Below are 72,089 nucleotides of genomic sequence, written 5' to 3'. Positions count from 1 at the left end.
TTGTATTATAAATTTTGAGTCTTGTAATCAATGAAATGTTTCTTTATGATGAGATTAGTTTGAAAATGAATTGATTGTTTATTGAGAATTGAATTGTGAATTGAAATGAAGTTATTGAAGTTGTATTTGAGAAAACATATTGGGAGCATTTTCTTTTACAGGATTGAAGAATTGTTTTCTCAAAATACAGCCGGCACTTTGCCGAAATTTTGAAAAAAATTTTATAACACCAGATTTTAATCGATGATTTAAATTTCACGAAAATTGTTTTAAAATCCCTTGTAGTATATCTAAAGGGTTATCGGTAGGCGAAGTACAGTAATTCATTAGGTGTACTACGAGATCATATTACATCTTACAGGGGAGTAGGGTGTGACAATACATGTGACCCTAGGTGAAAATTTTTGAATTTAATGATATAAACTTGTGTTTTTCATGCTTCTGCTCCTTCATAAGTAACTTTACAAGACTTGAAAAATTACAATAAAAAATTCTTAGTGACCATAAGACATAGGGTAACATATCCTATGAAGAGTAATAGACCTAAATATGGCAGCAACCTACTTAAATAAAATTGGTAAAGTGTAATACTAAAACTGCCTAGTAAGGGAACCAAAATTCAGAATTGACCTAGTTATGGTCAATTAACCATAACTTGAGTTATACAAATCCAAATGACATGATTCAAAAAGGAAATTAAAGAAGACACAATGAGAAACAATTTAATGAAGAGAAATCTGTTAAATTTACACTATAGCTTGGTCCAATAGACAGTAAACATTGGCCATGAAATCTGAATAATTACAATAAAATGCAATAAGCTTTAAAATGAAATTGGTAACATATACAAACACTTAAAGACTATAAAATGTGGAAAATTGGGAACATTAAAATTGACTCACTTAGAGTTCATCAAAGGTCAACATTATAGGTTGACCAATGAAATGAATTGAAGGGAATAGTACCAAGAAAATTTAGATATTGGATTTTATTGTCAGAAACGATTTAACTGAGTACTGAAACACTTTAAATTATGTGTTTCAGTTGAAAAGGATATTGAAAAGCATAAGGAACATTGAGTCAAGGCCAAGAGGCGACTCATCAGAGGCTCGTGCACAATTAGTTTTTAATTGATTTTTTACTGAATATATCATATGATTAAATGATGTTATTTTCCTTATGTATTATGTTTATCAAGTATTGGATTTAATTTAATGATTATTGAAATTATTATAGTATGTATGAATTTAGCTTTGTGAAATAGTATTTCAACAAGTATTAAGCATTGTTGTGGATTGAATAAATTATGTTTTGGAAAATTGTGATAGAATATGTTTTGAATTGTGATGAGCACTTTGCATGGAAAAATACAAATTTATGTTTTGAATTGTGATGAGCATAAAAAATTATTGGATATTGGAATTGACTTTGAATTGAATTGTGTTGTGATTTATGCTAACAAAAAGGACAGAGAGATTGATGATATTATTTTGTATCTCACTATAGATGCTTGACAAGGTTATTACCTGTCTCTTTCATTTGTTGAGGAGACAATGGAGTTAGCTTTGTTTTGATTACCATGGTACGTGCACAGGCTTAGATTTTCCTTTAATTAGAGGTTAGATCTAAGTTTTTATGTTATGGTGTCACACTTTACCCCTCTGTAAGGCATAACATGATCCTGTAGAATACCTAATGAATTATCGAACTTCACCTACCGATAACTCATTAAGTACACTACAAGGGATTTTAAAACTATTTTCTTACTTTTTGGAAGTGGTGAGCATTTTAGTAGGAATTAAAAACATTTAATTGAAGTTTTAAAACTAGTAAAAAATTTTGTCCATTTTTATTTGTTTGCAAATTTTGGAAAAATTTCGACAGAGTGCTGTCTGTATTTTGAGAAAACAGTTCTTAAAAACCTGTAAAAAGCACTTCCAATATTTGTTTTCACAACTCCCTACCACCAAAATAACTTAGTTCATCATAATGCAATCTAAAATACTATAATACAATTTACTGTACGACTGCTCAACTTTATATTGATACATATAATATTATAATATTTACATCAAAATAACTATAAGAGTATAAATAAATACCCATACCAAAAAGGTCAATGTAGTCCTCTATCTCAATAGCAGCTCACTTTGCTACTTTCTCCTTGCCTTTATCTGCGATAGCAAAATAAGCTATCGCTGAGTATAAAAATACTCAGTGGTGCACATTAAAAATTCGAAATGCAGTACAAAAAACATTCATTGATAAATCACAATTTAAATATTTCACAATCACATTTCACAAATTATCAAAACTCATTATAGCACAATTTTGGTCAAATAATTTAATAAACACAATGTTGCCAATTCATACACAACTTAAGCCATGACACAAAATTTCTGATCAATGTCGCGTTGCACACCATGACAAAACAATCTACAACCCCACTAATTGAAATCAATGAGGGATGTGGCTAGCTAGCTAATGAGTACTCATCCGATCTACAACCTCAACTGGTAAGCCAGAGAGGGAGGAAAATAAATGATCTTAACCCCATAGAAGGAGGAGGAATAATGTGATACTGTCATGCTAAGTATGAACACAAAATCAATTCAAAACAAAGCACTTAAATAATTTAGAAAAGATCCCAAACAATTTCCAAAGTCATTTTTGGAGTCACAAAATGGCAACATAATTTATAAATAATACAGTGTTTCAATAAAGCATAACAAGTCAAATTTTCACTTAGAAAATAATTACATAATTTATTGTGCACAAACCTGACGTGAGTCGCCTCTAAGCCTTGACTCAGTCCCTTAGATTTTTCGGGTCTTTTCAGCTGAAACACACAATTGACAGTGTTTCAGTATCTTATCTCATAATAAATCTAACAATTAAATTCATATATACTCAATTCTAGCCCCAATATGCTTAAACTTACGTTTATGGAAATTTTCATGTCGATGTTACTATTCATAGTACTATTCAAGTCAAAATATTGACTTTCTTATGCTTAAAAGGTATGGGAAATCCAACTACACCCACATACCACATTTTGGTTATCAATTTTGTTGGTTTTGGTTGTTTTCTCAAATCTTAAGTCTTTTAGGCACAAATTTCAAATTTTCAGTTTTGGTATCCTGTTTTGCACTATTCCATTAGTCATGTTGCTGTGGAAATTTGGCTAAGTTTTCTTCACAGAAGCTGTTCCTTATTGTCTTAACTTGATTTCCCTTTTTGAATCACTCCATTTGGAGTTTTGTAGCCTAAGTTATAGCTATTTGAACATGGCTGGCCGGATTTGGTTTTACCCAGAATTCTGGGCATTCACTGGATAAAGGCAGTTTTTATAGGTTGACTACAGGTGGCTTTTCAAACAGGTTATGGTCAAAATTTGGGTTTGTTTTCCTCATGAATGTTGTAGGGCTATGTTTCAGATTTCTACCGGTAAAATTTCAGGTCATTTGGACATTCCTAGACCAAGTTATGGTCATTTACATAACTACTATTCATTTGGTCATTTTTGCACAGGTCAGTTTGCCAATTCCAGATTTGGCCTAATTGTTCACTAAGTTATGGTCACTTTCTGGGCATGATTCCTGAATGAAAAATGTGCCATTTTGTGTCTAGTTTAAATCCCATTTGGCCTCACACCAATTGGGTTTGTAAATTTTCAGTTTTGGTCCCTGAAAGGGACCTAGGTCATGCTGCCTGCAGATTGACCCTCTCCAATCCAAATTGGAACTTGGTTCCAACAATTCATACACAGTACAAATGGTCACAATTGACTATTTCTCAACTCAAATAAGGTCAATAATATTATTTGGCCAATTCTCAAGTTTTTCTTCAATTTTCCTTTCTTTTTCACTTTCAATCTTCAAATCAAGAACCAAGGACAAGTTTTAACCAAGGAAACATAAAAATCTACGGCTGAATTTTTGGTTTAGAAAGCTTTAAAATAAGCTTTCATGGTGGAAAGATGGAAGGGATGAGAGAAAAAAGAGAGCGAAGAGAATGGGAGCCGACACACTTGAAAAAAAAAAGAAGAAGAATGATTTAATTTTTCAAATTTATGTATTTTTAATTCTTTAAAAATGCTTTTGACTTGGTCAATTTAGGTAGGCAAATTAAAATTGTATTTTGACATCATGATGATGTCATCCAATGAGGTAAGCATGAGGTAATAAATTTTTTTAATTTTCTTTTTCTTTTGTATTTATTTTTTTTATTAGTTCTTTAATTTAATTCTTGATCCCGAAATTCCCTTTTCTTCGATTTTATTGGACAGTTAGATCAAGAGTCAGCTCTAGAGGTGAATTGACCAAATTGCCCCTCGCTGGTTCAATTCGGTTTGCAAGTTATTCGATATTTCTTTCGGATCCCTGACCTAATTATTTGACCTGCTTAACAATTCTTTTCTGTGATTTTCTCTTTTCCACTGTGTTCGCGATAGTTTTAAGGACCGCAGCGCCACATTTTATGGTTCAAATTTTGAGTTTAGACTGACCTCGCAGTCATTCCCGAGAAGGTCACCCATCGCTGTGACTCCCGGCTTATTTAACTTCTTGTGTTATGTTTTTCTTCGTTATACTTAACTACTTAGCAATTACTAATTATTTGTGTTTAGGGCTTAACTAGGTGTCTTAGACATAGTTCTAATTCTCTTAATTGTTCGGACCGACATCGGTCATCGGAACAATAACATATATCAGGCCATGCAAATAGGGGTGTTACATATGGCTCTTTTGGAAGTTTCATTATTGTGATGTGTACTGTGCACGATGATTCGACCTCTCCGACCATAGGGAGTTAGGATCCAATTCGACCTCCCCGACCATAGGGAGTTAGAATCACCCCGAAGATGGCCCTTGTGGATTAGTCTTGCATAGTTAGTGAGATAAAGAATGGTTTTTAAATAGTAAAGAATTTCGATTTCAAATGGGATTTATGCATAATTGATTTTGTTGGAATTAATCTTTATTTCCATGATTATTGGAATTATTTTAAATGTCCAGTTGTGATTTGATAAATTGAATTTCTTGCTCAAAGTCATTTTAACTAATGATTTATATTATTGGCAATGAAGATTTTGAATTTTGGAATTTTGTTGAATTTCTAAACTTTCAAATTAATTGTTATAATTTTGTCAATGTATATTGTACTATGTTTTAAATTATAGTTATGCACCACTGAGTTCACCACTCAGTGATAGCTTTGTATGCTATCGCAGGTGAAAAGAGCATAGATTAGTTGAATAAGCTTCTTTAAAGACACATTTAGATCAGCTCAAGGTATATCATAGGTATACCCATGTACATAGGTTTTGATGTATGCATGTAATAATATGTATGTAAATTATTTGAACAGTTATATAAAAACTCTTGTAAAATATTTTGGTATGTAATTAAATGTAAATTATTGTAAATATAAATTTGAGATTTCATTTGCCTGAATAGTTTTGTAATATTAATTTTTGAGTCTTGTAATCAATGAAATGTTTCTTTTATGATGAGTTTGGTTTGAAAATGAAATGATTTGATTATTAAGATTGAATTGTGAGATGAAATAAAGTTTATTAGAGTTGTATTTGCAAAAACATATTGGGAGTGTTTTCTTTTTCAGGTTTGAAGAACAGTTTTCTCAAAATATAGCCGGCTCTCTGTCGAAATTTTGAAAAATTTTTATAACACCAGATTTTAATTGATGATTTAAATTTCACGAAAATTGATTTAAAATTCCTTGTAGTATATTTAATGGGTTACCGGTAGGCAAAGTACGGTTAATTATTAGGTGTACTACGAGATCATATTACATCTTACGGAGGAGTAGGGTGTAACATTATTAAAGGTATGTTCTCCCTCTATAACATATATGTGCATGCATTGGTGGATCCAGGATCTACCCACTCATATATATGCATCAAGCTACCCATAAAAAGGGGAATTCCAGTAGAGGAAAGTGACCAAGACATTCTGGTCACTAGCCCACTAGGTCACAGTATGGTGGTGAATAAGGTGTATAAAGGTTTCCCATTGAGGATTCAAGGGTATGAGTTCTCGGCAAACCTAATTGAATTGCCTTTCCACGAGTTTGACGTGATTTTAGGAATGGATTGACTATCGCGTCATCAGGCAATAGTGGACTGTAGATTGAAGAGGATTACACTGAAAACTTCTGAGAATGATGAAATAACAGTTGTGAGGGAAATGACAAATTTTCTATCTAATATCATTTCAGCTACTACTTCAAGAAGACTGATCAGGAAGGGTTGTGAAGCTTATCTAGCACATGTGATTGATACCAGAAAGGCTAGACCTAGTCTCCATGACATTCCCACTGTGAGTGACTTCCCTGATGTGTTTTTTGAAGAATTGCCTGGTTTGCCACTAGAAAGGGAAGTAGAATTTGCCATTGAGGTCCTGCCGGGTACAACACCGATTTCTATTGCTCCTTATAGAATGGCACCCACTGAATTGAAAGAGCTAAAAATCCAGTTGCAAGAGTTGCTGGATAAGGGGTTCATATTCCCTAGTGTGTCACTGTGGGGAGCTCCAGTGCTGTTTGTGAAAAAGAAGGATGGGACTTTGAGGTTATGCTTTGATTACTAGTAGCTAAATAAAGTAACTGTGAAGAACAAGTATCCATTACTAAGAATTGATGATCTGTTTTATCACTTGAAGGGAGCAGGCATATTTTCCAAGATTGATCTCAGATCAAGGTATCATTAGCTGAGGGTAAAGGATGCAAATGTGCTTAATATTACATTAAGGACCCGGTATGGGCACTATGAATTTTTGGTGATGTCGTTTGGGTCAACCAATGCACCAGCAGCTTTTATGGACTTTATGAATCGTATCTTCCATCCATACTTATATCGATTTATAGTGGTCTTCATTAATGATATACTGGTGTATTCCCAGAATAGAGAAGAACAAGATGAGCATTTGAGGATTGTTCTGCAAACTCTGAGAGAGAAGAAGCTGTATGCTAAGTTGTCTAAGTGTGACTTCTGGTTGAGTGAGATCTCCTTTCTTAGACACATAGTATCAACTGATGGGATTAGAGTGGATCCTAAGAAGATTGAAGCAGTAATGGAGTGGAAGCCTCCTAGAAATGCAACTGAAGTCAGAAGCTTATTGGGGCTAGCTGGTTACTACAGAAGGTTTGTGAAGGGGTTTTCTTTGATAGTTGCTCCACTAAGCAAGTTACTGCATAAAAATGTTAGATTTGACTGGAATGACAAGTGTCAAGCTAGTTTTGAGAGGTTGAAGTCTATGTTAACAGAGGTACCAGTGTTAACACAGCCAGTGCCAGGAAAAGACTTTGTGGTCTACACTAATGCTTCCCATAATGGGCTAGGATATGTTTTGATGCAAGAAGGGAAAGTGGTCGCCTATGTTTCTAGGCAGTTAAGACCACATGAAAAGAATTACCCTACTCATGACCTAGAGCTAGCAGCGATCATATTTGCACTGAAGATATGGAGGCATTACTTGTATGGTGAAAAGTGCTATAGCTACACAGATTATAAAAGTCTAAAATATTTGCCAACCCAGAAAGAGCTTAATCTTAGACAGAGGCAGTGGATTGAGTTCCTGAAGGAATATGATTGGGTGATAGACTACCATCCTGGGAAGGCAAATGTAGTTGCTGATGCCTTAAACAGAAAGTCTATTGCAGCTTTGAGATCCTTGAATGCCCGTTTGTCCTTTGCTCATGATAGAGCTATTTTGGCTAAGTCGCAAGCAAAGCCAAACCTGCTGTAGCAGATTCAGGGTGGGCAGAAGGTAGATGAAAAGCTAATAGCTATTGTAGAAACCATATTTTGGTCGGCCTTCGAAGATAAGGATCTTTTAAAATTGAAAATTTATTTTCCAAACTTGCTGATCGCTTGTCCCTAGAGCAAATCGATCTCTTGCTCAAGTTAGATTGTTTTCCGATCTCTTGGTCTTTATTAGATGAGTTTGAGTTAATATTAGGTCTCCGAACAATCCAATCTTGCCTGCTCATTATTCTCCAATCTCTCTATGTACAAATATCATAGAATTTCATTTGACTAATGTTGTGATCAGGCTTCTCGCTCGAATTGCTCAGATATTCCTCAAAATAAAGTTAAGGTTTTTATCTGGTCTAATAATAGTTCCGACCTTAAAAGTTCAAACCAGTGTCAAATCTTTGCAATTCTAATAGTATAAAGTTCCGTTCAGTATTTGGTCATGACTCAGTCTAATCTCATGTTTGCGTGTAATGTTTTTCCGATCTCTTAGAATAATTTGATTAATAGTCATTCTCAGGTTTAATTCAATTAAGTATTCAGACAATTTGGTTTGGATGCTTTCCGATCTCATCAAAAAATTAAACATAAAATACTTAAATTCATTTCAAAATAAATAAATACAAGTCAATTAGAGAGGGGGGTCTTCTTCGGCCTGTGCCCCAGATACATCCCTCTCTCTCTCCTCACCCTCAGGCTCCTTATCACTGTCCTCTTTGACCTCTAGGATGAGCTTATCCATCCAGGAGAAGTCTTCCCCAGGATAACGCTTCTTTAGTTAGTCGAAGAGGTCATTATGGGCGTTCACATATGCCCCAACCTCTTTTGTAGTGCTCTCCTCCTCCTTCTCTCGAAGTTCCTCAGCAAAACGAGCGAGATCAGCAGATCGATCAGCTCAGGAGACTTCAAGTTCCTACTCCACTTCGGCTACCCTCTCTTCACATTGCTTCACCCGACCTTCCAGTTTGGCGATGTAATCATTGGCAGAGGAGAGCTGAGCCTTTGCAGCTGAGGCATCTTGGACTGCCTTAAGAATCTCCTTCCTTAAGACGTGGGCTTTCTCTCTAATTACATGTTAGTTTGCAATAGCCTCTAAGCCCAAACTCATTGTCTGAGTTAAAATATCGTCAATACTCTCCTTAGCCAATCGGCTCCGATCTTCTTGGAAGCAAATGGAAGCGTCCATGACCTTGGCTAGACCAGGATTCCCTCGGGTGGAACTGTTCCTTTCCAGCGATTGGATAAGGAGTTGAGCCCCTCGGGAGAGCGTTCTAATAGTAGGGCCAGAAGACTGCCCCTCTACATTAGAAGAGATCGAAGGAGGCGGACATTCGATCTGCTGAGGAGGAGAGACGATAACCTCTACTTCTGAGACCGGCTGTTCCTGAGGTCGAGGAGAGCGTGGTACTTCTACCAAGTCTTGGCGAGGTGTCTGAGTAGCCGTGGCAGTGGCCTCCTTCATCGCCCATACCTTTTGGGAGACTTCCCTCTTTCGCTTGTGACTCTCTTTAAAAGCGTCACCACCTGCCATACCTGCTCAAAGAAGCAGTCAGTGAGTTCGCTAAGGTTGAGAGACTAGAGATTTGGATTGTACCGGTAGCAGGACTGAGGTTAGAAAGCTGAAGCTCATAATCTTCGACGGAGATCAGCCGCATCATCCACCATTTCAGTTTGGCCATCACTGCATCTAAGCATGAATATTTATGGGTGGCCGCCTGAGTTTTTAATTCCTTTACCATGGCTTATTCGTGTTTATTTAAAGCAAGCTTCTTGGGGAGTTGGGGGACCAAATAATTCCAATTATGTGGGATCCCCTCAAAGCCGTTTCGATCCTTGCTCCTAAGGATGAAAAACCGATCCTTTCAGTTATTCAGCGAAGAAGGGAGATCGGTGAAAAGCCCGTAGTTTGGCTTTGCCTGAAAGAACCAAAATTCTTTATCCTTTCTTTGGGAAAGCCTATGCAGCTCGGCAAAGACCTTAACCATGGGCACCAGTCTCTTGGCTCGGCAGCGGCCTCTGAAGGCTACTAAAGTCCGCCAGAAGTTCGAATGCACTTAAGCTACAGAGACATAGTGGAATTTTAGGACGGCCTTGTAAAATTCATCCAAGGGAAAATAGAGCCCGGCCTTCAACTGCTCCTCATACACTATGATAAGTTCACCTTCTTCAAGAAAGTGATTGGCCCAAAGATTTCCATGGCATCTGATCAGCTCAAAAGAGTCGATCCGCAAATTGTACTCCTGATTTATGGATTGGAGATTGATTTTGTCACACCTTACCCCTCTGTAAGGCATAACATGATCCCGTAGAATACCTAATGAACTACCGAACTTCACCTACCGATAACTCATTAAGTACCCTACAAGGGATTTTAAAACAATTTTCTTACTTTTTATAAGTGGTGAGCATTTCTAAATAGATATTAAAACATTTAATTAAAGTTGAAAACTAGTTAAAATTTTTGGCCCATTTTATTTTTCCGCAAATTTTATAAAAATTTCGGCAGAGTGCTGTCTGTATTTTGAGAAAACAATTCTTCAAATCCCTGTAAAAAGCACTTCCAATTATTTATTTCAACCACTTCTTCAAATTTACAATCAATTTCAACATCATTTATCAATCTCCAAAAATTCAAATCCACAATTTCCAATATTCAACAATCATAAAAAACCATTAATGAATTTCATTCAATTTAAAACAAAATACTTCCATTCATATTTCATTAAAGATAAAACAATTTATATACATCATTACAAAAATTTACATTAAGAGAAATTCAAACTAAAATTTATTACAAACTTTATACAAACTGCTCAAGACCAATTTTAAATGTCCATACCTTTACATACATTACATACATCAAAATAAATTTTTACAGTCAGGGTATAAAATATACCCGATAAACTTCAGAGTAGGTAGCTCCTCAATTCTCGGCAGCTCAATCTGCTGCTCCTCTAGTCTGTATATCTGTGACAGCAATAATAGCCATCGCTGAATACTAGGACTCAGTGGTGCGCAACATACTAAAATAATCTTTATGCAAAATTTAAATCGTCTTTATTCGAAAATTGGACTGAACATGAGAATTAAATACAAAATATGAATTACGAGATTTTAATCCAAACAATTTCATTTCGAAGTATCAAAACACATTTCATAAAACCCACAATTATATCATGCCATTCGAAACAAATATAATCTCAATAGCTAGAGGCTAAGGAGAAGTCACATCACAAGGCTAGCTAGCTCAAATATATGGATATCCATTCAATTTCTTCTTCTACTGGCACACACCTCAACACTTCAGCCAGAGAAAGAATCAAAATTTGAAACTGATTACCCCCACTAGTCATACTAGTGAGGTGTTCAAATATATGGTCATGACACTGTGGTTTCAAAACTTATCATAACAATTTACTAAACATTTATGCCATCTCAAATATACACAAATAACTTCCAACAATTCAAATCAAAAGCATCATAAATACTTCATCATAATAATGTCACAATTCAATATTTCAAATTATTCAAAACAATATGCATAAGATAATTTATAGAAATTATACGTTGTGCACAAATTTTATATGAGTCGCCTTTTGGCCTTGACTCGACACCTCAGGTTCCTTCCCGGTATTCTTTTCTACTGAAACACACAGTTTCACAGTGTTTCAGTATCATAACTTAGCATAAATCCAAAAATAAATTTAATTTCACTTTTACTTAGCTCTAATGTGCTAAACTTGACGCTCTTTAAAATTTGTGTTTCGGAGTTACTATTCACTGCACTATTCAAGTCAATTTGTTGACTTTCTAAGGCTTAATAGGTATGGGAATTCCAACTTCACCCACACACCACATTTGGTAACTAAATTTTTTGGTTTTGGTTGTTTACTCAAATTCTAAGTCTTTTAGGCAAATTTGCAAATTTTCAGTTTTGGTGTCTTATGTTGCACTGTTCCATTGGTCATTTTTTTATTAGAATTTGGCAAAACTTACTTCATAGAAAATGTTTCCTATTGTCTTAACTTTATTCTCCTTTTTGAATCACTCCATTTGGAGTTTTTTAGCTCAAGTTATAGCCATTTGAATCATGGCCGCTGGATTGGACTTAACCCAAATTTCTGAGCACCAAACTGGTTCTGGCAGTTTTAGGTCAGCAAATTTGGGTGGCCAAATGACTTGGTTAAGGGCATAATTTGTGTAACACCCCTAAGTTCGGTAGTGCGTTCTGCTGCTCCAGTGACCAGTGTTGTCCAGACAGCTAGGATGCCTAGAACTACACTTCAATATGAGTGAGGAGACATAAAATAATGAAATACAAGAAAAGAAAATACAAGAAAAACAAAGGAAAAATAATAGCAAAGAAATGTAACCAAGTTAAGCGAGCCGAGAACCCTAGAGATGGATGATCGCACCTGGAAGTCACGGCGTGGACCGTTGACTAGCCTTGGACTGCGGGGAACCTTGGAAAACATTTTTAGGACTTAAATAGACCCTTATTGAAGAATAAATCTCATTAGAAAGATCAAAGAAAAATTAAATAATTAGTACAAAGAAAAGTGAGAAATCGAAAAACAGACAAAACCCGGTGTTACCGAAAAATCGGGAATGCAACCCGAACAGGGGCATTATGGTCATTTGACATCCCGAATTGTCTTTTGACCTAAATGTCCATTAAAAATAAATGATATTACACTTAGAAAATAAATGAAAAATTAATTTGGTGGTACCTAAAGTAAATAGTAAGAATTAAGGGTTTAATGTGGAATAAGTGAGAATTAAGGTTATTATATGATTTAAATTTTGTGAGTGGACCACTAGGGATTTAATTAAACACTAAATGGCAGCTGTAATTCCATTATCCAAGCTGAATACCTCATCTTCTTCATTTCACTAAACCTAGCCGAATTGAAGAACCAAGAAAACCTCCATTGCCGTTTTCTTTAAGCTCTCCTAACCCATTCATTTCACTTCCAATCACCTAGATTTCATCATTAAAGATTGTCTACACATTATAAGGAAGAGTTTGATACTAAAGTCAAGAAGTTTGGTGAAGGTTTAACAAGTCCTAAACATAGGTAAGTTTACATTTTTGAAGATTGCTTTGTTAAACTTTGTGTACATGTTATGGGTGTTGGATTTGTGAAGAAAATTTTCAAGTTTGAGAAGTTATTGATGTGTTCATTTTGGACAGCCATGGAGTTATGTATTTAATGAAATATTTGTACATATATTTGATGAGAAATGATGTTGATTAGGGGATTTAATATCCTAGTAAATTATTCCATATGTATATGGTGATTTTGCACTTGGAATGGAAATTGATGAATTGTAGGACACTTTGGTATTGAGGAACATTTTCGGCAGCCTTGGGACTCTTGGATAGATGTATGTGTTCATGAAGGTATTGGCAAAATATTGACATTAAGGATTGATGGATATGTATATAGATTGATTGTGTAAAGTGTATGTAAGAATGAGTAATGTTTAGGTGTATATGTGATTGTACTTAGACTTTGTAAATTTGAGTTTTAATTGGTGTATTAAGGATAATTGTAATCTGCCCAAAGTGATATTAAAGTTAAGTGGAATATGGTTTTGGTAATGTACCAAAAAAGAATTGGTAAGGGAAGTGAACATATAGTAAGGTAAGGGTGTAATTGATGTATGTTTAAGCAATGTGATTAAGGCAGTATGCATTTTAGCCTATAACTTTAAATGTGTAACCTCAATTAGTATGAGACCAATTGGAGGTGAAACTAGGCACAAAATGTGCCAACTTTCATTGGGAAATCATACCAAAATTCTGCTTGCAAGGTGGCATGAAAAATGACCAATTCGGATTAAGTGCAATTGAAACCTAAAAACTGACCAATTGGGCAGCAGTTAGTGTTTAGGCCATAACTCACTCAAAACAGGTCCAATTGACCTGAAATTTTAACCATGAATAGTTAAGATCCATACCTACAAGTCTTACGAAGACACCAAAGCCCAGAAATGACCATAAGCAAGTCAAAAAGCTTGCACAAGTTCGGGTCCAAAAACTGGCCGAACCAAAGTTGACCAAATTGACCTAATTTGATGCCATTTGACCAGCAATAGTATAATGACCATAACTTGGTCTACTTAACTCAGAATGACCTAAAATTTTGCCCCGCGTTCCATAAGACATAGATCTACAAGTTTGTAGTTTTGACCGAAACCCGAAAATCGAGGGAACTAGGTCGTCCGGCTAGGTCAAACTAGTATCCCGGAACCCAGCAAATTGCAAGAAAATGCACTAAACAAGGAAATGAGTTTGGTAAAACGTACCAACCCTAAAACCCTATCGAATGTGACATATTAATGACACTAAAACCTAATTTACCTAAAACGCATTGAGGGTCGGTATATTAGGTGATTGAGCAAATAATAGCCTTCAGTGAATTACTTATCGAACATTATCGTTAGAGACAGTTTAATTTAGTACTGAAACACTTCAAATTGTGTTTCTCAGTTACCAAAGACTCAGGAAAAGGGAAGGAAATACTGAGTCCAGACCCGGAGACAGTTATCAGAGGTTTGTGCACAACAACTATTTCTTTTGAATTATTTTCAATTGAAATAAATTATGACTATTTGCATATTATTGTTTTAAGTTGTGAAATTGTGAAAAATGGTTTGAATGATATTTGATGGATACTTATTGATTGAAAAGCACTGTAATTGGTTTGAAACCACAGCTATCATGTAGATTGATTGTATTCCTCACTAGCTTGTCTAGTGGGATGAATTGAATTCCCTCTCTGGCTGAAGTGTTGAGGTGTGTGCCTGTTGAGGACGAATAGAATGAGTACTCATATTTTTGCTAGCTAGCTATGTTATTCCTCATTAGTCATTGACTTTTGGGATGAATTGAATACCTCATTAGCCATCGGCTTTTGGGATGAATTGAACTTGGGAACATGATTAAAGCTGTGTGTGATTTATTGATGCATATTGTAAGATTGTAAAATGAGTTTAAATTCTTATTGACATTCACTGTCTTTTGAATTTAGCTATGTTTTGATTACTGAGATTTATTGTAATATTATGTTAAATTCCTTATGACATTATCGTCTTGAATTTAACTATAGTTTTAAGTATCCACTATTTGCATGACTTATGAATTGTGATTTAAATTGTATTTGGTTAATGTTGTGCACCACTGAGACATTGTCTCAGCGATAGCTTTTTATTACTGTCGCAGGTAGACAGACAGATAGGGCAACAGACTAGGTTGCTAGTACCTCCAGCGAGAGATTTTTCGGGTATAACGAGTATACCACATTTTATATTTTGCAATGTAATGTATGTTCACTGTATGTACATATTGTTGTTGGTTTTGAGCAGTTGTAAATTCAAATTGTACCTTGCAGTTGTAAATTAATTATGAGTTATTTTGGCTTGTAAAAATTGTATTATATTTCCTTTATCTCAGTCTTTGAAAAATTACTCTGAATTTGAGTTGAGAAAATGTTGGAGTTGAGATTTGGAAATATATTGAAGTGCTTTTTATAGGTTTTCTGAAGAACTGTTTTAGCCAAAATACAGATGGCACTCTGCCAAAATTTTTACAGAAATTCCAAATAATCCAAATGAGTTAGCTGTTTCACTTCAGTTCACAAAAGTTTTTAACACCTGTAAATAGTGCTCACCACTGTAAAAGAAGTAAGAAAAGTTTTTAAAATCCCTTGTAGTGTATTTAATGGGTTATCAGTAGACGGAGTTGGTAATTCATTAGGTATACTGCGGGATCATGTTATGCCTTACAGAGGGGTAGGGTGTGACAATTTGGGTTTGTGTTCTTCATGAAAGTTTTAGGTATATATCTCAACTTTTCACTGGTAAAATGTCAGGTCATTTAGACCTGCCTAGCCTAAGTTATGATTAAATGAACAAACACTGTTCATTTAGTCATTTTTGTACAGGTCAGACTGCATAAGTCTGGATTTGGTCAATTTGTTCACTAGGTTTTGGTCACTTTTTGGGCATGATTCCTAAATGAAAAATGTGTCATTTTGTGTCTCTTTTCATTCCCAATTATTCTCATACCAATTGGACTTGTAAATTTTTAGTTCAGGGACCTTGGTCCTACTGCCTGCAGCATGACCGTAAGCAATCCGAATTTGCATTTAGTTCCAACACTTCTAACATACTCCAATTGGTCACAAATGACCATTTCTCACCTCAAACTAGGTCAAATACACCATTTGACCAATTCTCCAATTTTTGGCTTCCAAAACCCTAAATGCCAATACCCTAGTTCATGCCTTTTGTTGCATTTAGCTAATTAAACACCTATAAACATGCTTCCTTAACTCGATTAAGCTTCTTAACATGTTTAGCTCAAACAAATTCATACTTTATCCAACCAAACCCTAGCTGGCCAAAATTCTATATAGTCCCTTGACAAGTATTTTCTTTTCATTTTAAATTAAATATAGATTCCTTAAACTATAAATACAATAATTAAACTATAAATTCCATGTTTAACTACTAACCTTGAATGCAGAATTTTCCACCTCTCAAAACTTCTTCTTTCTTTTTCTTTTTGTTGTCAATCTCCTTATCAAGGTCTAGCTACAAGATTTAGTGATGGAAATTAGGGTTTCTATGGTGGGAATTAGGGTTTCTTCTAGCTCAAATGAGCTTTAATGGAGTTTGGTGAGGGAAAGGGTGAGAGAGAGAGAGGACGGCAAGGTTGAAGAAAAATGGACTTTTGCATTTTTTTTTCTTTTCTTTTATCAAATTTATCCTCTTGGAAGACCAAATTTATCCAATAATTAATTTTTAATTATATTTTTTTATTGCATCATGCATGATGTCACCAATTTCCATTTTACCATTTTCTCTTTTTTTTTTAATTTATTTTTCCATCAGTTCTTTAATTTAATTCCCGATTCTGAAATTTTGTTTTCTCAGATTTCATTTGACAGTTAGGTTAGGAGTCAGCTATCGGGGTCAATTGACTAAATTGCCCCTAGCCGGTTTGACCCGGTTTGCAAATAATTCAATATTTCTTCCAGATCCCTGACCTAATTATTTGACTGGCTTTACAATTCTTTTTCGTGATTTTCTATTTTTCACTGTGTTTGCAATAGTCTTAAGGACCGTGGCGTCACATTTTATGGTTTGAAATTTGAGTTTAAATCGACTTCGCAGTCTTTCCCTAGAAGGTCACCCATCGCTATAACTCTCGGCTCGTTTAACTTCTTATGTTATGTTTTTCTTATCTATACTTAACTAATTGGCAATTACTAATTATTTGTGTTCAGGGCTTATCTAGTTGTCTTAGGCGTGGTTCTAGTCCCCTTAATTGTCCGGACATACACTGGTCACCGGAATAGTGAAATATACCAGGCCATACAAATAGGGGTGTTACAATTCTTCCCCCCCTAAAATAAATTTCGTCTCGAAATTTTACCTGGTATCAGTCTCTAAACAGCTGTGGGTGCTGTCTCCTCATGTCCTCCTCTCGTTCCCAAGTTGCTTTTTGGCCCAAATGATGGTTCCACAGCACTTGCACTAATGGTATCTGCTTGTTCCGTAGCTGTTTCACCTCATAAGCCAGAATCTCTATGGGTTCTTCCTCATATGTGAGGTCTAGATTCACTTCAATTTCCTCTACTGGTAGAACATGAGATGGGTCTGATCGATACCTCCTCAACATAGACACATGGAAGACATTATGTATCTTCTCCAACTCTGGAGGTAGCGCCAAATGATATGCCAAAGGACCCACTCTTTCCAGAACCTTATATGGCCCAATGAAACAAAGACTCAGCTTCCCCTTTCTGCCGAATCTCATAATTCTCTTCCAAAGGGAAATCTTGAGGAATACTTTCTCACCTATTGCATACTCAATATCCCTTCTCTTTATATCAATATAGGGCTTCTGACGGTCTGATGTAGTCTTAAGTCGATCTCTTATCAACCTGATCTTTTCTTCAGTTTGCTGAACAATTTCAGGTCCAATCATCTTTTTTTCACCCACTTCATCCCAACACAAGGGAGTTCTGTATTTTCTACCATATAAAGCTTCATATGGAGGCATCCCAATGCTTGATTGGTAGCTGTTGTTATAAGCAAACTCAATCAAAGGCGAGTGTGTGTCCCAACTGCCCTGAAACTCAATCACACAAGCCCGTAGCATGTCCTCCAAGATCTCAATTACCCTTTCAGACTGGCCATCTGTCTGTGGGTCGAATGCCGTACTGAAGTTCAATCTCATTCCTAGGGCTCTCTGAAGACTACCCCAGAATTTAGAAGTGAATCTAGGATCTCTGTCTAATACGATGGATACTGGCACTCCATGCAGTCTCACAATCTCATCTATATACAACTTGACCAATCTTTCTAAATTGTAGTCCATCTGGACTGGCAAAAAATGAGCAGACTTGGTTAGTCTGTCAACAATGACCCAAACTACATCATGACTCTTCTGTGTCCTCGAAAGTCCCATCACAAAATTCATAGTTATTCTCTCCCGTTTCCATTCCTGTACTGGTAGTGGATGTAACAACCCAGCGGGTACTTGATGCTCTACCTTCACTTGCTGACAAGTTAGGCATTTAGAGACAAACTTTGCCACATCTCTTTTCATACCCATCCACCAGTAATGCTCCTTTAGCCCTCTATATATTTTTGTACCACTAGAGTGCATGGCAAAAGGAGACTCATGTGCTTCCCTTAAAATGATCTGCCTCAAATCAACATCATTAGGAACACACATTCTGCCCTGGTGTAGCAGTAGATCGTCATCTCTTATTGAGAATTCTGGTTTCTTGCCCTGTCTGATTTCTTCCAACAGCTTCTGATACCTTTCATCATTCTGAGCAGTCATTCTGATTTGATCAATCAACACTGGCTTTACATGCTATGCAACTGTTGTCTGTCCCTCATTATTAATCTCTAAGATGGCATGTAATGATCTCATCTCATGTACCATAGACAAAGGAGTAACTCGTAGACTTGCCATAGTCATGCGACTTAAGGCGTCAGCCACAACATTAGCTTTCCCTGGCTGATAGTCTATTAGACAATCATGGTCTTCTATCAACTCTAACCATCTCCTCTGTCTCAAATTCAACTCCTTTTGAGTGCCCAAATACTTTAAACTCTTATGATCTATGTAGATGTAACACTTTTCCCCATACAAATAGTGTCTCCAGATCTTAAGAGCAAACACAATAGCTGTAAGCTTCAAGTCATATGTTAGATAATTCCTTTCATGCGGTTTTAGCTGGCGTGATACATAGGCAATGACATTTTGATGTTGCATCAATACACATCCTAACCCATTGTGAGAAGCATCACTATAAACTGTATATTCTTTACACAGAGTAGGTAAAGTCAGGACTGGAGCCTCAGTCAAACATCTCTTTAATTCATCAAAACTCTGTTGACATTTATCCGTCCACTGAAATTTTACATATTTCCTAAGTAGCTTGGTCAGTGGAGATGCCAACATGAAGAATCCCTTCACAAATCTATAGTAATATCCAGCTAAACCCAGAAAACTGCGAATCTCCGTGATATGGGTGGCCTCCAAGTAAGAACAGCTTCAATCTTATTTGGATCTACCTTAATGCCCTCTACTGATACTACATGCCCCAAGAAAGATATTTCTTTCAACCAAAATTCACATTTCGACAAGTTTGCATATAGCTGTTTCTCCCTCAAAGTCTGTAGTATAATCTGCAGATGTCTATCATGCTCTTCTGTACTTCTCAAATAGACGAATATATCATCTATGAATACCACAACAAACTGGTCGAGGTATAGTCTGAAGATAGTGTTCATCAGATCCATAAAGGTAGCCGGAGCATTAGTTAACCCAAATGGCATGACCAAGAACTCATAATAGCCATAGCGGGTTCTAAAGGCAATTTTAGGAATACTCTACTCTTGTACTTTCAGCTGATAATAACCTGATCTCAGATCAATTTTGGAGAATACAGCTGCACCCCTCAACTGATCAAACAAGTCATCAATGCGGGGCAATGGATATCTATTCTTTATTGTCATCTTATTCAACTGTCAATAATCAATACATAAGTGGAGAGTGCCATCTTTCTTCTTAATAAACAACACTGGCGCTCCCCAAGGTGACACATTAGAGCGGATAAAGCCCTTGTCAAGCAGCTCTTGCAACTGCACTTTCAACTCTTTCAATTCTGCTGGTGCCATTCTATATGGTGTTATAGAGATTGGGTCCACATCAAGCATAATATCAATCTCAAACTGCACCTCCCTTTCTGGAGGTAATCCTAGCAATTCATCAGGAAACACATCCGGAAAGTCACATACTGTAAGGATGTCCTTGAGTGCTGGGCTCCCCACTTGGGTGTCTATCACATGTGCCAAGTATGCTTCACACCCTTTTCTGATCATCCTTCTAGCTAGTGCAACCGAAATGATGTTTGATGGCAGTAAATGCCTCTCCCTATGTATTATCACATCACCGTACAGAGGGAGACCAAAAGTGACTGTCTTCAGTCTACAGTCAATCATGGCATGATGCCTGGCTAACCAATCCATGCTCAAGATAATATCATAATCTCTGAAGGGCATTTCAATCAAATCTGACAGAAAAACATGTCTTTGGATCACCAAAGGACAGTCTCTATAAATTCTGTTAACCCGAACCTCTTGTCCTAACGGACTAGTTACTAGCACTTCAAAACCCATTTTGACACACGGAACAACAAGTGAACTGACTATGCTAGCACTAACATATGAGTGGGTTGAACCCAGATCAAACAACACAAATACTTCTTGATCAGGGATAAAGAATGTACCAGCCACAATGTCAGAAGTTTCAGCTTCTTCCCGCAGTCTCATAGTGTAGACTCTGGCTGAAGTACTTCCTTGTAATGACTGACCTGTAACACCCCTATTTGCATAGCCTGGTATATTTTACTGTTCCGGTGACCGGTGTCGGTCTGGACAGTTAAGGGGATTAGAACCACACTTAAGACAACTAGAGAAGCCATAAACACAAATAATTAGTAATGTCCAATTAGTTAAGTATAAACAAGAAAAATAGAACATAAGAAGTTAAACGAGCCGAGAGTCACAGCGATGTGTGACCTTCTCGGGAACGACTGTGAAGTCATTTTAAACTCAAATTTCGAACCGTAAAATGTGATGCAGCGGTCCTTAGGACCCTTATGAACACAGTGGAAAAGAGAAAATCATGAAAAAGAACTGTTAAGCTAGTCAAATAATTAGGTCAGGGAGCCAGAAGAAATATGGAATTAATTGCAAACCAGGATGAACCGACGAGGGGCAATTTGGTCAATTGACCCTGAGAGCTGACTCCTGATGTGACACCCCTTACCCGACTACAGTGTAGCCGAGCAAGTTATGCCACTCAGTGTGCCAGAGCACTCTATTTTATCTTAATTCATTTTTATCATTATTTTGAATATAACTTGTTGAAATATAATTCATTTTAAGCCATTTATCGAAATTTTTATTTATTTGAGGTTCCAAAAATTATAAAGAAAATCCGGCAGAATACCGGCTAAAAATGGAGAAAACTGTTCTTCGGAACCTGTGAAAAACACTTTCTATATTCATGTTCAATCATCTCAATTCCATTTATCAAAATCTCAACATTTTTCAACCATTCATTTCTCAATCATTCATCACATGTGATAATCATATATAAACTACAGATACACATTCACTTTTCCATTTACAAACACAATTCTCATTATTTACATGAACATCAAATTACATTTCATAAGTTCATTTAGACATGAGAAAATAAAATCAATTACAAAATACCAAAATGACACCTAGTGTCCTACCAATGCACTGCAGACGGTGAGGTGACATGCACACTATGCGAATCGTGAATGGCCTTACTCAACTGTGGTCTACCGAGCCCTCTGTCCAAATCTTCATGACTCACGCGTTGCAAAAGCGACGCGCTAAGCATAAAGCTTAGTGGTGCAAATAATACAAGAAAATATAATATGCAAATAAAAATAATAATTTCCTTGCTATTGTGTTCATAAGAAATGAATAATTACTAACTTATTGTTTAGTCGAGGGCTAATCATGTTTTATGATATTAACTTCTTCATGCATTTCGTTAATTATTTTTTTCATGATCTTGAGCTTCTTTGTATTTTTGTAATCATTCCTGATTCTTAATTTTCGTATTTTCTTTAATAATCAATTCAATCACAGTTATACTTTTCCATGCCCAAGTAACCTATCTTCGACGATCGGATCGATAACGGGTCGCTGGCACCGACACCGCAGCGTTTCGCCGTCATACCATGGGACGCAGAACGCCAACCACGTATGCGATCGAGATGGCTAAAAAGCCATGATATCACATGATTGGGCATAAAAGCCATGAATACTGGCATAAAAGCCATGAATACGGGCATAAAGCCATGAATACAGGCATAAAGCCTTTCCTTTCGCAGTACTGCTAAAACAATACCCTATTGGCATGCCAAACTATCCAAACCAATCACATTAGGCCTACTAGGGCATTTTGCACTTTTAAGTTTCACATTTTTGAATTTCAAGTTTTGGTGTCACTATTCACTTCATTAGTCAAACAAAAAGTTGACTTTTGCATAGAAAGTAGGTACATTGGCTTTGGCACTTCAAACATACCACATTTTTCATTTAAAATTTGTTGGAAGTGATCACCATTATCATTTCTAGGCTTAAACCAAGGGAAACAAAATTTTCAGTTTTTGAAGCTTAAATTTACTGTTCCATTAATCACTGTTACAGTGGGAATTTGAGGAAATGGAAAACATGAAAGTTGTTCCTTATTTTGTCTAGTTGAATTTGCTTTTTTGAATCACTCCATTTGGAGTTTTGTAGCTATAGATATGCTCCAAAAACCACAGCTGGCCGGATTGCCAATCTGCAGAATTGACCATATCTACAGTAACATGAACAGTAACTGGAATCACTTGGTTGGATGGGTTATGGCCATAATTTGGTGTAGGTTCCTTCATAAAAGTTGTTTGTCTATGTCTTAACTTGTTGCTGTAAAACTTTCAGGTCAATTGACCACATCTACAGTGAGTTAAGGCCAAATGAACAGTTACTGTTCATTTGGTCATTTCTGCAGGTGCTGTTGCAGGGTATCCGGATTGGGGTCAAGTTTTGGTCCTCTTGCTTTGGTCTTTTGGGCATGGTTTCTTCAGCAAAAATGTGCCATTATAAGCCTAGTTTCATGTCCAATTGGCTAAATACCAATTGGACCTACATAGCCAAAGTTATGGCTGTCCAAGTGGACTGAAATTTCAGCCACTTTGCTGCTGTCCCTAGGCAGCATTCTCATTCACTTTGCCATGCTACATTTCAGTCCAAATTGTGGTCAACTTACCTAAAATGGTCAATAATTGACCATTAAAATGTTCTCTAACAATTTCCTAAGCCAAGTCAAATTTTCACTCTTAAAACCCTAGCTCAAATTCAAGGGTTACACCAATTACCTTAGTTAGCATACCAATTCATTATACTTGTGTATATGTACCTTAAACATCATTTCTAATCCACTCTAAGTCCAACAAAACACTAATTTCTATTCCTTCAATAGGGCTGCCAAAATTTATGGCATTCATACACATAATTTTTATTCATTTTAGTTACAATTCCTTACTTATTTCAAGTCCCTTAACATAGAAATCAAGAGCTTTAGGTGTATATATGCACTAACCTTAGGAGGGCAGAATTTTCCCAAGCAATTCCTTCACTTTCTTGGCTTTTCTTGGCTGCCAAACACTCCAACAAGGTGTGGGGGTAATTTTTATTGAAGGGATCTAGGGTTTTTGGTGCAAGATAAGCAAGGTTTCAAAGCTTGGAAGCTTGAACTATGGTGGAAACCCTCTCTTCTCTCTCTCTACGTTTTGGCTGGTTTTGGGGAAGGAGATGGCTGCTGGATTTTTAATTTTTTTGGTCTTTGTTTTGTCTCTTTTAAGTATTTAAGAAAGCTTATTAGCTTGTGATTGGTTGGTAATTTATAAATGACATCATTATGATGTCACAAATTGCTTTATTTTGATTTTTCTTTTCTTTTCATCACTACTCAATTTCAATTTAATTTTTAGTAATGTTTCTTCATATTTTATGTCATATTAATTATTTACTTAACTGGACAAGTCGGCCAAAAATCACCTCTGAAGGCGAAATGACCAAAATGCCCTCCGTTTGGCTTAACGGGTCAAAATTGTCTGTACCGATTGAAAAATTTTTCTAGGTATTTTCTTGGCATTCTAATGCCATGGAAACCTCAATAACCCTTTTCTGGAGTCCCAAAAATTATTTTATAATTTTTCCCTCGGGTCTAGGGCTCCTCGTTGCGAGAACCGCAACTTCCCTCTGATTACCCATCGCTTGGGCACCGGCTCACTTGACTTAGTTGTATTTTATTTCTAAAATTTTTACTAAATTTTTCTTATTAATATTTGAGTTAATTATGGTTCCTGACTTTAGTTTAAATATTTTTCCGGACGTTCTAGCTGTCCGAACCGACACCGGTCACCGGAACTATAGAATGTACGGAGTGCTACCGGGAGGGTGTTACACCTGACCTAACTGTCAAATAAAATCGGAGAAAAGAAAATTTTGGAATCAAAAATTAAATTAAAGAACTAATAGAAAAAAAAAAAAGAAAAAAGAAGGAAAATGAAAAAGGTGTAGGGAAATGACATCATGCATGACATCATGCATGATGCCATAAATCCCATTATTAATAATTTGACTAAATGGATTTTTGGGTCTTCCATAAGACAAAAGACATAAAGAAAGAAAAGAAAAAAAAATAAAACACAAAAGTCTTCTTCAAAAACGTCACTCACCCTCTCCCACACCAAAACCTCCATTAAAGCTCAATTTTGAGCTTGCATATTATAAGATGTCACCATAGAAAAGTAAGCCACCATAGTTAAAGCTTGTCTAGGCAACTTGAGAAGAAGATTGGTCATCAAAGAAAGAAGAAAAGAAGAAAGAAAATTGGAGAAAAGGGGAGTTAGAAGTTGCTACACAAAGGTTAGTTATTTAAGTTGCAAATGAGTTTATTACTTGTGTTTATAACTTAGTTAACTTGGAAAAATACTTAAAATGAAATAAAAATTTGTTACGGGACCATGAATGATTTTCAGCCAGCATGTATATGGGAGTATATTTGCATGGTTTGATGGATTTAATTGGGTATATAAACCTTAGTTAGTTGAATGACAATGGTTAGAGGCATGGAATCAAGTAAATGCATGAGGTTAGTGAATTAGGGTTTGGACATTAGAGTTTAGAGACCAAAAATGTGAAAAACTTGTAAATGGTGTCTTTGACCTAATGTGAAGTGAAAAATGGTCATTTGTGACCAAATGAGATGTGTTAGAAGTGTTGGAATTAAAAGCCAATTCGGATTGGATAAGGTCATGTGCTGGCAGCATGACCAAAATTTCCTTTGAGGGACCAAAAATGAAATTTTACAAGTCCAATGGATATGTGACCAATTGGGGATGAAAATAGACACTAAATGACATAATTTTCATTTAGGAAGCCTGCCCAAAAAGTGACTAAAACCTAGTGAACAAAGTGACCGAAGTTGAGAAATCGCATGCTGCCCTGGACAAACTGACCAAATGAACAGTATTTGTTAATTTGATCATAACTCGAGCTAGGCAGGTCAAAATGACCTGAAATTTTACCAGTAGTTAGATGAGATATAGACCTAAAACTTTCATGAAGAACACCAACCAAAATTATTCCATTAACCCAATCAAATTACTTAGCTAAGTTGGGTCACTAAATCTGCAGACTGCAGATTTGGCATTTAAATAGTAAAGTTTCAATGGCTATAACTCTCTCTAGAAAACTCCGATTTAGGCGATTCTTGAACCGATGAAAACCTAAAACATAATAGAAAATTTCATATGAAGAAAATTAGACCAAATTATGGACTTAACTTGATCAAATTTCTGAATGAAATTGGATCAACAAATCTGCAGAACCAAAATTCTGCAGCATGAACAGTAAACGTAATTTGCTTATAACTTGAGCTACAAAACTCCAATTGGGGTGATTAAAAAAGGAGAATAAACTTGAGACAATAGGAAACATTTTCTATGAAGAAAGTTTTGCCAAATTCTAACAGTAAACTGACCAATGAAACAGTACAATTAGGGATACCAAAACTAAAAATTGGCAATTTTGCCTAAAAGACCTAAGTTTTGAGAAAATGACTAAAACCAACAAGTTTAGTGACCAAAATGTGGTATGTCGGTGAAGTTGGAGCTCCCATACCTATTAAGCCTTAGAAAGTCAACTATTTGACTTGAATAGTATAGTGAATAGTAACCCAAAACACAAAATTTCAAGAACGTCGAATTTAGCACGTTAGAGCTAGGTAAAAGTGAAGTTAAATTTATTTTTGGATTTATGCCAAGTTATGGTACTGAAACACTGTAAAATTATGTGTTTCAATTGGAAAGAATACCGAGAAAGAACCCGAGGAACCGAGTCGAGGCCAAGAGGCGACTCGCTTGAGGTTTGTGCACAACATTACTATGCTTTAAAATTCATTGATAAAGTGAATGAAATATGTATTTTACATTTGCTTTGAATTGTTGAAAATTTATTTGTGACATTAGTTATGATGTTTTGACTTAAATTGTTGAAAGTTATTGTGTATATTTGAAATGACAATATTTAGCAAATTGTTAAGATAAGTTTTGAAACCACAGTGTCATGATCATATATGAACACCTCACTAGCACGACTAGTGGGGGTAATTAGTTTCGAATTTTGATTCCTTCTCTGGAGAAGTGTTGAGGTGTGCCAGTAGAAGAGGATGTGAATGGATATCCATATATTTGAGCTAGCTAGCCTTGTGATGTGATTTCTTTTTAGCCTTTGGCTATTGAGATTCTATTTGTTTCGAATGGCATGATCTAACTGTGGATTTTATGAAATGTGTTTTGATTCTTCGAAATGAACTTGGTTTGCATTAAAATCTCATAATTCATGTTTTGTGTTTAATGCTCATGTTTAGTCAAAATTTTGAATAAATGTGATTTATATTTTGCATAAAGATTATTTTAGTATGTTGTGCACCACTGAGTCCTAGTACTCAGCGATAGCTTCTATTGCTGTCGCAGATACAGAGACTAGAGGAGCAGCAGACTGAGCTGCTGAGGTGTGAGGAGCTATCAGCTTGAAGTCACCGAGTATAATTTATACCCTAACTGTAAATATTTCTTTTAATGTATGTATTGCACATAAATGTATGGACATGTAAAATGGGTCTTGAGCAGCTTGTACAAAGTTTGTATGAAGTTTGAAATAAAAATTTAGTTTGAAATTCCTTTGATGTAAATTTTGTAATGATATATATATATATATAAATTATTTTGTCTCTAATAAAATATGAGAGGAACTATTTTATTTAATTTGAATGAAATATTGTTAGTATTTTGAGGATTATTGAATTCTGAACTTGAGAAATTGATTGAAATGATTGTGGAGTTGTTGAAATGGATTGAGTTTGATTGTGAAATTGAAGTAGTGGTTGAGAAAAATTTTTAGAAGTGCTTTTTACAAGTATTGAAGAACTGTTTTCTCAAAATACAGACAGAACTCTGTCAAAATTTTTATAAAATTTGCGAAAAAAATAAAATGGGCCAAAATTTCCAACTAGCTTTCAACTTAATTACATGTTTTAAATACTTATTAGAAATGCTCAACACTTATCAAAAATAAGAAAATAGTTTTAAAATCCCTTGTAGGGTACTTAATGAGTTATCGGTAGGTGAAGTTCGGTAGTTCATTAAGTATTTTACGGGATCATGTTATGCCTTACAGAGGGGTAAGGTGTGACATGTTTTAGTGGTATTAGAGCAAATTTTGAAGTATATTTTAAATTGTGAATTTGCGTCTTTTCTTTGTTAAGTATAACTGCTCAATGTCCATAATTGTTACATACAGTGCATTACATCATGAAAATGAACTAACGGAGGGAAATCTCCATGTGTTACTTGTTCAGGAGATACCCTAACTTCAGCCTGAAATGGAAGAAGGGGATCGCACAGTTGAGCGAATTGCTGAAGCCGAGGCACAAGGGGAAGCCCCACTTTACCGAATGTCGATGGGTCAAGAGCACCACTCAGAATGCCGCAGCTTCTCGCACAGTTTACACAGCAAATGGCGGCAATGTTTCAACAAATGGCTGGGGGTATGCCTGTTCAAGCTCCACCCCAACCACCAGTGGCACAACCACTGCCTCCAGCCAGACAGTATGATAAGTTATTGAAGTATGGGGCTGAAGAATTTAAGGGTACAGTGGACCCTTTGGACGCAGAGCAATGGCTTGAAAGAATGGACAGAGTATTTAAGAAGCTGCACTGCCAAGATGATTTGAAGTTTGAATACTCTGTGTCGCTACTGCAAGGGGATGCGTATGATTGGTGGAAGACCATCCCCCATAGCTTGGCTGAACCACCAGTTCTGACCTGGGATGACTTCATCAGAGAGTTCAGACAGAAATACATCCCGGATGCATATGTTGATCAGAAGTTACAAGAGTTTTTGAGTCTAAAATAAGGGAACCGATCAGTGGCAGTGTATGAGAGGGAGTTCTCCCGCCTGAGTCACTATATGGGGAGTGTCCTTACTACCAGCAAGGCAAGGTGCAAGAGATTTGAGACGGGTTTGAAGCCCAGTATAAGGATGCAAGTTGTGGGATTTCGGCACAGCAACTTCTCAGAGCTTATGTCTCAAGCACTTGAACTGGAGAAAATTGAATTAGAAGCAACCCCAGTGAAAGAAAAATCAGAAAAAGTTGAGAAATCAGAAAAAGACAAGGGGGAAAAATCAGTTGAACAAAGTTCTGGTGCTACCTCTAGAAAGAGAAAGAAATTTAGTGGACCCAGCAGGGGTCAAGGTGGAAGATTTGGTAAGGCAAATTTTCCGGATAGAGACCCCCTAGGTCTGGTCAGCAGTCAAGCAGGGGTTCACATTCTGCCCGCCCCTGTGAGACTTGTGGCAAGATTCATGGGGGGGAGTGTTAATGGGCCACTGGAGCCTGCTTTAACTGCGGAGGCAAGGGTCATTTAGCAAGAGACTGCACTAGTGCTCCATCTCCGAGATATGGTCCAGCTCCTACTATTGCCAAGGGATCTATTCAGAGTCCTCTTCCCAGAGGCTCAAAGTCTATTGGCAGAGGAAGAGGCAGAGGTAGAGGTACTGCTTTAGGCAGTCAGGGCACAGTTGGTCAGTCGGCACAAGGGAGTGCTTCAGTCAAGGTTTATTCAATGAGACAGCGAGAAGAGGCTGAGACTTCTGATGTTGTAGCCGGTACATTCTCTATCTCTGATCAAGATGTATTTGTGTTGTTTGATCCGGGTTCAACCCATTCATATGTTAGTGCTAGCATAGTCAGTTCACTTGCTGTTCCATGTGTGCATATGGGTTTTGAAGTGCTAGTAACTAGTCGATTAGGACAAGAGGTCCGGGTCAACAGAATTTATAGGGACTGTCCTTTGGTGATCCAAGGACATGTTTTCCTATCAGACTTGATTGAAATGCCCTTCAGAGAGTATGATATTATCTTGGGCATGGATTGGTTAGCCAGGCATCACGCTATGATTGACTGTAGACTAAAGACAGTTACTTTTGGTCTCCCTTTGTACGGTAATGTGGTAATACATGGGAAGAGGCATTTACTGTCATCAAACATTATTTCGGCTGCACTAGCCAGAAGGATGATCAGAAAGGGGTGTGAAGCATACTTGGCACATGTGATAGACACCCAAGTGGGGAGTCCAGCACTAAGGGACATCCCTACTGTATGTGACCTTTCGGATGTATTTCCTGATGAATTGCCAGGATTACCTCCAGAAAGAGAGGTGCAGTTTGAGATTAATGTTATGCTTAGTGTGGACCCAATCTCTATAACGCCATATAGAATGGCACCTGCAGAATTGAAAGAGTTGAAAGTGCAGTTGCAAGAATTGCTTGACAAGGGCTTTATCCGCCCTAGTGTGTCACCTTGGGGAGCATCAGTATTGTTTGTAAAGAAGAAGGATGGCACTCTCCAGTTATGCATTGATTATCGGCAGTTGAATAAGGTGACAATAAAGAACAGATATCCATTGCCCTGCATTGATGACTTGTTTGATCAGTTGAGGGGTGCAGCTATGTTCTCCAAAATTGACTTGAGATCTGGTTATTATCAGTTGAAAGTACAAGAGCACAGTATTCCTAAAACTGCCTTCAGAACCCGCTATGGCCATTATGAGTTTTTGGTTATGCCATTCGGGTTAACTAATGCTCCGGCTGCTTTTATGGATCTGATGAACACTATCTTCAGACCATACATCGACCAGTTTGTTGTGGTATTCATTGATGATATATTGGTCTATTCGAGGAATGCAGAAGAGCATGATAGACATCTACGGATTGTACTGTAGACTTTGAGGGAGAAACAACTATATGCCAAATTATCGAAGTGTGAATTTTGGCTGAAGGAGATATCTTTCTTGGGGCATGTAGTATCAGAAGAGGGCATTAAAGTAGATCCAAGTAAGATTAAAGCTATCTTTAATTGGAGGCCACCCAGAAATGTCACAGAGATTCGCAGTTTTCTGGGTTTAGCTGGATACTACCGTAGATTTGTAAAGGGATTTTCCATGTTGGCATCTCCATTGACCAAGCTACTTCGAAAAGATGTGAAATTTCAGTGGACGGATAAATGCCAACAGAGTTTTGATGAATTGAAGAAATGTTTGACTGAAGCTCCAGTCCTTGCTTTACCTACTCTGGGTAAAGAATATACAGTATATAGTGATGATTCTCACAATGGGTTAGGATGTGTATTGATGCAAGATCGAAATGTCATTGCCTATGCATCAAGCCAGCTAAAACCGCATGAGAGGAATCATCCAACACATGATTTGGAGCTTGCAGCTATTGTGTTTGCTCTTAAGATCTGGAGACACTGTTTGTATGGGGAAAAGTGTTACATCTACACAGATTATAAGAGTTTAAAGTATTTGGGCACCCAGAAAGAGCTGAATTTGAGATAGAGGAGATGGTTAGAGTTGATAAAAGACTATGATTGTTTGATAGACTATCAGCCAGGGAAAGCTAATGTTGTGGCTGACGCCTTAAGTCGCAAGACTATGGCAAGTCTACGGGTTACTCCTTTATCTTTGGTACATGAGTTGAGATCATTACATGCCAGCTTAGAGATTAATGATGATGGGCAGACAGCAGTTGCATGGCATGTACAGCCAGTGTTGATTGATCAGATTAGAATGGCCGCCGTAATGATCGAAGTATCGTGTCGTTGGAAGAAGTCCTACAGGCAAGAAACCGTAATTCTCAATCGAGATGATAGTCTCATCGCTACATCGAGGCGTAATATGTGTTCCTAATGATGTTGAATTGAGGAAGATCATTTTGAAGGAAGCACATGAGTCTCCTTTTGCCATGCACCCTGGTGGCACAAAAATGTATAGAGGGCTAAAGGAGCATTACTGGTGGATGGGTATGAAAAGAGATGTGGCAGAGTTTGTATCCAAATGCCTAACTTATCAGCAAGTGAAGGCAGAGCATCAAGTACCCACTGGGTTGTTACATCCACTACCAGTACCAGAATGGAAATGGGAAAAAATAACAATGGATTTTGTAATGGGACTTCCGAGGACACAAAAGAGTCATGATGCAGTATGGATCATTGTTGACAGACTGACCAAGTCTACTCATTTTCTGCCAGTCCGGATGGACTACAGTTTAGAAAGATTGGCCAAGTTGTACATTGATGAGATTGTGAGACTGCATGGAGTGCCAGTATCCATCGTATCAGACAGAGATCCTAGGTTCATTTCTAGATTCTGGGGTAGTCTTCAAAGAGCCCTAGGAACTAGATTGAATTTCAGTACTGCATTCCACCCACAGACAGATGGCCAATCTAAGAGGGTAATTCAGATCTTGGAGGATATGCTACAGGCTTGTGTGATTGAGTTTGAGGGCAGTTGGGATACACACTTGCCTTTGATTGAGTTTACTTATAACAACAGGTATTAATCAAGCATTGGAATGCCTCCATATGAAGCTTTGTATGGCAGAAAATGTAGAACCCCGTTGTGTTGGGATGACGTGGGTGAAAGAAAGATGATTGGACTCGAAATTGTTCAACAAACTGAGGAGAATATCGAGGATCGTGAGATCGACTTAAGACCGCATCGATCACGTCAAGTCCTACATTGATTTGAAAAGAAGGGATATTGAGTATGCAGTAGGTGAGAAAGTTTTCCTCAAAGTTTCTCCTTGGAAGAGAATTATGAGATTCGGCAGAAAGGGAAAACTGAGTCCCCGTTTCATTGGGCCATATGAGGTTCTAGAAAGAGTGGGTCCTTTGGCATATCGGTTAGCACTACCTCCAGAGTTGGAGAAGATACATAATGTTTTCCATGTGTCTATGTTGAGGAGGTACCGATCAGACCCATCTCATGTACTACCAGTAGAGGAAATTGAAGTGAATCCAGACCTCACATATGAAGAAGAACCCATAGAGATTCTGGCTTATGAGGTGAAGCAGCTACGGAACAAGCAGATTCCATTGGTAAAAGTGCTGTGGAACCATCATTCGGGCCAGGAGGCTACTTGGGAACGAGAGGAGGACATGAGGAGATAGCACCCACAGCTGTTCAAAGATTGATACCAGGTAAAATTTCGAGACGAAATTTATTTTAAGGGGGGGGAGAATTGTAACACCCCTATTTGCATAGCCTGGTATATTTTACTGTTCCGATGACCAGTGTCGGTCTGGATAGTTAAGGGGATTAAAACCACACTTAAGAAAACTAGAGAAGTCATAAACACAAATAATTAGTAATGTCCAATTAGTTAAGTATAAATAAGAAAAACAGAACATAAGAAGTTAAACAAGCCGAGAGTCACAGCGATGGGTAACCTTCTCGGGAACGACTGTGAAATCATTTTAAACTCAAATTTCGAACCGTAAAATGTGACACCGCGGTCCTTAGGACCCTTATGAACACAGTGGAAAAGAGAAAATCATAAAAAAGAACTGTTAAGCCAGTCAAATAATTAGGTTAGGGAGCCAAAAGAAATATGGAATTAATTACAAACCGGGATGAACCGGCGAGGGGCAATTTGGTCAATTGACCCCGAGAGCTGACTCCTGACCTAACTGTGAAATAAAATCGGAGAAAAGAAAATTTTGGAATCAAAAATTAAATTAAAGAACTAATAGAAAAAAAAAAAGAAAAAAGAAGGAAAATGAAAAAGGTGTATGGAAATGACATCATGCATGATGCCATAAATCCCACTACTTTCATCCTCAAACTGGGCTTCAAACCAGTCTCAAATCTCTTGCACCTTTCCTTGCTGGTAGAAAGGAGACTCCCAGCATAGTGGCTTAAGCGGGAGAACTCCCTCTCATATTCTGCCACTGTTCTGTGCCTTGTTTTAGACTCAGAAATTCTTATAGTTTCTGATCCACATATGCATCTGGGACGTATTTCTGTCTGAATTCTCTGATGAAGTCATCCCAGGTTAGTACTGGTGGTTCAGCCAAGATATGGGAGATGGTCTTCCACCAATCATACGCATCCCTTGTAGTAGCGACACAGAGTATTCAAACTTCAATTCATCTGGGCAGTGTAGCTTCTTAAACACTCTATCCATCCTTTCAAGCCATTGCTCTGCCTCTAAAGGGTCTACTGTACCCTTGAATTCAGTAGCCCCATACTTTAATAACTTGTCATACTATCTAGCTGGAGGCTGTGATTGTATCACAGGTGTCTGGGGTGGAGCTTGAGCAGGCATACCCCCAGCCATTTGTTGAAACATCGCAGCCATCTGCTGTGCGAAATGTATAGGAAACTGCGGCATTTAAGGGGCTGGTGCTATTGATCCACTAACGTTTTGTAGAGCTGGGGCTTCCCCTTATGTCTCAGCTTCAACAGATTGCAAACTGAGCGATCTCCTTCTTCCATTTCAATATGAAGTTAGGGTATCTCCTGAACAAATAACACAAGGAGATTCCCTCCGTTAGTTCATATTTATGATGTAATGCACTGTATGTAACAAATTAGGACATTGAGCCCTTGTACTTATCAAAGAAAAGACACAAATTTACAAGTTAAAACATACTTCAAAAATTTGCTCTGATACCACTAAAACATGTCACACATTACCCATCTGTAAGGCATAACGTGATCCCGTAGAATACCTAATGAACTACCGAACTTCACCTACCGATAACTCATTAAGTACCCTACAAGGGATTTTAAAACAATTTTCTTACTTTTTATAAGTGGTGAGCATTTCTAAATAGATATTAAAACATTTAATTAAAGTTAAAAACTAGTTAAAAATTTTGGCCCATTTTATTTTTTCTCAAATTTTATAAAAATTTCGGCAGAGTGCTGTTTGTATTTTGAGAAAACAATTCTTCAAATCCCTGTAAAAAGTACTTCCAATTATTTATTTCAACCACTTCTTCAAATTCACAATCAATTTCAACATCATTTATCAATCTCCAAAAATTCAAATCCACAATTTCCAATATTCAACAATCATCAAATACCATTAATGAATTTCATTCAATTTAAAATAAAATACTTCCATTCATATTTCATTAAAGATAAAACAATTTATATACATCATTACAAAAATTTACATTAAGAGAAATTCAAACTAAAATTTATTACAAACTTTATACAAACTGCTCAAGACCAGTTTTACATGTCCATACCTTTACATCCATTACATACATCAAAATAAATTTTTACAGTCAGGGTATAAAATATACCCGATAGACTTCAGAGTAGGTAGCTCCTCAATCCTCAGCAGCTCAATCTGCTGCTCCTCTAGTCTCTATATCTGCATGATAAAGAATAATACCATCACGAGTACTAGGACTCAGTGGTGCACAACATACTAAAATAATCTTTATGCAGAATTTAAATCGTATTTATTCAAAAATTGGACTGAACATGAGAATTAAATACAAAACATGAATTATGATATTTTAATCCAAACAATTTCATTTCGAAGTATCAAAACACACTTCATAAAACCCACAGTTATATCATGCCATTCGAAACAAATATAATCTCAATAGCTAGAGGCTAAGGAAAAGTCACATCACAAGGCTAGCTAGCTCAAATATATGGGAACCCATTCTTTTTCTTCTTCTACTGGCACACATCTCAACACTTCAGCCAGAGAACGAATCAAAATTCAAAACTAATTATCCCCACTAGTCATGCTAGTGAGGTGTTCAAATATATGGTCATGACACTGTGGTTTCAAAACTTATCTTAACAATTTACTAAACATTTATGCCATCTCAAATGTACACAAATAACTTCCAATAATTTAAATCAAAAGCATCATAAATACTTCATCGTAATAATGTCACAATTCAATATTTCAAATTATTCAAAACAATATACAGAAGATAATTTACAGAAATTATACGTTGTGCACAAACTTTATATGAGTCGCCTTTTGGCCTTCGACACCTCGGGTTCCTTCCCGGTATTTTTTTTTACTGAAACACACAGTTTCATAGTGTTTCAGTATCATAACTTAGCATAAATGCAAAAATAAATTTAATTTTACTTTTACCTAGCTCTAATGTGCTAAACTTGATGTTTTTTAAAATTTGTGTTTCGGGGTTACTATTCACCACACTATTCAAGTCAATTTGTTGACTTTTTAAGGGTTAATAGGTATGGGAATTCCAACTTCACCCACACACCACATTTTGGTAACTAAATTTGTTGGTTTTGGTTATTTACTCAGATTATAAGTCTTTTAGGCAAATTTGCAAATTTTCAGTTTTGGTGTCTTATGTTGCACTGCTCCATTGGTCATTTTTCTATTAGAATTTGGCAAAACTTTCTTCATAGAAAATGTTTCCTATTGTCTTAAATTTATTCTCCTTTTTGAATCACTCCATTTTGAGTTTTGTAGCTCAAGTTATAGCCATTTGAATCTTGGCTGCCGGATTGGACTTAACCCAGATTTCTGGGAACCAAACTGGTTCTGGCAGTTTTAGGTTGCCAACTTTGGGTGGCCAAATGACTTGGTTAAGGGCATAATTTGGGTTTGTGTTCTTCATGAAAGTTTTAGGTATATATCTTAACTTTTTACTGGTAAAATTTCAGGTCATTTAGACCTCCCTAGCCCAAGTTATGGCCAAATAAACAAACACTATTCATTTGATCATTTTTGTACAGGTCAGACTGCATAAGTCTGGATTTGGTCAATTTGTTCACTAGGTTTTGGTCACTTTTTGGGCATGATTCCTGAATGAAAAATGTGTCATTTTGTGTCTATTTTCATTCCCAATTAGTCTCATACCAATTGGACTTGTAAATTTTCAGTTTCGGTCCCTGAAAGGGACCTTGGTCTTGCTGCCTGCAGCTTGACCCTAAGCAATACGAATTTGCATTTAGTTCAACACTTCTCACATACTCCAATTGGTCACAAATGACCATTTCTCACCTCAAACTAGGTCAAATACACCATTTGACCAATTCTCCAATTTTTGGCTTCCAAAACCCTAAATGCCAAAACCCTAGTTCATGCCTTTTATTGCATTTAGCTAATTAAACACCTATAAACATGCTTCCTTAACTCGATTAAGCTTCCTAACATGTTTAGCTCAAACAAATTCATACTTAATCCAACCAAACCCTAGCTGGCCAAAATTCTATAGAGTCCCTCAACAAGTATTTTCTTTTCATTTTAAATTAAATCTAGATTCCCTAAACTATAAATACAATAATTAAACTATAAATTCCATGTTTAACTACTAAACTTGAATGCAGAATTTTCCACCTCTCAAAACTTCTTCTTTCTTTTTCTTTTTGTTGTCAATCTCCTTATCAAGGTCTAGCTATAAGATTTAGTGATGGAGAGTAGGGTTTCTATGGTGGGAATTAGGATTTCTTCAAGCTCAAAATGAGCTTTAATGGAGTTTGGTGAGGGAGAGGGTGAGAGAGAGAGAGGACGGCAAGGTTAAAGAAAAATGGACTTTTGCATTTTTTTTTTCTTTTCTTTTATTAAATTTATCCTCTTGGAAGACCAAATTTATCCAATAATTAATTTTTAATTATATTGTTTATTGCATCATGCATGATGTCATGCATGATGTCACCAATTTCCACTTTTTCATTTTCTCTTTTTTTTTTTAAATTTATTTTTCCATTAGTTCTTTAATTTAATTCCCGATTCCGAAATTTTCTTTTCTCAGATTTTATTTGACAGTTAGGTCAGGAGTCAGCTCTTGGGGTTAATTGACCAAATTGCCCCTCGCCGGTTCGACCCAGTTTGCAAATAATTCAATATTTCTTCCAGATCCCTGATCTAATTATTTGACTGGCTTTACAATTCTTTATCATGATTTTCTCTTTTCTACTGTGTTTGCAATAGTCTTAAGGAATGCAGCGTCACATTTTACGGTTCGAAATTTGAGTTTAAATCGACTTCGCAGTCCTTCCCGAGAAGGTCACCCATCGCTATGACTCTCAGCTCGTTTAACTTCTTATGTTCTGTTTTTCTTATTTATACTTAACTAATTGACAATTACTAATTATTTGTGTTCAGGGCTTATCTAGTTGTCTTAGATGTGGTTCTAATCCCCTTAATTGTCCGGACCGACACCGGTCACCAAAATAGTGAAATATACCAGGCTATACAAATAGGGGTGTTACAGATTTCTCTCAGGACTGACTGCAGCTCATCAACTAGCAGGTTTTCCTTTTTGGAAGACGCTCCTCGCTTCGGTCGGGTAGCCGGATCAGTAACCAGAATGATGGCTGGGCTGGATCGTCCGCCTGGTCTAGCCGCGTAGCCTTCTTCCAAAGTCCATAAAATATTGACGGAAGGTGGGCTCGTAGCTCTCTGACCCTCGATACCACTCATTTTCACAAAATAAAAAGGGAATTTAACTGAGAAAAGATCAAAACCCTTACTGGAGTGTGAATCTGTGACACCCCTTACCCGTCTACAGTGTAGCCGAGCAAGATATGCCACACAGTGTGCCGGAGCGCTAAATCATATTTCAATTCAATTTACCCTTTTTTTTACTCATTTATTTAAACTTTTTGAGTAATCTGAATTTTTCGCAAATTTTATAGAAAATCTGGCAGAGTGCCGGCTATAAATTGGAAAAACAATTCTTCTGAACCTATTTAAAAGACACTTCCAATATAATTTTTAAATCCAAAACTCCATTATACACACATCTCAACTCAATTTGAAAATCTCAACACTATTTTCCAAATTTTTGTTCACATCATCACTTGAAGCACATTCATGAATATTTCTCAACATTTCATTTTTCAACATAATATACAGAAAATTTCAATAACATGAAATTTCATATCTTTACATTATCACATAAGCTCAAGAGTTTGTAATTACAATCAAAACTAATACAAAATGCAAAATGCAAAATACAACCCAAAGTCCTAATGTCCTACCAAAACACTGCAAATGTGAGGTGACTCTGAACTCTGTGAGCAGATCTGAAAGCTCACCCAGTATGAGGTCTGCTGGACTCCCCAGCTATGTCTCCAGTACCTGCGCGTGGCAAAAGCGATGCGCTAAGCAATTCTGCTTAGTGGTAATAATAGAAAATAAAATAAAATAACTAAAATAATATAAATATGCAGAATGTATGTTTACATTTTAGGTAGACTTAATATCTGGCATTTATTGCAGTATAATTTGATTAAAATTTTGTAAGATTCATTATCATTGTCCGAGTAATCCATACTAGTCTACTGGACTGGATAAACGGGTAAACTGGCACTGGGTACTAAGTACCTCAGACCATCACACCATCGGTCACAATGTGTCTCCTGGTGTGCAACAGAATAGCTAATAAGCTGTAATAATTATCAGGGATAAAACCCAAGTATAACTCAATCAACATAGCCAAAGGCTATTATGTCACAGAATGGCATACGAGGCCATAAAACACAGAATGGCATGAAGCCATATGTAGTACTACTAACAGAACCCTATTGGAATGCCAACCTATCCAAACTGATCTTGCTAGGTGTACTAGGGCATGTTACACTCTTAATTTATACAATTATTGAAATTTAGGTTTAGGTGTTACTATTCATTCCATTAGTCAACAAAAATGTTGACTTTTACATAGACAATAGGTACATTAGTTTTAATACTCCCAACATACCACATTTTGCATTCTAAATTTGTTGGTATTGGTTGCCAATACCATTTCTAAGCTTAATATTAATTGTTCAAAATTTTCAAATTTTAAGCTTTGTGTTTACTGTTCCATTAGTCATTTTTACAGTGGGAATTTAGCAAAGTGGTCAACATGAAAGTTGTTCCTTATTGAGTCTAGTTACACTTCTTTTTTTGAATCACTCCATTTGGAGTTTTGTATCTCAAGTTATGGCCCAAAAAGCACAACTGGCCGAATTACAAATTTTTCAGATTTTCTGGACTGACCAAATCTATAGTATTTTGAGTAGTGAATGCAGGTCACTTTTTGAATATGTTATGGTCATAATTTGGGTTAGGTTTCCCATGAAAGTTATAGGTATATGTCTCAGCTATTTGTTGGTAAACTTTCAGGTCAATTGGACCTTTCTACACTGAGTTATGATCAAATGAATAAACATTGTTCATTTGGTCATTTTGCCTAGGTAGAATGCAGGCCACCCGGATTAGGGCAATCTTTAGGTCAACTTGGTTTAGTTTTCTGGGCATGATTTCTTCACCAAAGTTGTGCCATTATGTGTCTAGTTTCATGTTCAATTGGCCTTGCACCAATTGAACCTCTACAACTCCAGTTATTGCTGCCCAAACCTGCTAAACTCATGCCCAGTCTTGCAGGTCACTAAGGGCAGCCACACTAACTTCAATTTCCACTAAACAAACCACTTCATTTCTTATTCACACACAGCCCAATGGTCAGTAATTGACCATTAAAACTCTCTTTCACCAAATACATAAACAAAGTCTCAATTTGGGTCCAAACCCTAGCTCCACCATTCTAGATTGTTGCATTACTTGCACTTTACCTTCCTAATCAATAAATTAGTGTTAAGGGCAGCCACAATATCATTTTAATTCTAAGAAATCTTTCAAACTCAACCAAGTTCAAGGCTGCTGGAATTTTAAGCAAGACATACACATGATGTTTAGTCAATTTTCTTGTAAATTTGCATCAAATACCACTCCTTCAACATGAATTGAAAGATAAAAATCAAGTTTAGTCACTAACCTCTAATGGAGTGAATTTCAACCTTGCAAGAGTTCTTCTTTTACACTTCTTTTTGCTCCCAAAAGATTCACCAAGATGAAATATCAATGTTTTGTGTTGACACTTAGGGTTTTTGTTGAAAGAAAACTAGGGAAAATGAAGGTTTAGAAGCTTATTAATGGAGGAGCGAGGGAGAGCATGGGTGACATTTTGAAGAAGGGAGAGGGCTGCTGGTTTGTTCCATATTTCTACCCTCTTTTATGTATTTTAATTGTGTTTCATAAATTTGATTGGCCAAAGGAATTAATTACCTCATGCTTACATAGGCATTAGGTAATAAATCCAATTTACTTTCTTTTTCTTTCTTTTCCTTTCCTTTTCATTTTTAAATAATTTTTCATTTATATTTTATGTCATATAATTCACTTACATAAATGGAAAAGTTGGTCAAAAATCATCTCTAAAGACGAAATGACCAAAGTGCCCTCCGTTTGGCTTAACGAGCAAAAATTGTGTATACCGATTGATTAAATTTTCCTTGTGTTTTCTTAACATTCCATTGTCATGGGAAACCCAATAATCCTTCCCTGAGGTCCCAAAAATTATTTTATGAAGTTTTCCCGGGGTTTAGGGTTGCTAATGGCCTTCACCATCACTTTTCCTTCAGGTTACTCATCACTGGGGTTTCGGCTCGTTTAACCTTAGTGTATTTTGTTTCTAAAAATTTTTCTTGATTTTTATGAGCATTATTTGGTTTCTTTATAACTCCCACTTTAGTCTAATTATAATTTCAAACATTCTAGCTACTCGGACCAACATTGGTCACCGAAACAGTAGACTGTATGGACTAGCGAAAGTGAGGATGTTACAGAATTAGTGCCTAGAAACTTTGGAAAGCGAGAGGAATTGTTGAGATTGCTAGGGGAAGGTCTGGAAATGACATAAGGAAACAAATGACTCACCCGTCCCCTATTTATACCCATCTGAGCATTAAATGCTCATGAAGTCCCAAGTGACACATCGGTTAGTGGGACTGGGCCGCTTCTTTAACACGTCACAAGAAGGTTCCAGAAACATAGTAAAAAAATAAGATAAATGAGATCGGTCAACTAAAATCATCAGATTAAACAAATTTCCAAACCCACGGATCGGCGAATGGTGATTCGTCTAGGGATCAGATTGGGTAAACTTGTCAGAGATCGGAAAAGTAACCAATAAAATAACAAAACAAAAACATTCAAGTAAAAATTTCATTTCATTTCAAATAGATTAGATCAAATCATTTGGACAATCTCAAAAGATCTGATTACATCAGTTGGGCGATCTCAAAAGATCGGATTACATCATTTGGGCGATCTCAAAAGGAACAAAAATGAGAGAGATCGGGAAATAAGAGGGGACCCGATGCAAGAGATAGAGACCAGAATAATGACCCTAAAAGGGGATCGTCATAATGGGAAGATCGGAAGAAACAGGAGACGATCTATAGAGATCGGAGAGCGCAGAGGGGTTAAATAACTTCCGATCAAAACTTTTAATTAACTCTCTTCATCGTCAGATCTGAGTTAGTTAAAGCATTGCAAGCACGATCAGATCCTGATCGCACATCTCATTTGCAAGGATGCCCTCCTAGCCGCCAGACGCCCAAACAGTTAAAGCAGCTCTATAAATCCTGATCTACACCGTTGATTATAATTGTAAGGATGGATCTGGAGCCCTTGGATCAAAAGCAGAAGACAGATTCGACACTTTTTATTCCCAGCCTTTGGATCCATTTCATATAGCAAGACCCTTAACCTTTGGATTAAGAGGAGAAAGGATGGATATTCTGAACGGAATTCTTACCCTCCATTTTGATTCTCTTTAATTCTCAGGCATCAGATTATGTCCTTTTGAATCTAAGCCCTCTGTCTCCCCCTGGTGAGATCCTGATTCTTTATTTTGGGCACCTATTCCCTATAAATAGCTGCATGCAACACTGTAGAAAAGGAGGAGGAAGGTGGTGATTATTGTGAAAAGACTCTGAGCTTTGATTCAGTCTTATTACTGGTCATTCTGAGCTTTCAAAGTGTTAAGAATCTTTAGAAACTAGTTTTCTGGAGCGTTTCATCAAAAGGAGGTCTAAAATCCTGAGATTTTCATTTTCAATTCCTGCGCACCATCCTCTGAAACCATCTTCACTCTGCCTCATTCCCATCACGTTAGTATCTGTGGATTGCCTTCCGAGCTCAACCTCATTCCGCTTTACTCCCATTCCCTCGGGTAAGCTCAAGTCCTTTAGCCGTCAGCTCTCACCTTTCCAAGACTTGTGGATATCGAAGTCAGCTCGCCTGTCTCCTTAACTTCCCGCAGGTAGGCACCAAAACCGTTATCTTGTCAAATATCCTTAGTTTGTTTTCTCTAGTTTTCTTTTAAAGTTTCTATTATATCCAATCACATTAAGTCTCAGAATAGGTTATCTAGGCTCGAAGTTATTTCCTGTGCCTACTTTTTCTATTCATTCGCAAATCCCATTTATTGTCACTTAGTTTTCATTCCCTTCAAGAGTAGACATTCAAGTCATAGGTGACTTGTAAATACACTAAAGAATATAGGGAGGGGTACTTCAACATGAGAGTTTTCGGTCTAAAAAAATAAAAAATGACAAAGGAAGATAGGTGCAGCAAAGGTTGAATAGGATGGGAACAAAATTATGTCAAACCAAAAGTCATGAGATCGGACCTCGGAACGAACCCAGGCAATAATACAATAGATCGGGAATCCAGATAAGTTCGGATCCCAGGCGAGCGACTAAAAAGAGATCGGATGTCGCAAATCAAAGAGTTATGATGAAGCGGTCATGCGAAAGATCGGCAAGAAGTTCAGTCTTTGATCCGCCATCTAGTTATAAGGTCCCGTAGGCTAGGAAAAGCTTCACACGGGTTTCCTGCACCTTCAGTACTTCATTCCCATATAAAAGGGGGTCAAGAAGGACCCTTTACCAGAATCCTTAGTTCAAAGCTCTTATAAAATGCCATTGTAATAAACACATTAAGAGATCGGGGGAGATTTCTTACTCGAGTTCTCAATTTAAGTTCTTAATACACTAAAAGATCGGGGGAGAGTTCTTACCCGAGTTTTCAACTTAAATTCTTAACACTAAGAGATCGGGGGAGAGTTCTTACTCGAGTTCTCAACTTAAATTCTTAAATACACTAAGAGATTGGGGGAGAGTTCTTACCCGAATTCTCGATCAAAATCTTAATAAAATATGAGGAGATCGGGGGAGAGTTCTTACCCGAAATCCTCCGCTTAAATTTTAAATAAAATACACTAAGAGATCGGGGGAGAGTTCTTACCTGAAATCTCGGTCAAAATCTTAATAAAATATGAGGAGATCGGGAAAGAGTTCTTACCTGAAATCCTTCGCTTAAATTTTAAATAAAATACACTAAGAGATTAGGGGAGAGTTTTTACCCGAATTCTCGGTCAAAATCTTATTAAAATATGAGGAGATCGGGGGAGAGTTCTTACCTGAAATCCTTCGCTTAAATTTTAAAAAGAATACATTAAGAGATCAGGAAAGAGTTCTTACCCAAATTCTCTTAGCTTAAATCCAAACTAAAATATCACAACTTCAATATTCGAATTAACCCCCAACAAAAATCCATTACACAACATCTATTCACTGAAGGGGCATCTCATGTACTCGTGTTCTTGGTTAACCCTAAATAGTGAAATATCAAATATTCTTTTTATCCGTATGAAGGATTAACATCATCATTCTACCCCCAAAATTATCAATTCACAAAGAGCACAACATTAAATCTACTTACCCTCATTGAGGGACAAGGTGGGGTGCCTAATACCTTCCCTACCCGTATACGGACCCCAAACCTAGAATCTCTATTTTCAAAGTGGATTTCAATTTTTAAAAAATGGTTTTCTTTAATTTGCCTCAAAATTAAAGTGGTGACTCCTCACTTTTTCCACTTCGGTGAGAACTTGTTTAGCGACCACAAAAACCTTTGCGATAGCTGTAATGGGCAAAATTCTAGAGGGAAAAGAAACTAATTATGAGGTGAAAGCAGATGGGTGTTTGTACTACAAAGGAAGAGTGTGTGTACCAAATAATGGGGAATTGAAGACTAGTATTCTGAAAGAGGCATACACCAGTGTCTATGCTATACACCCAAGAAGTACCAAAATGTACCGTGATCTGAAGCCTCACTACTGGTGGCCTAGGATGAAGAAAGACATAGCTGACTATGTGACTAGATGTTTGACATGTCAGCAAGTCAAGATAGAATATGAAGTTTCATCAGGTTTGTTACAGCCTTTAAGCATACTTGAATGGAAATGGGATCGGATCACCATGGATTTTGTTAGTGGCCTACCTCTTACTCAGAAGAAGCATGATGCAGTATGGGTGATAGTAGATAGATTAACCAAGTCAGCTCATTTTCTGCCAGTCAGAACTGACTACTCACTGGAGAAGCTAGCAGAGTGTATATCAGTGAGATAATTAGACTGTATGGAATCCCACTTTCCATCATATCTGATCGAGACCCGAGGTTCAAATCCAGATTTTGGAAGAAGTTGCAAAAAGCCTTGGGCACACAACTCCATTTTATCACGGCTTTTCATCCTAAGACGGATGCACAGTTGGAATGAGTAATTCAGGTAAACTTTAAAATTCATTGAGTTACTACAAATATTAAATTGAAATGATAATAATAACATGAAATATGTGATAAGTCCTTGAGGATATGCTGAGGAGTTGTGTTATTGAGTTTGAGGGAAGTTGGGACAGATACCTCCCACTGACAGAATTTGCATACAATAATAGCTACCAAACTAGTATTCAGATGGCTCCATATGAGGCACTGTATGGGAGGAGGTATAGAACACCATTATGTTGGACTGAATTGGGCGAAGATAAACTTGTGGGACTAGACTTGGTGTAATAGACTAAGGAGAAAGTGAAGTTAATCAAAGCCAATTTGAAGGTTGCCTCAGATAAATAGAAGTCTTATGCTAACTTAAGGAGAAAAGACATAGAATGTGAAGTTGGCGATAAGGTGTTTCTAAAAGTCTCACCATGGAAGAAGGTATTGAGATTTGAAAGAAAGGGTAAGTTAAGCCCTAGGTTCATTGGCCCATATAAAGTCATTGAATGTGTGGGTCCAGTAGCCTACAGGCTAGCTTTACTTCCAGAGCTGGATAAGATCCACAATGTATTTTATGTGTCTATGCTGAGAAGAAACAGATCAAACCCTTCACATGTCATCTCCATGGAAGAAATTGAAATCCAACCAGATTTGATATATGAAGAGGAACCCATAAGGATCCGGGCTCGAGAAGTGAAAGAATTGAGGAGCAAGCAGATTCCACTGGTGAAAGTGCTTTGGAGGCACCACAACACCGAGGAGGCAACTTGGAAAAGTGAAGAGAATATGAGACAACAGTTCCCTCAACTGTTTGCATTAGGTAAAATTTTGAGGATGAAATTTTGTTAATGGGGAAGAGTTGTAACGCCTTACTTTAGATAGTTCGTACATTCTATTGTTTCGGTGACTAATGCCCATTTGGACAGCCAGAATGCCTGGAACCATATTTAAACTAGAGTGAAGAGTTATAAATAGACCAAATAATTATAAGAAAAATTAAGAAAAAATTTAAGCAATCAAATACAACAAGGTTAAATGAGTCGGTACTCCGTTGATGGATTACCTAACGGGAAGCGATTGTGAAGATAGTTAGCAATCCTAAACCAGAGGGAAACCCTGTGAAATAATTTTTGGCACTCCATGGAAGGATTATAAAGGTTTCAATGACAATAGATTGTTAAGAATGTAACATCCTCCCGGTAGCAATTCCGCATACCATCGTCTAAGTGACGATGTCGGCAGACAAACTAGAACTTCGAAAAAATATTTAAACTAAAGTGAGGAACCATAATTAACTCAAATATTGATGAGAAAAATTTAGTAAAAATTTTAGAAATAAAATACAACTAAGTCAAATGAGCCGGTGCCCAAGCGATGGGTAACCCAGAGGGAAGTTGCGGTTCTCGCAACGAGGAGCCCTAGACCCGAGAGAAAATTCATAAAATAATTTTTGGGACTCCAGACAAGGGTCATTGAGGTTCCTATGGCATTAGAATGCCAAGAAAATATTTAGAAAAAATTTTCAATCGGTACAGACAATTTTGACCCGTTAAGCCAAACGGAGGGCATTTTGGTCATTTCGCCTTCAGAGACGATTTTTGGCCGACTTGTCCAGTTGAGTAAATAATTAATATAACATAAAATATGAATAAACATTACTAGAAATTAAATTGAAAATGAGTAGTGGAGGAAAGAAAAGAAAAATGAGGAAAAAGCTTATTTATGACATCATGGTGATGTCATTAAGAAAATTTGGACCAATCACAATTAAACCATTAGTTGACTAACTAATAAAGAGACTAAATGAAGACTAAAAAATCAAAAAATTACAGCAGCCATTCTTCTTCTTCTTCACCAAAACGTGACTTCTCCCATCTCCCTCCATTGATGCACTCACCCAAGCTCCAAAACCTAGCCAATTACACCATAAAACCCCTATATGCCTTCATAAAACTTGGTCCTCGCACCTAGAGCAAGCTTTGGACAGAAAAAAAAAAAGGAAGAAAGTGAAGTTTTGAAGTCTTAGAAGTGGCTCCATTCAAGGTTAGTGCACATATGTATTTAAAACACATTAATTCCATGTTAGAGATGTGTAATAGGTAAGAAATTGTGGAATAAATGAACCAAACCCATGTGTATGAATGCCATGAATTTTGGCAGCCATATTGAAGGAATAGAAATGAGGGTTTTGTTGGACTTAGAGTGGATTATAAATGATTTTTAAGATACATATACACAAGGATAATAAATTGGTATGCTAACTAAGGCATCTTGTAGAAAACATAAGGTGAAGCTAGGGTTTTGGGGGAGTGAAAATTGATTTGGCTTATGAAATTGTTAGAGCACATTTTAATGGTCAATTAGTGACCATTTTAGGTAAGTTGACCATATTATGGACTGAAAAATAGGATTGCAAAGTGAAGTTGTAGGCTGCCCTAGGACAGCAGCAGAGGGATTGAAAATTCAGTCCACTTGCACTGCCATAACTTGGGCTGTGTTGGTCCAATTGGTGTTTGGCCAATTGGACATGAAACTAGGCTTATAATGGCACATTTTTTCTGAAGAAACCATGCCCAAAAGACCAAAGCAAGAGGACCAAAACTTGGCCCCAATCCGGATACCCTGCAAACAGCCCCTGCAGAAATGACCAAATGAACAGTAACTGTTCATTTGGCCATAACTCACTGTAGATATGGTCAATTGACCTGAAATTTTTACAGCAACAAGTTAAGAAATAGAAAAACAACTTTCATGAAGAAACCTACCCCAAATTATGACCAGAACCTAATCAAATCATTGAGCAAAGTGAAGTTTACTATACTGAGATTTCCAGAATTTTCATTTGAGCAGCAATGTTTGGAGGACTATAACTCTCTCTAGAAAACTCGGATTTAGGCGATTCTTAAACCGATGGAAACCTAAGGCATAGTAGAACATTTCATATGAAGAAAGTTAGACCAAATTATGAACTTAACTTGATCAAATTACTGACCAAAGTTGGACCAAAAATCTGCCAGACCCAAAATCTCAGCATGAATAGTACACGTGAACAGTAAACTTATTTTGGCCATAACTTGAGCTACAAAACTCCAAATGGAGTGATTCAATAAAGGAAATTCAACTAGACAAAATAAGGAACAACTTTCATGTTTACCATTTCCTCAAATTCCCACTGTAAAAATATCAAATGGAACAATAAAGATGAAGCACCAAATCTAAAAATTTTGTTCAAATAGCATTAAGCTTAGAAATGGTATTGGCAACCAATACCAACAAGTTTTAAATACAAAATGTGGTATGTTTGGGGTGTTAAAACCAATACACCTATTTTCTATCCAAAAGTCAACATTTTTGTTGACCAATGAGGTGAATAGTGACACCAAAACCAAAAATTGCCAATTTTGCCAAAATGACCTAAACTTTGAGAAAGTGACCAAAACCAACAAGTTTTGAATACAACATGTGGTATGTTGGGAGTACTAAAACCAATGTACCTGTTGTTTATGCAAAAGTCAACATTTTAGTTGACTAATGAAATGAATAGTGACATGAAAACTTGAAATTCAAAAATTGTGAAACTTAAAAATGCAAAATGCCCTAGTAGGCCTAATGTGATTGGTTTGGATAGTTTGGCATGCCAATAGGGTATTGTTTTAGCAGTACTGCGAAAGGAAAGGCTTTATGCCTTTATTCATGGCTTTATGCCCGTATTCATGGCTTTTATGCCCGTATTCATGGCTTTTATGCCAATTATGTGATATCATGGCTTTTTAGCCATACTGACTGCATACATGGTTGACGCTCAAGGCCCCATGGTATGACGCCCGAGGCAATCAAGGTGTCCAAAGCCAACGACCGTTATCCATCCAATGCTCAAGATAGGTTACTTGGGCATGAAAAAGTATAACTGTAATTGAACTGATTGTTAAAGAAAATACGAAAATTAAATATTAGGAATGATTATGATAGAATACAAAGAAACTCAAGATCATGAAGAAAATAATTAACGAAATGCATGAAGAAGTTAATATCATAAAACATGATTAGCCCTCGACTAAATAATAAGTTAGTAATTATTCATTTCTTATGAACACAATAGCAAGGAAATTATTATTTTTATTTGCATAATATATTTTCTTGTATTATTTGCACCACTAAGCTTTATGCTTAGCGCGTCGCTTTTGCAACGCGTAGGTACTGAAGATTTGGACAGAGGGCCCAGTAGACCACAGATTCGGTAAGGCAGTTCACAGTTCTGCATAGTGTCTGTGTCACCTCACCGTCTGCAGTGCATTGGTAGGACACTAGGTGTCATTTTGGTATTTTGTAATTGATTTTATTTTCTCATGTGTAAATGAACTTATGAAATGTAATTTGATGTTCATGTAAATAATGAGAATTGTGTTTGTAAATGGAAAAGTGAATGTTTATCTGTAATTTGTATATGATTATCACATGTGATGAATGATTGAGAAATGAATGGTTTAAAAATGTTGAGATTTTGATAAATGGAATTGAGATGATTGAACATGAATATTGGAAGTGTTTTTCACAGGTTCCGAAGAACTTTTTTTTTCTCCATTTTTAGCCGGTACTCTGCCGGATTTTCTTTAAAAAATTTCGGAACCTCAAATAAATTACAATTTCAATAAATGAATTATATTTCACAAGTTATATTCAAAACCACGATAAAAATGAATTAAAATAAAATAGAGTGCTCCGGCACACTGAGTGGCATAACTTGCTCGGCTACACTGTAGTCGGGTAAGGGGTGTCACAAAGAAAATACAAGAAAAATTAAATCAATGGATACATACAATTTTAGCTCGTTAAGCTAAACGAAGGGCATTTTGGCCATTTCACCTCCAGAGATGATTTTTTGACCAACTTGTCCATTCAAGTAAGAAAGATTTATAACATAAAATGTGAACAAATATTGATAAAATTTTAATTAAAAATGAGTAGAAAAGAAAAAAAAAAGAAAATGAAAGTAAATGCCTATTATGACATCATGCATGTGTCACCATGATGAATAAAAACCCCGGAGCCAATTAAAATTCAATAAGCACACTTAAACCTTATTAAAAAGAACAAAAGAAGTCAAAAATTGGTAAAAAGCAATCTGCCCAACTCCTTCTTCTTCCTTGGCCGAAACTCACTTCTCCATTCCACCATTGATGCACCTTCATCAAGCTTTGCCAAACCTTAATTTGTCACCATAAAACCCCTTGCTTCTTTCACTAAAACTAGTCGTTGCACCTTGAGAAAACTTGAGACAGCAAAAAGAAGGAGAAAAAAAGGAAGTTTAGCAAGTTGAAATTGGCTTACTAAGAGGTTAGTACCACCTTTTTCTCTCCCCCCTTCTTATATTCATGTTAGGACACTAAATTAAGCTAGGAATTATGGAAAATGAAGAAAAATATGCATGTTAGGGCAACTTCAAATTTTGGCAGCCATGAATGATAGTTGGATTAGATGAATTTGAATGGAATTAAAGAATGTAATGGTGGCCATGAATGAGAATATATGTATAGGAACTTTGAATTGCATATATGGTGTAAATGGGAAATTGGGGATTGGGGTTTGAGGCATAAAATTAGGGTTTTGCCAATTTGTTGTGTAACTGATGTTCTAATGGTCAATTAGTGACCATTTGATGAAGTTTGACCTTAAAATGAAAGCAATTGTGGCATGGAAATTGGAATTGGTATGCTACCTTGTTATTGGGATTCTGGACCCTTTGAGTCCAGTGTGTTTCTATGGTTATAACTTGAGCTATGTTGCTCCAATTGGTGTAAGGCCAATTGAAGATGAAATTTAAGACCTTAAGCCACATTTTTTTATGAAGGGATCCTATGCAGCAAACCAACTTAAGTTGACCTAAATTCTACCTCAATCCGAGTAACCAACAGGCTGGACCTGGGAATTGACCAAATGAATAGTGTTTGTTCAAAAGTCATAACGTGGTGTAGAAAGGTCCAAATGACCTGATTTTTATGGCAATGGAAAGCTTAGAAAATTTAGAACAACTTTCATGAAGAAAAGAAACTCAAATTCTGATCATAACCTAATGAAATTGTCCACTACAATTAGGACACCAAAACTGGCAAAACCAAACCCAGAATTCTGGAATTGGACTAATCTGGCCAGTTATGGTAAAAATGCCATAGCTTGAGCTACATAACTCTACATGGAGTGATTCAAAAAGGAAATTAAAGAAGTTTAGCCAATTTCCCACTGTAGATAGGTCCAATGGAACAGTAAACATAAGCCATGAAATCTGAAAATTTGAAATAACTATTAATGAGCTTTGATTTGAGATTGGCCATTAATGCCAATAAGTCTAAAATCCAAAATGTGGGATTTTGGTGTAATTAGAACTAACATAACTATTATGTATGAAAAAGTCAACATTTATGCATGAATAGTAAGGTGAATAGTAACCACCAAACATTAAGTGCAAAGAATTAAATAATTAATTTTGTAATATGCCCAAGTATGCCTAGAATGATTAGTTTGGATAGGTTGGCACACCAATAGGGTTTCAATAACAGTACTACATATGGCTTTATGTAATTCTGTGATTTATGGCATTTTATGCCCTTTTATGATATTATGGCCTATGGCCATTTTACTATACTTGACACACTTGGCCTTGTACCCGATGCTTGTTATGGCTTGTTAGCCATTCTATTGCACACCTGACAGACACTTTGTGACTGATGGTGTGACGGCTCGAGGTACTTGATACCCAGTGCCAGTTTACCCGTTTATCTAGTCCAATCACTAGTATAGGTTACTTAGACAATCAAAACAAGTCTTAATAAATTATAACCAAATAATGAACATAAAAAGTACTAAATGAATAATATTACAACTAATTACTAAGAATTTAGTCAGCATAAAATAATAATACAATTTTTGCATATTCAATTAATTTATTTTATTATTTCTATTTTATATTGGCACGACTAAGTTGTATTGTTTAGCGCGTTGCTTTTTGCCACGCGTAGGTATTGGAGACACATATAGAGAGCCCAGCAGACCTCAGACTGGGTGAGCATTCAGATCTACATCGAGTCTAAAGTCACCTCCACTTCTGTGCATTTTAGTAGGGCCACTAGGCTTCATTAGATATTTTGTATTTTGGAATTTGTAATTCAATTATCATTTTGCCATGTACATTATAAACTCATGTACTTATAAAATAGTGTAATTAGTTGTAAATTTTGTTAATAAATAACATTTTGAGTATTTCTCCATGAAATTGAGTTTGATTATAATATGAATGGGATGTACGAAATTGTGTTGAACCATTGAGAATTCTTGAGATTTTTGTTTTGCTATTTTCCAACCACCGCAAGTGCACGGATCACTAACAAGTAATAAAGTGATAAGTAGAGTATCGTTCCCATGAGGAATTTTGTTTAGCAAGTACCAATCTACATAGAAATTTTGACTGTCTAGGCTATCAAATACTTAGGAAAATGAAGTTTGTTAACTTTAAATACTAAAATGGTAAACATAAAACGAAATGATTTATTTGAAACAATTCTGGAATTAAGATTTCACACTTGAATCTTACTAAGGATGTTATCTAACTTACTTACTGGATTGAGGGTCATTTTCCTTAATGGAAATCAGTCCTAAGCTATCCTAAATCCTCTCTCAAGGCATCTAGGGTGTATTCTAATTAATTCAAACCCTACTTTCGTGGCGATTAAATTAATTAAAATCCTTTAGAATCTTTGACCAATGTGTTTGCAGTAGTTCTAAGGACCGTGCCGTAACATTTTTTGGTTCAAAATTCGGGTTAAAACCGACCTTGCAGTCACTTCCTGGGAAGGTCACCCATTGCTGTGACTCCCAGCTCATTTAACCTTTTATGTTCTGTTTTTCTTATTTATACTTAACTATTTGGCAATTACTAATTATTTGCATTCAGAGCTTATCTAGATGTCTTAGATGTGGTTCTAATCTCCTTAATTGTCCGGATTAACACTGGTCACCAGAACAGTGAAATATACCAGGCTAGGAATATAGGGGTGTTACAAAGGGGATGCATGTGATTAGTGGAAAACCATCCCCCATTGTTTGGTGGAACCCCCGATATTGGCATGGGACTACTTCCTCAAAGAGTTCAGATAGAAATACATCCCAAACACTTATGTGGACATGAAGCTGCAAGAGTTCTTAAGTCTGAAATAGGGGAGCAGAATAGTGGCAGAGTATGAAAGGGAGTTCTCTCGCTTGAGCTATTCTGCCGAGAGTCTACTTGCTACTAGTAGAGAAAGATGCAAAAGGTTTGAGGCTGGCTTGAAACCCAGTATGAGAATGCAAGTGGTTGGATTTTGACATGATAGGTTCTCTAAACTCATATCTCAAGCAATGGAGCTAGAAAGGATTAAAGCAGAAGGGGCACCTGAGAAAGAAAAGACAAAAAAAGAGAAGAGTGGGAAGCCAGTGGATCAGAATTCCAATGGTAATACGAGTAAGAGGAAAAACTTTAAGGGACAGAGCAGTAGGAAGTTTGGTAGGGGAAGATTTTTGGGACAGAGACCCCTTCGATCTGCTCAGTAGATGACCAGAAGTTCCTTTCCTCCCCGTCCTTATGAGACTTATGGAAGGAACCATGGTGGGGTATGCTACAAGGCAATTGGTGCTTGTTATAACTGTGGTGGTACCGGGCATTTTGCGAAGGATTGCACTAGTGCCCATAGATGTGGGCAACCTCCTACTACTACAAAAGGGTCTATTCAGAGTTCTGCCATCAGAGGTTCACAGCTAGCAAGCAGAGGCAGAGGTAGGGATAGTACATCAGGTAGCCAGGGCACAGTGAATCAGTTTGAGCAAGGTAGTGATCCAGCCAGAGTCTACACTATGAGACAGAGGGAAGAGGCTGAAACATCCGATATTGTGGCTGGTATATTCTCTGCCTTTGATCAAGCTGTGTTTGTGTTGTTTGATTCAGGTTCTATCCACTCTTATGTTAGTGCTAGCATTATTGGTTATGTTGCTGTTCCTTGTGTAAAAATAGATTTTGAGGTGCTAGTAACTAGTTCGCTAAGACAAGAAGTCAGGGTCAATAAAATGTATAGGGATTGTCTTTTAGTAATCCAAGGACATACTTTTCTATCCGACTTGATTGAAATGCCCTTCAGAGATTATGATATCATCTTGGGCATGGATTGGTTAGCCAGGCATCATGCACTGATTGACTGTAGACTGAAGACAATCACTTTTGGTCTCCCTCAGTATGGTGATGTGGTAATACATAGGGAGAGGCAGTTATTACCATCAAATATTATTTTAGCTACACTAGCTAGAAAAATGATCAGAAAGGTGTGTGAAGCTTATTTGGCACATGTGGTAGACACCTACGTGGAGAGTCCAGCATTGAGGAACATCCCTACAGTATATAATTTTCTAAATGTGTTTCCTGATGAGTTACCAGAATTACCTTCGAAAAGAGAGGTGTAGTTTGAAATAGATGTTATGCCTAGTGTGGACCCAATCTCCATTGCATCTTACATAATGGCACCTACTGAATTAAAGGAGTTGAAGGTGCAGTTGCAAGAATTGCTTGATAAGGGCTTCATTCGCCCTAGTGTGTCACTTTGGGGAGTGCCAATGTTATTTGTTAAGAAGAAAGATGGCACTCTCCGTTTGTGTATTGACTACAGGCAGTTTAATAAGGTAACAATAAAGAACAAATATCCATTGCCCCGTATAGATGACCTGTTTGACCAATTGAAGGGTATAGCTGTGTTCTCCAAAATTGATTTAAGATTGAGCTATTATCAGTTGAGGGTGCAAGAGCAGAGTATTCCCAAAACTGCTTTTAGAACTCGATATAGCCATTATGAGTTTCTGGTTATGCCATTTGGGTTAATTAATGCTCCAGCTGCTTTTATGGATCTGAGGAACACTATCTTCAGACCATACCTCGACCAATTTGTGGTTGTGTTTATTGATGATATTTTGGTATATTCGAGGAATGCAGAGGAGCATGATAGGCACTTGAGGATTGTACTGTAGACCTTAAGAGAGAAATAGTTGTATGCTAAATTATCGAAATGTGAATTTTGGCTGAAAGAGATTTCTTTATTAGGGCACATTGTGTCCGCTGAAAGGATTAAGGTAGATCCTAGTAAGGTAAAAGCTATCCTTAATTGGATGCCACCCAGGAATGTTACTGTTGTCTACAATTTTCTAAGTTTAGCTGGATACTACCATCGGTTTGTAAAGGGATTTTCTATGTTGGCATCTCCACTCATTAAACTGCTTTGGAAAGATGTGAAATTTCAGTGGACTGATAATGTCAGCAGAGTTTTGATGAATTAAAAAGATGTCTGACTGAAGCTCTAGTCCTTACTTTACCTACACCAGGTAAAGAATACACTGTTTATAGTGATGCTTCTCGCAATGGGTTAGGCTTTGTACTGATGCAAGATTGAAATGTCATTACGTATGCATCACGCCAGCTGAAACCACATGAGAGAAACTACCCTACACATGACTTGGAGCTTGCTGCCATTATATTTGCTCTAAAGATCTGAAGACATTATTTGTATGGGGAGAAGTGTTATATCTACACAAATCATAAGAGCTTGAAGTAATTGGGCACCCAGAAAGAGCTGAATTTGAGACAGAGGAGATGGCTAGAACTGATAAAGGATTATGACTACTTGATAGACTACCAGCCTAGAAAAGCTAATGTAGTAGCTAATTCCTTAAGTCGTAAGACTATGTCTTGCTTGAAAGTTTCTCCTTTGTCCATGGTACAAGAGTTGAGGGCACTACATGCTAGTTTGGAGATAGATGATGAGGGACAGATGGTAGCTGCATGGCATGTACAACTAGTGTTGATTGATCAGATAAAGATGGCTGCACAGAATGATGAAAAGTATGTGAAATTGGTGGAGAAAGCTCAAGAAGGTAAGAAACCAAAACTTTTTTGTGAATAATGATGGCTTATTACTACACCAGGGCAGAGTGTGCGTTCCTAATGATGTGGAATTGAGACAAATCATTATGAAGGAAGCACATGACTTTCCTTTTGCTATGCACCCTAGTGGCACTAAGATGTACAGAGGGGTAAAAGAACATTATTGGTGGAATGGGATGAAAAAGGATATAGCTGATTTTGTATCTAAATGCTTGACTTGTCAGCAAGTAAAGGCAGAACACCAAGTGTCAGCTTGTCTGTTACATCCATTGCCAATGCCTGAGTGGAAATGGGAAAGAATAACAATAGATTTTGTGATAGGACTTCCAAAAACTCAAAAGAATCATGATGCAGTGTGGGTCATAATGGACAGATTGACCAAGTCTACTCACTTTTTGCTAGTGAGGATGGACTACAGTCTGGACTGATTAGCTAAACTATACATTGATGAGATTGTGAGATGACATGGGGTGCCAGTGTCAATTGTGTCAGACAAAGATCCAAGGTTCACTTTTAGATTCTGGGGTAGTTTACAGAGAGCCGTAGGAACTAGATTGAACTTCACTATGGCATTCCATCCACAAATAGACAGCCAGCCTGAGAGGGTGATTCAGATATTAGAGGATATGATACGAGCTTGTGTGATTGAGTTTGAAGGAAGTTGGGATACACACTTGCCCTTGATTGAGTTTGCCCATAACAACAGCTATCAATCAAGCATAGGGATGCCTCCACATGAAGCTATGTATGGTAGGAAATATAGAACTCCTCTGTGTTGGGATGAAGTAGGTGAAAGGAAGCTGATTGGCCCAGAGATTGTTCAGCAGACAGAGGAGAAGATTAAACTTATCAGATATCGACTCAAGGGTGCATCAGACCGATAAAAGTCCTATATTGATTTGAAGAGGAGAGACATTGAGTACACAGTAGGTGACAAGGTATTCCTCAAGGTTTCCCCTTGGAAGAAGATTATGAGATTTAGTAGAAAGGGAAAACTGAGTCCTCCCTTTATTGGACCATATGAGGTTCTGGAAAGAGTGAGTCCTTTGGCATATAGATTGGCACTGCCTCCAGAGTTGGAAAAGATATACAATGTCTTCCATGTGTCTATGTTGAGGAGGTATAGATTAGACCCATCTCATGTTCTACCTGTTGAGGAGATTGAGGTGAATCCAGACCTCACCTATGAGGAAGTGCCTATTGAGATTCTGGCATATGAGGTGAAGTAGCTGAGGAACAAGTAGATACCATTGGTCAAGGTACTATGGAACCATCATTCAAGCCAGGAGGCTACTTGGGAACGTAAGGAGGATATAAGGAGGCAACACCCATAACTGTTCAGAGATTAACCTCTGGTAAAATTTTGAGATGAAATTTATTTTAAGGAAGGGAGAATTGTAACACCCCTATATGCATTAGTTCTATAACATTCTATTGTTCCAGTGACAAGTTTCTATCCTGACAGTCAGGTTGTTTAGAACCATAACTATGTCATTTAGAAAAGCCCTAAATAAAAATTAATAGAAATTATATGAAGGTAAAATACAAATAAGAAAAATAAAGCATAAAAGGTTAAATGAGCCAAGGCCACAGCGATGGGCGACCGTACCGGGAAGTGACTGCGAGATCAGTTACTGCTCAAATTTCGTGTGGGACCCTATGATACCCCAAGCCTAAGAATTATTACAAAGTTAGTGGAACTATGAAAACCAGAGAAAAGAATTGAGAATAAGCTCAAATAATTGAATCCGGGTTCCAGAAGTAATTTAGCACTGTTGGAAAAATGAATCAGACTAGTAATTCACCCTTAGAGGTGACTCATTGCCTCAATGTCCATTAAAATGTAGGAAATTAAATTTATGGAAAATCGATTTAAAGTGAAGAGATTATGGAAAGGAAATAAAAGAAAAAAAAAAGAAAAGGAAAAATTTAAAAATTAAAAGGAATTATGACATCATAAATAATTTATATTTTATAATTATGAAATTATGGGATAACTATGTACATAAAAGGAAAAATTAAAAGAAAAAAAAACTACTTTCATTTTCTTCCATCTTGTGTCATCCCTCTCCATCTCCAATTCTCTCTCAAACTTCCATGGATGACTAAATGATGCTCATAAAACCTTAAAAGTCCTTCACAATTTTCATAAATCCCAATGCCAAAATTCATCTTTAGACCTTGATAAACCATTTAGGAGCAAAAAGGAAGGAAGAAATTGAAGATTGGAGAAGTGGAAAATTTGCTTGAATTAGGTAAGTCCTTTCCATTTAAATTAAGTAATATGTATGGAGATGGAAATGAATAAGTAGGAATTTACATAGGAAATCAAGAAATTATGTATGTAAAGAACCCTAAGAAATTCAGTCAACATGTGGGAATTAGGGTTTGATGAAATTAGTTGAAATTAAAAGAGTATGAATTCTTGAATGAGTGTGTAGAAGTGTTTTATACACTTTGATTGAGTGAATTGTGCTAATGGGTGAATTAGGGTTCTTGACAATTGGAATTTAGGGGGAAATTTGGGAATTTGGTGAATTGATGCCAATTGAACTAATTGAGGCCTAAATTGGTCAATTGGTGTGACTTCGAGTGTGTTTGAATGATTAAAATTGGAATTGAGTTGTGAATGGTAATAGTCAATTCTGGATAGCCTGACCATGGTCCACACAAATGGCCATAATTGAAATTATGTTGCTCCAATTGGTGTGAGGCTAATTGGAGATGAAATTTAAGACCCAAAGCTACAATTTTCATATAGAAACTCTACCTTAAACTGATCACAAGTTGGTGAAAAATTGAGTTAAATCCGGATTAGGTACCCTGCCACTGGGCAAAACTGATTATATGAACAGTACATGTTCAAATGGTCATAACTTGGTGTAGATAGGTCCAAATGACCTGATGTTTATACTATTTGAAAGATAGGACATAGTAGAACAACTTTAATAAGAACACATTCCAAATTCTGACCATAAGCTAGTCAATTTGCCAACTAAAGTTGGCTCACCAAATCTGCTAGAACCTAAAATTTGCCCAGAATTCTAGAATTGACCAATTTGGCCAGTTATGGTTAAATGGCCATAACTTGAGCTACAAAACTCCAAATGGAGTGATTCAAAAAGGGAATTGAAGCTAAGGAAATAAGAAACAACTTTGGTGGAGAAAAGTTGGCCAAATTTCCACTGTAGAAGGTCCAATGGAATAGTAAAACCAAGTGACCTAAAACTGAAATTTTAGAATTTCACTTAGGTAATTTTGAATTTCAATTGATAATCAATGCCAACACATTTGTAACCCAAAATGTGGTATGTGAGTGCAATTAGAACTAGTATACCCCTTAAGTATGAAAATGTCAACATTTTACCTAATTGGTCAAATGAATAGTAACCACAATTACACTATGTACAAAGGACTCAATTTTATGGGGTAGATTAAGTCTACAAAATTTAATTCTTGGATTACTTATTAGAAATGAGTTCAATGAGTATTGAAACACTTTGAATTGTATGTTTCAGTAGAAATGGACATTGGGAAGAATAAAGAAAAAGTGAGTCAAGGCCAAGAGGTGACTCAATTGAGGTTTGTACACAACAACTACTTCATTTTCGAATTTCAATTTGGATTTTGATTTGAATGAATTGTGAAATTAAATTATTTACTTTATGACTTCATTTATATCGAATATTTGAAATAATACAATTTATGTGCTGTTGGCTCAAATGTTAAGAAATTAGTTTGAATGTGAATTGATGGCTATTTTGATGTTTGAAAACTGGTTAAAATGATTTGAAATCACAGCAATCGTGATTATTTGTTTAAATTCCTCACTAGCTTGCTTAGTGGGATGAATTGATTTTGAATTCCCTCTCTGGCTGAAGTATTGAGGTGTGTGCCAGTTAAGGACAAATCGAATGATTGCTCATAGATTGTGCTAGCTAGCCTTGGTATTCCTCATTGGCCTTTAGCTATTGGGATGAATTGGATATTGGGTCATGATTAAGCTGTGTGACATTTCAAAAGAAATTATTCTGTGATTTGATTTATTTTAAGAAATTTTTTGGCTTTAAAAATAAAGCATGATCTTATATGTGTTAACATCTCAATTGTTTTAATTTTGGACAGTTGTGATTTATTTGCTATTTAATTAATTTATTTTTTTTAAGTTATGCACCACTGAGTCTTTGGCTCAACGATAGTTTTTTATTGCTATTACAGGTAGAGAGTAGATAAAGCAGCAGAGTAGGCTGCCTACAACTTGAAGTGACCAACATTTTGGATAATTATCAGGTATATAGATTGTACCCTTATATATTTTTATTTTGATGTATATATCACTATATGTAGGTGCATTAGACTTGAGTAGTTGTGTAAAAAATTTTGTAATTTACATTTGTTTTGTGTAAATGTTGTAATATGAACCTCTTATTTTATTTAATGAAATGCTCAGTTTATTTTGAAATATTTTTTTTTTTATGAATTGTGTGAAATGATGTTAAATTGAGATTGAATTGAGATGAGAATATTGGAGTTGGGATTTAAATTGTATATTGGGAGTGTTTTCACAGGTTTTTTAAGAACTGTTTTCTCAAATTATAGACGGCACTCTGCCGAATTTTCTGTAAAAATTGCGGAGATTTTAAATTAATTAAAAATTTGATTATGACTTAACTTCAATTAAATGTTTTTAATACCTGTCCATCACTTTAAAAAGGAATGAAAATTGGTTTAAAATCCATTGTAGTGTATTTAATGGGTTATCGGTAGGCGAAGTTCAGTAATTTATTAAGTATACTACGGGATCATGTTATGCTTTACGGAAGGGTAAGGTGTGACAATCAATATGTATAAATCAACCCTGTATTAAAGCATATTAAGGCATGAAAAGAATATAGAAATATATTAATAGGGCAACATTGTAAATAAGGTGATAATTTCTTATATAAAAACAAGGCATGACTAAGGGCTATGAATATGTACATGTTATAAGTGTTGAATGTTTAAATGAAAAATATGTTCATGTTTAATTTAGACTTGCATTGCATGATCAAGAACTTTAATAAAGAAATAATAAAGCAGGCTATAATGTGTTGGCCAATGTTCTAAGGTAAGTCCAGGCAAAAAAAGTGCCTAACACGTTCCTTCTTTCGTACCCACTATCTCAAACCTAGGCCGTTAGGCTCATGGTATAAGAAGAGTAATGGATCGCTATAGGGATAGAATTGTCATCCATATCCCTTCTGAAGTATTTGTCCCAGTTATCATCTAGGTGGCGACTCCAATCAATGCTCTACCTCTCAAGACTTTTATATCTAAGCTTCATGGTAGCATTATAGGAAGTAGAGCAAAACTAGTTGGAGAATAATCCGCCACTCACAATTTTCTCTTCGAAGATTGAGTATTTATATTTTCCATTCTACACGATAATATTAAGTATTCTACATAAGAATAAAGATCTAATAAATTGAATTAAAAAATAAATAAATAAATAAATGAATTAAAAGAAACCATGTTAAAGGAAGCAAATTTAGGGCAATAGTAAATTCCTATTAGGATGGTAAAATAAATGTTTATTTCAATAATACTTCAAGAAATCATGAGTTTAGTGATACTAGATGGTTATGGAAAATTAATACTTTAATAGAAATAGTCATAAGAATTTTTGTACTAAATTTTAGTAAGTTCTTCATCAATAAAGAATGCACTGATTTGATGGATATGAAATAGAAAAATTGCAATTTTATGAAAAAAGTCTAATTGGCTATATATTTAAATTCTAGTTATATGTTGAAGTTTCAACATATTTAAATTTTAATATAGTAGTGTCATAAAGATAAATAATTGGATCAATTGAATATAAATTTACGTCATTGTATAATGAGAAGCCCTAGTGCATTTGATGATACAGTAAAATTTTTAGATTTGAAATAAATGGAAAATTTCAAGCAAAAGTGAAAGGAAAGAAGAAAAGATCTTGTCACACCTAAAGCTAAAATTGAATCACATAATCACAAAGAAAGCTAGAGAGCTTCATATATGTGTCAAATCAACATTCATTCTTCATTGTAAAATAAAAGATAATAAAAATAATAAATCAATATTCATTATCACATGCATTATTTTTTTTTTCTCAATAAAAGAAAAGGAATCATTTACTAGCTCAACTAAAGTTGCATGTAGACATGAGCACTTAAGAATAAATCCTCATTCCCTTAAAAATGTTTTTATTTCACATTTGATATAAGTAGACAACAAAGGCATCCTAGTTCAATAAACCAACATTCTACCCCTAAACCACTTTCCCTTGCCGTTGAAAAACCAAGTAGATAGAAAATGAGACATGGGAGGCCCATCTGCTTATATTTATGAGTTATGAAGATCATTCTCGTGTGTTTTCCTCATTTTTATCCAAGAAATTATGTTAGTTTTTCTAGTTTGCAATCAATTTCACCTATGTAAAATGGGAAAAGCTCTAACTTAAGACTTCAAAACACCATCAGCCAGCTAAAGACATGCAGCAATATCATATAAGAACCTTATAAGAAAAGGATATAACTACTATTTTCCTGCAAATATGAATTTCTATAGCATTTACATTCTTGACCAACTTATAAAGGCCCAAATCCAAGAATGTTCTTTTCTGAATAGAGTAAGATTTAAGATGGTGCAACTTCAAGCTCATGCATTTAAATCAGTTCAAGGCTCCTAGATAAATAAAAGGCAATGAGTCATTGAGTATTGTATTTCTTACATAAAAAAAAACTTCACTTTCTTTAAGCCACAAGATAAGTGTAGAACAAGTGCAAAATATATACATACATACATATATATATATATATATATATATATATATATATATATATATATATATATATATATATATATATATTACTTAGCTTATAAAAAAAAGTGTAGAAAAAGTGTGCAGGATTGTGCAAATCAACCTTGAATTATATAAAATCCATACATTGTAAAGAGAAAACCTAAATGATAAAATCTATAGCAAAGTTGATTTCTGTAGAAGTTGTTGCAACTGCTGAAAAACTACTTAAAGCAATCGTCAATGAATTGCAGCACAAAATAAATAAATAAATAAATATATATATATATATATATATAGAGAGAGAGAGAGAGAGAGAGAGAGAGAGAGAGAGAGAGAGAGTAGCCTTGAAACAAATCTTGAGACTTTGATAGAGAGAAATAAGGGATGAAAGAGGGATTCGATAGAGGGTGAGATTAGAAAGGCGATGAGCAGGTTAAGGAATGGAAGAAGAGATTTGAGAAATAAAGTTTCTAGTAAACAAAACAATGTATTTTGAATGAGATAGGCTAGAGAGAATAAAAAAATTACAACCCGCAAACCTATTTTACAAATTCACGAGTCTTCTAGTTGAATTCACTGAGTTTTTTATGGGTTTGATTAAAAAAGGAATTTTAGGTTGGACCAAACTGGCTAGGCCACTAGTTCATAACTTTCCCAGTCCGACCCACTGGGTTGGGCCAGATCTGGCAATCATGCTTAATACCGACATTCAAAGTTAGATGAAATCATTCACACTTGAAGAGAATAGTAATTGTAATTGTAAAATTTTTTTTTATTAGCCTTTAATTTTACCAACTACTAGATAAATAGTCGATATTTACCAATAACCTAGTTATTAATTGGTATTTGTAATTGTAGAATTTTATTTTTATTATCCTCTAATTTAATCGATTACCAAATAATTAGTCAGTTCTTACCAACTATATTGTTATTTAGTTAGTAGATTTTCTACTTAATTATAAAGTGTGACTTTTATTAGCCATTAATTTTATCAACTACAAAGGAATTAGTCAATACTTACCAACTATATTGCTAGTTTTTTTTTTTTTTCTAAGAACTACATCACTATTTAGTCAGTAAATTTTCTATGTAACCGTAAAATGTTATTTCTTTTATCCTTTAATTTTACCAACTACAAAGGAATTAGTCTGTAAGTACCAACTGCCTAGTTATTTATCATTATCTTTTCTATGTAATTGTAATTTTTTTTTTTTATCCTTTAATTTTACCAACTACCATGTAATTAGTTAATAATTACCAATTACCTAGCTATTTAGTCGGTATATTGGTATATTTCTATGTAATTGTAAAGTTTTATTTTTATTGTCCTTTAATTTGACCCATTATCAAATAATTTGTCGGTACTTACCTACTATATCGCTATTTAATTAGTATATTTTCTATGAAATTGAAAAATGTTACTTTTATTAGCCATTAATTTTATAAACAACAAAGGTATTAGTCAATCTTACTAACTATTTTGCTATTTAGTCAGTATATTTTCTACATAAATGTAAAATGTTATTTTGTTATCCTTTAATTTTACTAACTGCAAAGGAATTAGTCGGTAATTACTAGCTACCTAGCTATTTAGTTGGTAGCTTTTCTGTGAAATTGTAAATTTTTATTTTTTTTATCCTTTAATTTTACTGATTAGAATGTAATTAGTTAGTAATTACCAATTTGTGACACCCCTTACCCGTGTACAGTATACCCGAGTAAGCAATGTCACACGGTGTACCGGCACACTCTAATATACCTTAATTAATTTTTATCATGCTTTTGAATATAACTTGTGAAATATAATATATTTGAGCCATTTATCGAAATTATAATTTATTTGAGGTTCCGAAAATTTTGTAGAAAATCCGGCAGAGTACCGGCTAAAAATGGAGAAAACAGTTCTCCGGAACCTGTGAAAAACACTTCCAATATTCATACTCAATCATTTCTCAAACTTCAATGTCATCACAAACTTAATATTTTTCAACAACATTTCTCAGGGTACTCATGTATAAGCAATGAATAAATACTCAAATTTTTTCATACATAACCACAAATCTTCATTATTTACATGAAGCTCAAAATACATTACATAAGTTCAATTACATATGAGAAAATAAAAATTAGTTACAAAATACCAAAATGACACCTAGTGTCCTACCAATGCACTGTAGAAGTTGAGGTGACACGGACACTGTGCAGAGCTGCAAGATGGACTCACCCAGTCTGCGGTCTACTGGGCTCACGATCAGTATCTCCAGAACCTACGCGTGGCAAAAGCAACGCGCTAAGCAATAATGCTTAGTGGTGCAAATAATAAAATAGAAAGAAATAACAGAAATAAATATGCATTGAATGTATATGTTTTATTTGTTTTGTATTTGTATATTCATTTATTTCGTTAACTTTGTTCACTTTCATTCATTTAGTTGCCCAAGTAACCTATACTGGACGACTGGACTGGATAAATGGGTAAACTGGCACTGGGTATCTAGTACCTCGGGCCGTCACACCATCGGTCACATATGTATCTCCCGGTGTGCAACAGAATAGCTAATAAGCTGTAAATAATATCAGGCACAAGGCAACATCTCAATACAAGGTCAGAATGGCTAAAAGACATGAAATCACAGAATGACATATTGCCATGTGCAGTACTGCTAACTGAAACCTATTGGCATGCCAAACTATCCAAACCAATCTAGTTAGGTATACTAGGGCATTTGATACTTTTGAATTCTTCAATTTTTGAATTTCAAGTTTTGGTGTCACTATTCACCTCATTGGTCAACAAAAATGTTGACTTTTTTATAGAAAATAGGTACATTGGTTTTGACACTCCCAACATACCACATTTTGCATTCAAAACTTGTTGGCATTAAGCATTTATACCATTTCTAAGTTTAAACCAGGGAAAGCAGAATTTTCAGTTTTTGTAGCCCAACTTTACTGTTCCATTGGGCACTATTACAGTGGGAATTTGAGGAAATGGTAAACATGAAAGTTGTTCCTTATTTTGTCTAGTTGAATTTATTTTTTTGAATCACTCCATTTGGAGTTTTGTAGCTCCAAATATGGTCCAAAAACCACAGCTGGCCGGATTTCAATTCTGCAGAATTTACCAAATCTACAGTACCATGAACAGTAACTGCCACTGCCTTGTTGAATAGGTTCTGGTCATAATTTGGGGTAGGTTTCTTCATGAAAGTTGTTTGTCTATGTCTTATCTTGTTGCTGTAAAAATTTCAGGTCAATTGACCATATCTACAGTGAGTTATGGCCAAATGAACAGTTACTGTTCATTTGGACATTCTGCAGAACCTGTTTGCAGGGTATCCGGATTGGGGCCAACTTTTGGTCCTCTTGCTTTAGTCTTTTGGGCATGGTTTCTTCAGCAAAATTGTGCCATTATAAGTCTAGTTTCATGTCCAATTGGCCAAACACACTTTGGACCTACACAGCCAAAGTTATGGCTATCTAAGTGGGCTGGAATTACAGCCTCATTGCTGCTGTCACTAGGCAGCCTACACATTTCACTTTTCCATGCATTAGTTCACTTCAAATTATGATTAACTAGCCTCAAATGGTCACTAATTGACCATTAGAATGTCCATTAATCATTTCATAAGCCAAGTCAAATTTTTACTCCCCAAAACCCTAATTTCCATTTAAATTTACCCATACACCTTAGTTAGCACACTAATTCATTATCCATGTAGTTATATACCTTAAACATCATTTCTAGTCCACTCTAAGTCCATCAAAACAATCAAAATCATTCCTTCCTTAGGGCTGCCGAAATTCATGGTGGACATACACAAAATTTTTATTCATTTTAGTTACAATTTTTACTTATTTCAAGTCTCTTAACATAGAAATAAAGAGCTTTAGGTGTATATGTGCACTAACCTTTGAGTAGCACTTCTTGGACTTGTATTCTCCTTAGAATTTCTACTTCTTATGGCTGCCTAGAGTTGCCTTGTGATGTGGGGATGAATTTTTGTGAAGGTGACTTAGGGTTTTGAGGTGAGGAAAGCATAGAAATTGAAGCTTTTAAAAACCAAAAATGGAGGTTTGGCTAAGCAAGGTTTCGGCTGGTTTTGGGAGGAAGGAGATGGCTGTTTACTTTTTGTTTTCTTTGGTCTTTATTTATCTCTTTTATTAGTTAGTGAAATGGTTGTTTAGTTATAATTGGTGGAAACTTTTTAAATGACATCACATTATGTCATAAATGAGCCTTTTTTTTTATTTTTCTTTTCTTTTCATCACTACTCAATTTCAATTTAATTTTTAGTAATGTTTATTCATATTTTATGTCATATTAATTATTTACTTAACTGGACAAGTCGGCCAAAAATCACCTCTGAAGGCGAAATGACCAAAATGCCCTCCGTTTGGCTTAACGGGTCAAAATTGTCTATACCGATTGAAAAATTTTTCTAAATATTTTCTTGGCATTCTAATGCCATAGGGACCTCAATGCTCAATGACCCTTCTATGGAGTCCCAAGAATTATTTTATAATTTTTCCCCGGGTCTAGGGCTCCTAGTTGCGAGAACCGCAACTTTCCTCTAGGTTACCCATCGCTAGGGCACCGGCTCGTTTAACTTGGTTGTATTTTATTTCTAAAATTTTTACTAAATTTTTCTATTTAATATATGAGTTAATTATGGTTCCTCACTTTAGTTTAAATATTTTTCCGAACATTCTAGCTGTCCGGATCGACACCGGTCACCAGAACAGTAGAATGTACGGAGTTGCTACCGGGAGGGTGTTACAACTCTTCCCCTCTAATTTAAATTTGGTCCTCGAAATTTACCTAATGCAAACAGTTGAGGGAACTGTTGCCTCATCGTCTCTTCACTTTCCCAAGTTGCCTCCTCGGTGTTGTGGTGCCTCCAAAGCACTTTCACCAGTGGAATCTGCTTATTTCTCAACTCTTTCACTTCCCGCGCCAATATCCGTAGAGATTCTTCTTCATATGTCAAATCCGGCTGTATTTCAATTTCTTCCCTGGAGATGACATGTGAAGGATCTGAGCGGTATCTTCTGAGCATGGACACGTGGAACACATTGTGGATCTTGTCCAGTTCTGGTGGTAAAGCTAGCCTATAGGCCACTGGACCCACACGTTCAATGACTTTATAAACTTACCTTTTCTTCCAAACCTCAATACCTTCTTTCACAGTGACACCTTGAGGAACACTTTGTCACCAACCGCATATTCTATTTCTTTTCTCTTCAGGTCGGCATAAGATTTACATGCATGCGAGGCAACCTTGATTGGCTTTGATTAGTTTTACTTTCTCCTCGATCTGTTTCACAGTGCAGCCCCACCGATTTGTCTTCGCCCAATTCAGTCCAAGACACTGGAATTCTACATTTTCTCCCATACGATTGCTTCATACGGCCATTTGGATACTAGCTTGGTAGCTATTATTGTATGCAAATTACGCGATGGGAGGTATCTATCCCAACTTCCCTCAAACTCAATGACACAACTCCTCAGCATATCCTCAAGGACCTGACATATATTTCATGTTATTGTTATCATTTTAGTTCAATAGTTGTATTAATTCAATTGATTCAATTATTTACCTGAATTACTCTTTCTGATTGCCCATCCGTCTGAGGATGGAAAGCTGTGCTGAAGTAGAGTTGTGTACCCAAGGACTCATGCAACTTCTTCCAAAATCTCGATGTAAACCTTGGGTCTCGATCAGATATGATGGAAAGTGGAATTCCATGCAGTCTAACTATCTCACTGATATACAATTCTTCTAACTTCTCCAGTGAGTAGTCAGTCCTAATTGGCAGAAAGTGTGCTGACTTCGTCAATCTATCCACTATCACCCATGCTGCATCATGTTTCTTCTGGGTGAGAGGTAGACCACTTACAAAATCCATGGTCACCCGATCCCATTTCCATTCAGGTATGCATATAGGCTATAGCAAACCTGATGGAACTTGATGTTCTGCCTTGACTTGCTGACATGTCAAGCATTTAATCACATAGTCAGCTATGTCTTTCTTCATACCAGGCCACCAATACTGAAGCTTCAGATCATGATACATCTTTGTACTTCCTGGGTGCATAGCATATACACTGGTGTGTGCCTCTTTTAGAATACTGGCCTTCAATTTCCCATCATCTGGTACACACAGTCTTCCTTTGTAGTACAGACACCCATCTGCTTTCACCCCATAGTCAGTTGCTTTTCCCTCTGAGATTTTGCTCATAATAGCCATTAGCTTCTCATCTACCTTCTACCCATCTAAAATATGCTGTAACAGGTTGGCCTCACTTGCAACTCAGCCAAAATAGCTCCATCTCGAATCAAAGTTAGACGGGCATTCAATGATCTCAAAGTTGTCATGGATTTTCTGCTCAAAGCATCAGCAACTACATTTGCCTTCCCAGGATGGTAGTTAATTACACAATCATAGTCTTTCAGGAACTCAATCCATCGCCTCTGTCTAAGGTTGAGCTCCTTCTGGGTTGGCAAGTATTTTAGGCTTTTGTGGTCCGTGTAAATGTAGCACTTTTCACCATACAAGTAATGCCTCCATATCTTGATCACGAAGATAATTACCAAGCTCTAGATCATGGGTAGGATAGTTACATTCATGTGGCCTTAGTGCTGGAAGCATAAGTGACCACCTTCCCCTCTTGCATCAATACACACCTAACCCATTATGAGAGGCATCACGTAGACCACAAAGTCCTTCCCGACCTTGGCCGTGTTAACACCGTGCCTCTGTCAACATAGCCTTCAACTTCTCAAAACTGGTCTGACACTTGTTATTCCAGTCAAATCTGACATTCTTGTGTAACAACTTGGTCATTGGAGCAGCTATTAAGGAAAATCCCTTCACAAATCTTCTGTAATACCCAGCTAGCTCTAAGAAGCTTCTGACCTCTGTTGTATTCCTGGGAGGCTTCCATTCCATCACTGCTTCTATTTTCTTGGGATCCACCCTAATCCCATCAGCTGACACTATGTGTCCAAGGAATGCAATCTCATTCAACCAAAAGTCACACTTGGACAACTTAGCATACAGCTTCTTTTCTCTTAGGGTTTGCAGAACAATCCTCAAATGCTCATCATGTTCTTCCCTGGTCTTGGAATACACCAGAATATCATCAATAAAGACCACTACGAACCGATTTAGGTATGGATGGAAGATACGGTTCATAAGGTCCATAAATGCCGCTGGTGCATTTGTTAGGCCAAAGGGCATCACTAGAAACTCATAATGCCCAAATCGGGTCCTGAATGCAGTCTTTGGCACATCTGCATCCTTCACCCTCAACTGATGATACCCTAATCTGAGATCAATCTTAGAAAATACTCCTGCTCCCTTCAACTGATCAAACAGATCATCAATTCTAGGCAACGAATATTTGTTCTTCACAGTCACTTTATTCAACTGTCGGTAATCGATGCATAGCCTCAAAGTCCCATCCTTCTTTTTCACAAACAGCACTGGAGCTCCCCATGGTGACACACTGGGGTGTATGAACCCCTTATCCAGCAACTCTTGCAACTGAGTTTTCAACTCCCTCAATTCAGTGGGTACCATCCTATAAGGAGCAATGAAAATGGGTGCTGTACCCGGCAGTGTCTCAATAGCAAATTCAACTTCCCTTTCTGGTGGCAAACCAGGCAATTCTTCAGGGAATACCTCTGGGAAGTCTCTTATTATGGGTATATCACTCAGGTTTGGCTTAGCCTGCCTAGTATCCACCATATGTGCTAGGTAGGCTTCACAGCCTTTTCTCATCATTCTTCTTGCAACTATGGCTGAGATGACATTGGACAAGAAATCTATCCTTTCCCCCACAACTGTGATCTCATTACCCTCAGAAGTTTTCAAAGAAATTCTCTTCAATTTGCAATCAACTATTGCCTGATGACGTGACAACCAGTCCATTCCCAAAATCATGTCAAACTCGTGGAAAGGCAACTCAATCAGGTCTGCCAAGAATTCATACCCCTGAATCCTTAACGGGCAACCCTTGTATACTTTGTTCACCACTACACTGTGGCCCAATGGATTTGTGACCAGAATGTCTTGGTCACTCTCCCCTACTAGTATCCCCCTTTCTACGGGTAGATTGATGCAGATGTATGAATGAGTGGATCCTGGATCCACCAATGCATGCACAGATGTATTGTAGAGGTAGAACGTACCCCTGATGACGTCCGGGGCATCTTGCTCCTCCTGAGCTCTAATGGCATAGGCTCGGCGGGTGGTCCGTTATCCGCCTCTCTGTGGCTCAAATGCAGCCTCTGTGATGGTCCCAACTGCGTCATTTGCGATTTCCTACCCTTTGTGGTGCGGGAGCGGTGCATGCGCTTGTGTTGGAGCAGCTGTAGTAGTTCTGCGTGGATAGTTCTTCAACTGATGCTCTGTTGACCCACACCTTAAGCAGGCACCAGTCACTCTCCAACACTCCCCCTTATGCCATTTCAGACAGTGTGGACATGCAGAAGATGCTGGGGCTGGTCCCCTGAACCCCATCCTTGGAGAGTTGCCCACTGATGGTGTGGACTGACCTCTCCTAGGGGTAAACTGTAGCCTGGGCCCCTGAGACTGACCCTGACCTTGTGGCTAGCCTGAACTCTGTGCAGATGGACCCTTGAACCTCTTCCCAGATGCAGGAGCTGAACTAGACTGACCTGGGCCCCTCTTCTGCTGTCTTTCCCTTCTAGTCTGCTCACTGATTCTTACTTTTTCAACCTTTATTGCAGCTTCCACTAACTTGGTAAATTCTGTGATTCCCAAGGCAGTGAGCTGGATCTTTATGTTGTCATTTAGTCCCTCTTCAAATCTCTTACACCTTTCAGCTTCATTAGGGACTATCTCCCTTCCGTAGCGACTTAATCGGACGAATTCCTTCTCATACTCGGCCACTGACAACTATCACTGCCTCAGATTAATAAACTCTCTTCTTCTCTCTTCCAGGTATATAGTACCCACATATTTCTTCTTGAATTCTGAGAGAAAGAAGTCCCAAGTTATAGCTTCTGGCTGCACTTCACTGGATACCGTGTCCCACCATTCATAGGCATCATCTTGCAACAGAGATATGGCAGCCTCTAGGTTTTGTTCAGGAGTGCAGTGGAGTTGTTTTAGAACTCGCTGCTCGTTACATTCACCAATTTTCTACAATGTAATCATCTTCTCTCTTGCCAAAGAAATCCACTGCTCCAAACTTTCTTAGCCTTTCCAGGTGTGATTTCTGCTATGGAGCTAGTGGTGGTGGTGGTGGTGGTGCTGGCATTACCCCAGCCATTTGTCTGAAAAATTCGGCCATTTACTGGAACATGGCCTGTGGAGGCTGAGCAGGCTCTGCTTGAGCTGCCGGAGCAGGTTCTCCCATACCTCCAGTCTCAGCTGCTGCAGGTGGAGCATGACTCTCCACTTCCTCCTCAACTGCCCTCTGAGATGTAGGGTCCATATCCTATTCAAAATAAGAAAGACAAACAGATCTGCATTAGTATCACCTCGACTCTTACAAATGCAATGCATGGTATGGACTCAATCTAGGCCCAGAAACGCCTAAACCGTGCTCTGATACCACTAAATATGAC

The sequence above is a fragment of the Hevea brasiliensis genome, chromosome 2, assembly GCF_030052815.1.
Source record: "Hevea brasiliensis isolate MT/VB/25A 57/8 chromosome 2, ASM3005281v1, whole genome shotgun sequence".
Lineage (NCBI taxonomy): Eukaryota > Viridiplantae > Streptophyta > Magnoliopsida > Malpighiales > Euphorbiaceae > Hevea > Hevea brasiliensis.
The sequence above is the reverse complement of the archived record's forward strand: the minus strand, read 5'-3'. Positions refer to the sequence as shown.